General features: G+C 38.7%; 6 protein-coding genes, 1 long non-coding RNA gene and 1 other non-coding gene across 12 annotated transcripts; 3 read left to right on the top strand and 5 right to left on the bottom strand.

Annotated features, from left to right (window-relative positions):
• The first annotated feature begins 18387 nt into the window (after positions 1–18387).
• On the top strand, positions 18388–24451 carry LOC116187967 (CRM-domain containing factor CFM3A, chloroplastic/mitochondrial). 2 transcript variants are annotated; one of them, XM_031517035.1, is made up of 11 exons: positions 18388–18659; positions 18786–19437; positions 19733–19846; positions 19927–20305; positions 20671–20801; positions 20959–21312; positions 21720–21876; positions 21953–22245; positions 23505–23564; positions 23666–23755; positions 23862–24451. In XM_031517035.1, the coding sequence occupies exons 1-11, from the start codon at positions 18592–18594 to the stop codon at positions 24114–24116; spliced, it is 2553 nt and encodes an 850-aa protein (XP_031372895.1). In that variant the 5' UTR covers positions 18388–18591; the 3' UTR covers positions 24117–24451. The 2 variants fall into 2 exon arrangements, with proteins under 2 accessions (XP_031372895.1, XP_031372898.1); XM_031517038.1 differs by having other exon boundaries at positions 18399–18659; positions 18789–19437.
• Positions 24452–25132: 681 nt separating this feature from the next.
• LOC116192740 (transcription factor bHLH92) lies at positions 25133–27499 on the top strand. 2 transcript variants are annotated; one of them, XM_031521373.1, is made up of 4 exons: positions 25133–25527; positions 25607–25633; positions 25742–26041; positions 27291–27499. In XM_031521373.1, exons 1-4 carry the CDS (start codon positions 25177–25179, stop codon positions 27378–27380), a joined length of 768 nt encoding a protein of 255 aa, XP_031377233.1. In that variant the 5' UTR covers positions 25133–25176; the 3' UTR covers positions 27381–27499. The 2 variants fall into 2 exon arrangements, with proteins under 2 accessions (XP_031377233.1, XP_031377234.1); XM_031521374.1 differs by lacking the exon at positions 25607–25633.
• Positions 27500–27563: 64 nt separating this feature from the next.
• Positions 27564–28164, bottom strand: LOC116192743. The gene is made up of 2 exons (XR_004154139.1): positions 27996–28164; positions 27564–27865 (listed from the first exon to the last, which is right to left on the bottom strand). It is a non-coding gene; the product is annotated as an uncharacterized LOC116192743 (long non-coding RNA).
• A 759-nt stretch (positions 28165–28923) lies between these two features.
• On the bottom strand, positions 28924–30780 carry LOC116192741 (40S ribosomal protein S15-4). The gene is made up of 4 exons (XM_031521375.1): positions 30622–30780; positions 30362–30510; positions 29821–29878; positions 28924–29335 (listed from the first exon to the last, which is right to left on the bottom strand). Exons 1-4 carry the CDS (start codon positions 30622–30624, stop codon positions 29087–29089), a joined length of 459 nt encoding a protein of 152 aa, XP_031377235.1. The 5' UTR covers positions 30625–30780; the 3' UTR covers positions 28924–29086.
• LOC116193349 lies at positions 29463–29625 on the bottom strand. Its single transcript, XR_004154261.1, has one exon. It is a non-coding gene; the product is annotated as a small nucleolar RNA snoR143 (small nucleolar RNA).
• A 650-nt stretch (positions 30781–31430) lies between the features above and the next one.
• On the bottom strand, positions 31431–40937 carry LOC116192020. Of its 3 annotated transcripts, none has more exons than XM_031520413.1 (9): positions 40783–40937; positions 40453–40659; positions 40024–40247; positions 39662–39723; positions 33265–33489; positions 32887–33016; positions 32369–32706; positions 32040–32184; positions 31431–31835 (listed from the first exon to the last, which is right to left on the bottom strand). In XM_031520413.1, exons 1-9 carry the CDS (start codon positions 40790–40792, stop codon positions 31584–31586), a joined length of 1593 nt encoding a protein of 530 aa, XP_031376273.1. In that variant the 5' UTR covers positions 40793–40937; the 3' UTR covers positions 31431–31583. The 3 variants fall into 3 exon arrangements, with proteins under 3 accessions (XP_031376273.1, XP_031376274.1, XP_031376272.1); XM_031520414.1 differs by having other exon boundaries at positions 40453–40656; positions 40783–40916; XM_031520412.1 differs by lacking the exon at positions 40783–40937 and having other exon boundaries at positions 40453–40771.
• An 8211-nt stretch (positions 40938–49148) lies between these two features.
• On the top strand, positions 49149–51324 carry LOC116192838. The gene is made up of 2 exons (XM_031521507.1): positions 49149–49970; positions 50101–51324. The coding sequence occupies exons 1-2, from the start codon at positions 49599–49601 to the stop codon at positions 50308–50310; spliced, it is 582 nt and encodes a 193-aa protein (XP_031377367.1). The 5' UTR covers positions 49149–49598; the 3' UTR covers positions 50311–51324.
• Positions 51325–51705: 381 nt separating this feature from the next.
• On the bottom strand, positions 51706–53864 carry LOC116192837 (protein FAR-RED IMPAIRED RESPONSE 1-like). Its single transcript, XM_031521505.1, has 3 exons — positions 53544–53864; positions 52729–53444; positions 51706–52122 (listed from the first exon to the last, which is right to left on the bottom strand). Exons 2-3 carry the CDS (start codon positions 53191–53193, stop codon positions 51931–51933), a joined length of 657 nt encoding a protein of 218 aa, XP_031377365.1. The 5' UTR covers positions 53194–53444; positions 53544–53864; the 3' UTR covers positions 51706–51930.
• Positions 53865–70412: the final 16548 nt, after the last annotated feature.

The raw sequence follows: 70412 nt of genomic DNA on the forward strand, positions 1-70412 counted from the left end.
TGCACATTTCCACAAATGTGAGCACCACACCCGGTATCTAATACCCAAGATGTAGAAGCAGTAGATACATTGATCTCTATAACATGAATACCTGAAGTAGAAGTCTCACTTCCCTTCTTCTTCTTCAACTCCTCCAGGTATACCTTGCAATTCCGCTTCCAATGGCCATTGTTGCCACAGTGGAAGCAGCAATCATCCTTTGCCACTTTGGCCTTGGGCTTCAATGCACCCGAGTCATACTTGGATGCGCCCTTAGCCTTATTGCCTTTCTTCTTGCCTTTGCCCTTTTTCTTGGTCCCTTGGACCATCAGAACAGGTGTCCCTTTACTGATATCCTGCTCAGCTATTCTCAACATGCCAAGCAGTTTAGGCAATGGTTTGTTATAGTCATTCATATTATAGTTCATGACGAACTGACTATAACTGCTGGGCAACGACTGCAGGATTAAATCTGTGGCCAACTCTTGACCTAGAGGAAATCCTAGTCATCCCAGAGTCTCCACGTACCCAATCATATTGAGTACATGAGGACCTACCGGGCTGCCCTCAGTCAACTTTGCCTGAAAAAGTGCCTTCGATACGTTGAACCGCTCATGCTGGGCCTACTCTTGATAGAGCTGCCTGAGATGTACAATCATGTCGTACGACCCCATGTGCTCGTGTTGCTTCTGAAGCTCCGGATCCATGATGGCTAGCATGAGACATCCGACGCTCACGACATCATCTTGATGCTTCCTATAAGCATCTCTCTCAGCTCGGGTGGCATTATCAAGTGATGGCGCAGGAAGAGGTTGCTTCAAGACATATAACTTTTTCTCCTGAGTGAGAACGATTCTCAAGTTACGGTACCAATCCAGGAAATTATTCCCGGATAGTTTTTCCTTATCAAGGATTGATCGCAAACAGAAGGCACTAGATGTGTTTACTGCCATGGAAACTACCACAGAAATACACAGAATAAGTATTATGAAATCACAATATTTAATGAGGACTTTATTAAATATTGCTCCCACTATTTTTATCAAATCAATGACCCTCACCATTGATTCGGAGAATCTCATTCTCATAGCGGTCCAAGATCCATATTTCACCAAGTTCTGAGTCAGCGAGGGCTGAAACTCCCAGAACTTGCTATTTAGGTAGGGAACCCTCTTTCCCAATTGCATCACATGCAACTCTTGGTTAGTTGGGTGAATAACACCTTATTCCAATCTACCTTGTAGATTGACGCCCAACTCCTTGCCTCTGAACTCCTAGTCCTATTAGGCTTGCTCAATTAAGTCCGACCCATCTGTAAACACAACGCCTTACCAGGATAGATGAGGGCATCCTGCGAGGACTAGGTCTACACACTTATCGATCTTGGTCTTGACGAGCGTTACACGATGGAAGGCTATGGACTTAATATTATTGAGAGATTTTAACAATATTTAAATCGATCTCACCATTTACTATTATGTAACCATTACATAATAGTTCCTGTGTATAACAATTATACCACTAACAGTCATGCAAGTACAACCATTATACTAATACAACTATAGCCTAGTCGAGGTCTAATAGTCATGCTAGCACCAAGCACACATGTAACAAGCATAAAATCCTATTTCATGCTTCTATCTATTCAGATTCTAACTAGCTAGGCTCTGATACCAATTGCTAGTTTCACGGGGCCTACGAAAGCGTGAAAGGAATAGAAATTCAAAATTTCCTACCTGTGAAATTAGATCCCAAGACCTTCTAGTAGAATGGGAATAGATAAAGTGTACCTGGAATCTTTTAAACTGTCGATCGAGCGTCCCACGCGTGACGCCTCTATCGGTATCCACACCGACTTCGTCGACGAGTCTTCGAGATCAGCGGTGCTAGCGGCCAATGCTCGAAGGAAACACCGGTGCGACTCCGATCTTTATTACATTAATTGACCTCTTCGAATCGAACAATTCGATTGAACGTTCATACACATATATGCATACACACTTACATAAAGAGACTTACAAATGCATCATATGCATTTCTGACCAAAAACAAATCACGGCCATTCTCCATCATGTATGTATATATATACATGCAATGGAGTTGACCATTTGCATGGTCATGCACCGTGGCCATCAAATGGCCTTCCATGTGGCCATGCATGCATGCCATTATATGGCCGTCCATGCAAAAGCCAAATGGCTTTATTTCGTGCCGCCGTGCGTCTCTATTTCGTGTATAAATCGAGTCCAATTAATATAGTAAATCGGGTCTAGTTAATCGGTAAATTAATCTCATTAAATATCCGATTAATCGATTACACCTTAAATCATCTAATCTCTATTAGACGATTATAGTGTTTCGAAAGTATCTCGTCGATTTGGTCGTAGTGTGTGACCCTGTAGATTCCCAATTACGTTGACAGTAATATCGAAATCTCTATTTCAATATTACAAACAGTGAGCGGCATCTAGCAATGCATCACTGCTACTCAAGTAATCGGAAAGTCAATTTCTCGACGAACCTTGTAACCTATGTTACCGTGCAGTATAATCCCTTTATCCTCTATATCTCTATTGCGCCCAAGGCATGGTCGTTGTCATCCTTGTATGGCTCAATCTCTTTTTCTTGGTTTACCGGGTAAGTCTATCAGAACAAATGAGATCGATATCCCTATATCGACTCATTTGGGTATGCATACACTTATAGACTTTGCCCATCAAGCGGCCGTGAGATATCACTCCCATTACGTAGGAGGGACAAATCCTATCTTGGTCACTCACATTCCTCTCCATGCTCTGTGGTATACCTAATTACTGTCTTTATAACCAGCCTGTTACGGTGGCGTTTGAGAGTATCAAAGTATACGACATTACATGTAGGAAACTATGATGACCTCAAGTCAAAGGATCACTGCACTATAGTCACTATGAGATTTGCTAATGACAGTCACGTAACAACCCATGTAGCAGTCTCATGACGGGTCAGTCCAGTACACATTACTCCTAATGTATACCTGCGGTGTGACTCGATGTCTCTACATCCATGACCTGTGAGACTTGGTCATCAATCTACACCCACACTAGTCTAACTACATTACCGTTGTCCTAATTAACGATAATACTTTGACTAGGGACATTTAGGAATAGAGTTCAGTCATTATAAGATCTCACAATCAAGTCACACTTGATGCCCGTTGAACCTACTATTCCAAGGGCGTTATTGTGTAAAATTAATATTCAGCGCAACCTACACAATAACATAAATGCCTCGTATTATAATGAAATATATGTCATATTACAGAATTGATGACAGATTGCCTCTAGAGCATACACTAATTCCTAACGCCTTCTACGTTCGCTGAAGATTGGATTTCAGAAATCCCCCTCCTTGCTTTTGCCTTCTCTTACTGACGCATGCTCACCCCTGCCAGCATCCATTATCGTCACGCCCCTCCCGAGGTAATCTACACCCCAATACTGTTCTTTTGCCTTTTTCTCCCATTCTCTTTTTCGCATGTGCTCGAAAAACAAAGCAAGAAATGGAACTCTGCTTAGCGGCGTGATCATGTCTTCTGCGAAAAATTCGCGGACTCTATTGAAAAAGCTACTTGACTACAGGGGACACCGAGAGACTACATCATATCGATGAAAAATCCGTATGTATAACGCAACCTTTTCATTTACATCAATCGATCACTTATTGCCCCATCTAATTAAAAGTTACTTATTCCATTATTTGATGGCATTCATATCTGTTGAATAAACCTGTTATTTGATATATAATTGATATGATAGTCGTGTGCATGACCACAGAAAATTAGAAGCTTTTGTCCTACATTTACCTTTCATCTTTGCACTTTTCAATATTGATTGTTTGTCCTATATGCATATTAGAAGGTCCTAGGCAAAGGCCGACCAATTTATGCTCTATTTTGAATGATATGGAGCCCATATATGTTTCAATCTATGTTCTATTTTAAGAGAGGCAAGGCATGGTAATTTTTTTTTTCTATGAATCACTGAAATTGCATATTACATCATGTCTAATTGCTATTCAGCACTAACGGGCAGCATATTAGTATCTCTGCTCCCATTATAAAAACGAGTTGAGAGGATGCATCCTTGGGTTGGGAACTTCGGGAGGAGACTTATTACTTTACTGAAATTCAGGAGAACGTACCAAGCCGGGTTATTTCATATGAAATAAAAATATTGTGTCATCCTAGGATTAATAAGGTGGTGTCATATGTCAAGTCCTTATCTCTTTATCAAATATTTTGCATCCTCGAATATAAGAATCATTGCATGAAATATTTTGCATTCTCGTGATATCTATATATAATGTCTTCTATTATCTGTATATAAGACGGCATATTTCTTTTCCATTTTCAATATGGATCTTCTTCATTGCGTAGCAAAAAGGGCTCCATGCCCTGTATATTAATTCAATGCTTAAAAGAAATTGGCCATATATAATCATCGGGGTCACTGTGTCTCTTTGTAGAATTTCTTCATTTATCAAATTATATTGTGTTATCTTCAAACTAAATGCCTATTGAGGTGTTATTGTTCTCTTTTTTGGGTTGAGCAGATATTTTGAATAACCGTAGAGAGGTTATTTCCATAATTTCAAATAAAATCATCAATACTTGTCGTTTGTAAGTTAATGAGCTTTTAGAGAATGGCCATTATAGCCCTAAAGCGATGTATCTTAAAGGGATTGGGATTAGGGGGTACGTCAAATTAGCTAAGACTGAGAGATGTTTCATAGTGTTAATCCCAATTAAGTCAAGGCACCCTACCAGCTAGCAGCTGGCAAAGATTTTAGGAAAAAGTACAAAAACTCCCTTATGATTTGACCTTGAGACAAATTGGACCATGTGATTTTTTTATGGACAAATAACACAATGTGATTCACTTCGTGAGACATAATAGACCTCACCGTTAATTTTTTCGTCACTTTTGGTCCTCAAACATTTTCGACTTTTTTCAATTTGGTCTTAAATTTTAGGGGGAAAAAAGGGGGAAGGGGCCCAAGCCGTCGGTCGGCGATCTCGACCCTACCACCGAGGTCGCATGCACTCATAGAGGATGTCGATGACCATAGAGGTGGGGTCGGGGCTGCAGATTGGCGGCCCCACCCCTGAATAGATCGGAATCTCGAACTCAAGATCCCAGTCGATTCGAGGGCTAGGGCTACTAATTGGAGACTCCGACCCCACCCTCGAGGTTTCCGGCATCTTCTGTGGGTGTCGGCAACCTTGGTGGTGGGTCGGGGTCGCCAACCGGCGGCCAAAGCCCCTTCTCTTTTTTTTTTTCAAATTTTAGAACTAAATTGCAAAAAAATTGAAAGTTTGAGGGTAATAAGGACAAAAAAGAAAAGTTTGAGGACCAAAAATGATGAAAAAATTAACGATGAGGTTCATTATGTGTGAATCACAGGGTGTTATTTGTCCATAAAAAAATCACTGGGTCCAATTTGTCTCAAGCTCAAACCACATGAGGGGTTTTGTACTTTTCCCAAGATTTTATATAACAGTTGAGGGCTCTAGGAAAATCTACTGGCTATAAATTTTAGAGCATAAATTAATGTTATTGATACAAATTAGTTTCTAATATAAAGACATTAATTTCTCAAGCGGTTTAAAATCGAAAAATTTACTTTAATCCAAAAATTTGTATAAGAGAAACCAAGGGGAGAATTAATGTCGTCGCTTGAATTTCTAAAACCCTCTTCTCACTGTTGCATGGTTTATCATTTGCAAAGAAAATTACACAGTTGGTACAAAAATTTTCGAAAATTTTCACGGGCAGTACAAAAACATTTATTTTGTAAGAATTTTATATAAAATATTTCAAAATATTGCAATCAATTACATTCCGTCATCCAATGACTGACACCGTTACCATTTTCTAACGTGGCATCCGACGTGTAACGTATACTTTTGACATGGCCTAAAAGCAGTACTGAGTGGCGATGTGTGGGAAATAGAATGAAATGTCGGGGTAAAAAAAATTAAAATATAAGTATCATAGAACGCCAAAACTCACTTTTGAAAGAGAGAGAAGTCAAAGTTCTGGTGAGAGAAAATAGAGTGTCGTGTGTTCGTATTCTTCGATCTCTCTTCAGCACTTGGGGATCGATCATTGATTCGTGGGTGTTTAGAAGAAGAGAAGCATCAGTGAAGGACAGTTCTCAGCTACAATGGATGAAGTTCCCGACGATCAAAATCGTTTTCGAGGGGAGTTGGATGGAGTTCTCTTGTATGGTAAGTAATCTCGTACTGGACTCTATAGTTGAAGGTTTTGATTCAAATGTTTGCTGTAGGTCAGGGAGAAACAAAATGCAAAGAGCTTTTTTGTGATTTTGAAACGGAACTCCAAGAAATGAGATATGTAGGAAGTTGTTTTCATGGATAGGGTAGTTGATTGGGATAAAGTTTGGACATTTCTAGGTTTTTTGGGTTTGAAGAATTTGACAGCTAACTGATTTATTTATTTATTTGTTCTTTACAGAACCGGACTCTCAGTATTTTACGATTGAATATCACCATGGAGGTAATATGGAGCGACATGACATTGATACTCTTTATGTGAGGGGCGAGTTGCATTTTGGAAATTTGTATCTACAGAATATGTAAGCCTGGTATAGCTAGATGATGATGTAGAATAGTTTGGAGTGAAAAGATATGCTGATTACTTGTGGATTGTTGATCCAAACAATTTGGGTGTTAATTTGAAGAAGCTTGAGTCTCATAAAGATGTATTAGAGATGAGATTTCAAGCTATAGAAGCAGAGAGACATGTACACATCTATATTGTTACTAAAACAGAAGAAGAAGTAAAGGAGGAGCTAAGGTAGATAGAACTAGCAAATGGGGTACCCTCTTTTATTGCCATTGAGGAGTTAGAAGATGAAAATGATACCATGCCACCATAGAGGCCTAGATCCTGAGAAGAAGAAGCCTTTTTAAACTAGTTGGCAGGATGATGTAAGTGGAGCTGGAAATCTTTATGAGGTTAGGGAAGACAGAGTTCAGGCAGGGGTTGATGAGATTAGGGAAGACATAGTTGAGGCAAGGGCTGATGAGATTAGGGAAGACAGAGTTGAAGAAAGGCTGATCAAATTAGGGAAGACATAATTGAGTCAGGGGCTGATCAGATCATGGAAGACAGAGTTGAGTTAGGGGCTGATTATATAAGGGAAGACAGAGTTGAGGTAGGAGTAAATCAGGCCAGTGAAGGCAGAGTTGAGGCAAGGGTTGATGAGGTAAGGGAAGACAATACTCAGGCAAGAGCTGATGCAGGTAGACACATGAGAAGTCTAAGTGAAGATATGTGGTTTGGATTTGAAGAGAATGATTTCAATGGAGTTGACATTGGCCATATGGATGGAATATAAAGGGAGGAAAACGTTGCTTTTTGCTGTGAATTAGCAACCAACTTCATATGAGGCAAAGGCATATGATGGTATAGAGCATTATCCTTCAGATGAGGTAGAGGCATCTGCATAAGCTCGTATGGAGCAACAACCTTCTGCTGTTTTGGAAGAATCCTGGGTCCTCTGTTTACATTGGTTGTGACAACATGATTTTTTTAGAATATGTTTGTTTGTATTAATGCCTGCAAGAGGGGCTTCCTAACTAGTTGTAGGCCATTGAGGGGCCAAAATTCATGCTTTTTTAAGTCATTAACCCTTTTGAAATCGATGAAAAAATTAGTTAACCAGTCACATCGGTCGAATTTACATTTTCAAAGGTGTTGAGTGTTCCATTTTAAAGAGGAGACGTGTTGTTGTCCAATTCCAAAATTATAGGGGACTTTTATCCTATTAATAAAAGAAAAAACTTCTGAGACTTAAAAGATTACATCCCGTCATGCATTATGCAATAATAGAAGAAGATGATTTGGTGTAATTGATATTACCATGGGTTTGTATATATGGGTTTTTTTACCCGTCCCAAATCCTAATAAGTCGTTAAAGAAATATACCATTTGGAAAGGTATAAGCACTTCGTTCCAACCGGGCTAGGTTTACTATTTGGGAAGCACATTGAATCAGAGTATAGATGAAAGCACCTGGGGATCGCACATCAGAAGACCGATTTTCGAGAATAAACAAATAAGTCATCGAGTGCCAAGTACTTAATTCCTACCTTCCGTGCCTATTTTTAAAATAATACGGGTTAATTGGTAGAATTTTATTCTTCGGAGGAATAGGCGTAAAACGAATTGTGAAACGTGGCGCCCAACCTTCGAGACTTTGTTTTTAAACCCCAATTGCTCATATTTTTTACAAAAGAGGCACATTAATTTTTCTCTGATAAAAACCCTTTGATTCATGTAATTTATTCAATAGGATAAGGGTTCGAGATGGAGAAATCGATATTCTCACATAGCGAAAAATATTCATATTAGGGTGGTTTCCAATTAAAAACGGTTTTCTGGACCTGAGAATATTTTTCGTTAAATTTTCTATGCTCAGATATGCTTTAAAATCCTAAAAATGGTGAAAGTGAAATTTTTTGACAAGTTTGAAGGCGAACATGCTATTATTTCTGACAAAAACAGTTCAATTCTAAATAGTTGAACTGAGTTCCTCAAAAACGAGAATTTTAAGATGGAGGCGGGGACACTATCCGGGCCTTTGTACGGAGGCGCGGGTATTGTCCGTGCCCAAGAGCTTGGACCGCACTAAACTTGTCAGATGGCCGTCCTTTCAATCGTCGTCTAGACCACTAAAATCTTGAAATTATTTTTCATTTTTACTCATATGTTTTGTTATTTGTAAAATGACTCCCAACTCCCGACTCCCCTTTGGCTATAAATAGAGGGTTATGTTTAGAAAATTAGACCTTTTGGCTCATGTGCTGAGACTAGGGCCAAATGAAGAAGCCCAAAATTCAATTAATCTCGCCCTAGTTCACACAAATAGTAGGATTTCTTGAAGAGTTTAGCCCCAGTTCCGATTATTCCAAGCTTGGTGATCCGAAACATGCCCGAACTAAGGTTGGAAAGGCATCCCATGCCTCTAGTCAGACCCGAAATCAAGTTTCCTAGCTTGTATTTTGGTCGACATGCACTTAATCGAAGTGCAAATATGTAGATTAGACTAATAGGTTGCTAATTTGTGTGTATTAGAGCCTAATTAGGATTAATCGGATAGTATCATGCTTAATTATGATCAAACTTAACTAATTAACTTTGATTGTATTCAGGAAAAGACTAATTGCATGTTAATTGGACTTGACTTAGTGTTAATTGAGTCATTTTATGTATAATTATGTGTAATTAGCTTGTGTATGTGCTAATTAGGTTCTAACCAGACTTAATCTTCCTTAATTACTCATGTTAATATTCTGGTCATGTGGCGATTTAGTTCAATTTGAGGTCAATTGGGTCAAATTTGGCCCAAATCGTGTGTAATCGGACTAATTACAAACTTGGCTATGAGTAATTAGGTTTGGATTTGCTTAATTAGGTGAAATTAGCACGAAATTGAACTTTGCAACATTTTGTAATCTTCTGTAAATTGGGCTTAGATGAGTCAATTTGATGATTTGTTGCTTGATTAGGCCTAATTAGGGGTAATTAACCTCCTATGGTTCTGAATTATGCTTAATTGGGTTCAATTGGCCTTAATAAACTTAAAATTAACCTCTTAAGCATGCTGTAAATTTTTTTATGAATTGATTCGAGAGTCAATTGGGTGATTTAGGGGTTAATTAGGCTTGATTATGTGCAAATTGTGTTGATGGATTTCCTGGTGTAATGAGGCTTAATCGTGGCCAATTCCTTTAATTTTTTCTTCAATTAATGAATGAAGCTCTTGATCTTGTGAATGATGATGTGGCCGAGTGGTTTAGTGTTCAATTAGGTCCGATTTCACTTAATTAGAGTCTAATTAGGAGAAATTAGACCAATTTAGGTGAAATTGACTTAATCAGGCATTTAGCCTTAGGAATTGGCGTTTAATGCCTCTAATTGGGTGTCTTTAGGCTTAATTAGTGTGAATAACCATTTGAGTGTATTTGGCTGAATTTTTGTGTGTATAATCGGGTCAAAATCAGTCAAACAATGAAATAATTGTGCCAATTTGCTATAATCATGTGCATTTGGCCTAATTACATGGGGCTTTGGATAATTAGATACCAATTAGCATGTCTAGACTCTTAGGAAGGTCTTCATGACCTTGAGGGCAGGTCATTAGGACTCGCGGTCGCTTAAATCGATTAAAATCAACCACTTGACTTAATTGGATTAATAATTCGATTTTAGTGTGTAAATTGATTAGTAAATGGTTAATCACTTATAATGACATCCGAATCACGGAGATTAAGGGTAGTAAACCCACTAATTGAAACTTAGGATCCAAATCGAGGGTCAAATTGTCCTTGAGAGATTTAGGGCTATTTTCGTAGATTTTTGGAGATTAATTGACTAATTCTTGTAAATATGGCATTGTTAATAAAATCATATAAATTCGAAAAAACCGTGAATAAAACATGTAGATATAGTAAATAAATTAGAGTTTTTCTAGATTAGCAGTCATAGGTCCATTTTTCTCATTTTGGACCCTAGGCATATTTTTAGGCCCATTCGGCCCACCTCATGAATATCGGCATGAGTGTATGGCCTACATGTATGGCCTATTTATTTTTTTGGCCCGAATGTATGGCCTTTTCATCCAGAGTTGGACTGTATAATTGTATATAAGCACGTATATCGTGCAGTCTATAATTTCTTCCTTATTTCCTTGTACATTAGCGAATAAAGACCTCGACCATAGGATTAAACAACTCGACTTTAAAAATAAAAAGTGTTAGAACTATTAGGAGCCTAGGATGGTACCAAAAGGACGAGTTATTGGCCTGTGGGTGACTTAGATGGCTCACCGACCAAACAAAACGGTATAGTGGTGACTTCAATATAATTGGGTCCCAAATCACACGAACTAACTGAATTTCGAGTCATGACGGAGGTCTAAAAATCACACCATACGACATAAGGGACGATATCTCCAGGCATTTATCAGATTCATCAAAGAACCTGCTCAGATGGGGGCCTTCTTACTACCTCTCCTTATCTTCTACATCCTGTCGATTAGATAAATCATGAAACTCGTTTGGAACATATATTTATCCACTTGGTGTTGTTATTCCTGAAACACATATCATGAAATACCGATTCTTTTTGTTTTTGCCTTTTCAATTTTTTTTTTATGGTTAAGAGTCCATTAACGGGTAAAAGACGAGAACCTGGTGGTAATCAGTTAACTTAATAAGAAGGGTTTGCAAATTTCTCTCTCAATTATTAAAGATAATTTGGAGACTTGACATTTGTCAAGAGGTTGGGGTATGGGAAGCACAACTCAACTGTTCCATACTTGTCTCGTGATCATCCCTAATTTGTGCGCTTACATGAAACCCGTTTGTTGCTTAGTGTTGGGTATCCCTCCAATTTGGAGGAAGTTTGGCTCAAATTGTATTGGGCTTTTATCGGGCTTTAATAAGTCCAAGGACCTACTTTTGTTAGGGTTTATTTTTCAGCAAACTAGCTGAGGAAGAGGTGCAGCAGATCTGCAGCAGATCAGCGGCAGAAGCAGCAGCAGAACAGCACAAATAACAGAGAAGAGCAGAGCAGAATTCGGATCAACAGGGGCAGCGCGCAGCTGGAGATCAAACCTCAATCGGGACGTCAAACGAACTCCGATTGGAACGAAATTTCGACAGCTGCTTCACAACACGTGGGGCTAAGTTCTGAACGGTCAGAATTTCTATTCGAGCTCTGTAGGTGCTGTTTCAGCTGAATTTGTGAACCACCCGGTGTGGGTGACGAATTTAATGTTTGGGTGATCCAAGAGTGTTTCTCTTGAGTTTGGTGATTCAAGGGTTTACCCTTGATGAAAGACATTGTATAACCTTCATTCATAGTGGATCGTTGATTCGGAGTTGGTCCCGTGGTTTTTCCCCACATCGGGGTTTTCCACGTAAAATTCTTGGTGTTCTTTTACTTTACTGCTTGTTGGTTGATTTGATTAGTTCCTATCTCAATTACACTAGTAGGGGAGGAAGATTAATCGCTGCATTATTGTTTGGTTGATTACATCCCTTCCCAACAAGTGGTATCAGAGACCAAGGTAACGATCCTAGGGAAGTACACACGCCATGCGTGGAAACCCACACCGCACCAAGGTCCGAGTGCGGAACTCGTGGCTAGTGAAGGGCCTAACAATTGGTATCCGAGTCCGGAAGTGGAAGCCCGGCTCGAAGTCCTCCATATAGTCGAGAAGGAGGGGAATTGTTGGGCCGGTTTCTCTCCTATATGGAGAATGGTGAGTGCGGGTGTTGGAAGTAATCCCACATGGAAAAGTTGAGAGGAAATCCATAGGTTTATAAGAGATAATGGTCTAGCAACCCATTGGCTTAAGTTTTTGGGTTGCGGATGGGCCCGAGTCTGAAGTAAGCCCGTGAATTTTACCTAACAAGAGTCCAATACAATTTGAGCCCAACTTCCTCCAAATTGGAGGGATACCCAACAAACTCCCCCTCCCGACTATTTGGAGGCTTCGAGCATACCGGCTATACTTCGGCAAACATGAAGTTTCTCCGTAGCGAGAGGTTTTGTCATCATATCAGCTCCATTCTCATCAGTGTGCACTTTGTCTAGCTTCACCAACTTGGACTCCAACACATCTCTAATCCAATGAAACTTGATATCGATATGCTTCGACCTCGAATGGGAAATGGGATTCTTGCAAAGATGAATGGCGCTTTGACTATCACAGTGTAGAACATACCTTTCTTGCTTCAAGCTCAACTCCTGCAAAAACTTTTGCAACCACAACATCTCCTTGCAACCTTCGGTCACCGCAATGTATTCGGCTTCCGTTGTAGACAAAGCGATGCACTTTTGAAGCCTTGATTGCCATGAGATAGCTCCCCCTGCAAAAGTCATCAAGTATCCCGAAGTGAATTTCCGGGAATCGATATCTCCTGCCATATCTGCATCTGTGTAGCCCACTAACTCCGGCTTACCAGTGCCAAAGTGTAAACACACCTTGGATGTTCCTCTGAGATACCTCAGGATCCACTTAACCGCATTCCAATGCTCTTTCCCCGGATTGGAGAGAAAACGACTAACCACACCAACAGAATGAGCGATAACTGGCCTTGTACATACCATGGCATACATTAAACTTCCTACAGCTGATGAGTAATGAACTTTCTTCATCTCTTCTTTCTCCTTCTCATTTGTAGGACATTGCTTTGAGCTAAGTTTGAAATGAGAAGCAAGTGGTGATGAAACTGGTTTAGCATTACCCATGTTGAACCGATCCAAAATCTTCTCGATGTACTTCTCTTGAGAAAGACAAATTTTTCCACTTGATCTGTCACGAGAAATATGCATCCCAAGGATCTGCTTTGCCGGTCCCAAATCCTTCATGGCAAAGGACTTGTTGAGCTCCTTCTTCAACTCTGCAATCTTGCTCATATCATGACTGACAAGCAACATATCATCCACATATAACAGTAAAATGATAAAATCACCATCCGAGAATTGTTTCACGAACACACAATGATTTGAAGTTGTCCGTGTGTAGCCATGGCTCAACATGAAAGAGTCAAACTTTTTATACCACTGCCGAGGTGCTTGCTTAAGCCCATACAAGCTCTTCCTCAGCCTACACACCAAATGCTCCTTACCTTTAACTCGGAATCCTTCAGGCTGCTCCATATATATTTCTTCCTCCAAGTCACCATGCAGGAAAGCTGTTTTTACATCGAGCTGCTCGATCTCCAAATTCAGACTAGCTGCCAGTGCAAGAACAACTCGGATCGATGACATCTTGACAACGGGCGAGAAGATCTCCTCGAAGTCAACTCCTTTCTTCTGGTTGAAACATTTCACTACCAGTCGAGCTTTGTATCGAGGTCGCGAGTTCTCTGTCTTCAACCTGTAGACCCATTTGTTCTTCAATGCTCTCTTACCTTGCGGTAGCTTCACTAGGTCATACGTGTGATTTTCAGACAAGGAGTTCATCTCCTCATTCATCGCCTTCAACCAGTGCTCCTTGTGCTCATGTGCCACAGCTTCACCATAGCACTCAGGTTCTCCCCCGTCAGTCAGTAGCACATACTCATGAGGCGGATATTTTGTAGATGGTCGTCTTATTCTATCAGATCGTCTAGGTAGATCTGCAGGCTCTAACTGTAACTGTGAGCCTGTATCATCCGTAGTCACACCATCATCTACTTGAGGAATCTCACCCCTAGTCGTGGTTTCTTCATACTCACCAGGTACCTCTTCCACTGGATGCTCTACATCAACTGGTACAGGAATAGAGATCTCATGAGGATTGCCTATTCTGGCCTTCTCTAACTTTTGCAAATCCTCGATTATCTGGTCCTCAAAGAAGACAACATCCTTGCTCCTGATGATCTTCTTGCTATCAGGGTCCCAAAACCTGTACCCGAAATCTTCATGTGCATAACCCAAGAAGATGCACTGTTTTGCCTTGGCATCAAGTTTTAATCTTTCATCTCGAGGAATGTGAACAGATGCCCTGCACCCGAAGACTCTGAGATGCTTGTATGATACTTTCTTGCCAGTCCATACCTGCTGGGGTACATCTCCATCAAGTGCAACTGACGGTGTAAGATTAATAAGATCAACCGCTGACCTCATTGCCTCGCCCCAGAAAAACTTAGACAGTTTCGCCTGAGAAAGCATACAACGAACTCTCTCAACAATTGTGCGGTTCATCCTCTCTGCAAGCCCGTTCTGCTGTGGTGTCTTCGATACCGTCTTCTCAAGTTTGATACCGTGAGTCCTGCAATAGTTCTCGAAAGGTCCTCTATACTCACCACCATTATCAGCTCTGACACATTTCAGCTTCATGCATGTTTCTCTTTCCACTGCTACATGGAAGTTCTTGAAAATCTCAGTCACCTGATCTTTAGTTCTCATAGGGTAAGCCCAAACCTTCCTGGTGTGATCATCTATAAAGGTCACAAAATAGAGAGCACCACCAAGAGATCTATCCGACATAAAACAAACATCAGTATGCACAAGATCAAGTATATGATCGCATCTAGAGGGACGACTTCTAACAAAAGAAACTCTCCTCTGCTTACCAGCTAAACAGTGATCACAAGTGCTCAAGTGCATACCTTTAACGGGCAAAGACTGCTTTGTAGCAAGAATTTGAATACCTTTCTCACTGATATGCCCAAGTCTCCTATGTCATAGCTCGATAGGATAATCCTCAGCAACATTAACCTGACCGGAATTGTGCTTGGCACGCAGCCTGTAGAGAGTGTCGGTCTTCTGACCCCATGCCACAATCAACGAACCCTTGGAGAGCTTCCATCTCCCATTGCTAAATTCGTTACTGTAGCCTTCATCATCAAGCTGACCCGTCGAGATTAGGTTAAGGCGAATTTCTGGAACATGCCTCACCTTCTTCAGAAGCAACTTGCAGCCAAGCTCAGTCTCTAGACAGACATCACCAGTACCGACAATCTTGCATGACTGTCCATTCCCCATTCTCACATAACCATAGTCCCCGGTAGTGTAAGATGAGAAGAAATCCCGATGAGGAGTGATATGAAACGAGGCACCTGTATCTGCAACCCAGGTAGAGTCCTGACATGTGAAATTCACATAGGCTTCATCACAAATGATGTAGGTCTCTCCATCAGATACCACTGCTGTAGTGCCTTCTTCCTTCTTGCTCTCACCGTTGCCATTCTAATTTTTCTTCAGAGCTCTACACTCCCTTTTGTAATGTCCCTCTTTTCCACAGTGATAGCAAGTGACCACTTTCCTCGTTTTCGATTTTGATCTACCCCTCGATTTGCCACGTGAGTTACTATGCTTGGAAGAGAAATTTCTGCTTTGATTTCTCCCCCGTTGTTCAGTAACCAAAGCTTCAGATTGAATGGAAATCCCCGAGCCTTTCCTTCTAGTCTCCTCATTAAATAAACTGTCTGTCACCGTGGCCAATGATAGCTTCCCGTTTGGCGCAGAATTACTTAATGCAACCACAAGTGTGTCCCAATTATCTGGTAGAATCCCTAAAAGTAGACAAGCCTGCAACTCATCGGGTAATATTATCTCCAAGTTCGTCAACTGGTTAATAATATCCTGGAAATTACTCATGTGCACAGCCATATCACCTCCATCCTGGTAACGAAGATGAACCAGCTTCTTCATGAGGAATGCCTTATTTTGCGGTGTCTTCCTCGCATAGAGATTTGTCAATTTATCCCACAAACCTTTTGCATTTGTCTCCTGAGCAACATGATGATAAATACTATTGTCTATCCACTGCCGAATCAAACCAATAGTCTTCCGATTTGTGCGTTCCCAAGCCTTGTCATCCTTATCTTTGGGTTTCGCGGAATCCCCTTCAATGGGATCGTACAAATCCCTGCAAAATAGAAGATCCTCCATCCGAGACTTCCATATAGAGTAGTTGGTTGCATTCAACTTGAACATAGATCCTGTAGACTCCTCCATCTCGAAAACACCAGAAAAACTCAAACTTCTCTAACCCGAGGCTCTGATACCACTTGTTAGGTAAAATCCACGGGCTTACTTCAGACTCGGGCCCATCCGCAACTCAAAAGCTTAAGCCAATGGGTTGCTAGACTATTATCTCTTATAAACCTATGGATTTCCTCTCAACTTTTCTATGTGGGATTACTTCCAACACCGGCACTCACCATTCTCCATATAGGAGAGAAACCGGCCCAACACTTAGGCCCGGGTAGCTTCACTAAGTGGGGGAGGATGAGGAAGATGAAGAAGAAGAAGCAGAGAAGGATCGTAAAAGTAGAAGTTACATATGGTTATGCAGAGGAGAAGGCAGAAAGATTTTTCCTAAGCAAATCATTTATATATGTAAAACAGATTTTCCTAGATAAAACGCATCTTGTCATATCGCCTCGCCAGCACGAAGCCTAAATTTTTGGCCCGCAATCCGCATTGATTTTTTTTTTCTGGCTGATGTTGTGATTGAGATTAGGGGGCTTAATTTGCTTTTCAAATATACGGCAATAACCATGGTATTGTACGTGATCCACTGGCTAAGATATCGTGAGTAGTCGTATGAGTTTGCTTGGTACCATCTAAAGTAAACAATCATATTGCAGTTAGTGCTAATTAGTTTGTTGCAGTTGCAGATAGTTTTCCTCCTAGGCCTCCAAAACAAGTCCAGGAAAATGTGCTTCACTTGGACAGAGTAGACGAGTTCTTGACTGGGAAGCGTACAGCTTCGAGGACAGGATTATCTGGCACGCTCTTATACTTTGTATGGAAGGCCGGAAATGAGAAACGTGCAAATCGTTAGGAACTCGGCCTCAATACAAAGCACTATGGAGGTTGCTCGAAGTCAGGGTACTCCTAGGTAACATTATCCTTTGTGCACTGTGCTTATTTTTGTTCGTTACAAGGGAAGCTCACGGGCCAAATACGTACGATGTGCTTGTTGTTCGGTGAAATCTCACACTTTTGAGAACGGTTAATTATCTTGGTACCTTTTTTCTTTTCCCTTCTAAGAGGCTGAGAACGATCCTCTACAACCACACAAGTCACAACCACCACGTAGCAAATCGAACCGTTAATCAGACACTAATTTTGAGGCGCAGGCTCATTGACCAAGCTTAGTTCCTATCTCCTTATGCTGCAGATTGGTTGCCTCACATTAGATAAATAAAAAGAAAATTTTGGTCTTTAAGAAATTGGACTCATAATTATTAGCTCTAACTTTTAGATTAGTGATGTCCAGTTGCTATATTTAGTTCTCTCCTTATGTCGGGGATTTGTAAGAGATTAGGGTTTACGTGTCAGTGTTGAGATTGGTTTAGGTTCATGGGTCCCATTGAATGTGCTCTCACCCAAAAACAAAAACAAAAAATTTCTGGATACTCGGATTAAAAAAAAAATAAAAAGGGATAATTGCGCTATATAACCAAACATTTGAATGAATTCTTAGTTCTATTTTAAACTTGATTTTTTACCTGAGATATCCCAATATTGACGTGTTGGTTTCACATTTATCTTGACGCTAACTTTCCGTTCAAAATTGATGGAATTACACACGTGACACGTTAATTTTGTAACGTTATTTACATGTGTTACAAAATTAACGTGGCACGTGTGCAATTCCATCAATTTTGGACAGAAAATTAGTGTCGTAATATATGTGAAACCAACAAGTCAACGTTAGAATATTTCAGGTAAAAAATTAAGTTTATGCTAGAACTAAAAATTTCTTTAAACGTTAGGCTATACGGCACAATTAACTAAAAAAAACAAAAAAAGAAGATAATCCTATTCCGGGCACGAGCACACCTATCCTGGCAAACGATTAGCCTCACCTGTCCCTCCCCGCCCTTTGAGATAATATTTTACTAGAGAGAGAGAGAGAGAGAGAGAGAGAGAGAGAGAGAGAGAGAGAGAGTGAGCTTCCATTTCTTCCATTTCCAAAGGCTAAAAACCTGACAAAAATCTCAGCTCAGGACAACCTTTCATCGCCTTCTTGAATTCTCCAATCCTTTCGATTCCAGGATTTCATGATTTCCCCTTTTGTTGTAACCTAGCTCCCATGGCTCTGGTCCCGAGCCGCCATTTCTGCCCGCCAAAGTTCCATGGCGGCCGCCTCAGTTTCTTCAGGTACACCTCTTCGTTCCCTGGCAACAGTCTCCTTTTCAATGCAAATAAGCTCAATTTCGCCTCCATTTCGTCACCTGAGCCAAACCCACGAGGGAATTTTAAATCGAACCCGAACTTCAATTTCAGTAGCAGCAGCAGTGGCGGAGGCAGTTGGTTGGATAAATGGAATGACAAGAACGGCAGAGTCAGCCCCAAGCCGCCTCGGGTGGCGATGAATTATAGGAGTAGGAATGGGGGGAATGCGTCAAATTCTGGTCTTGGGGAGAGTAGTGGTGGCGGTGGGAGTACTATGCAGAGGATAGTCGAGAAACTGAGGAAATTCGGGTACGTGAGCGATGACAGTGAAGGAAAAGGGTCGGCGGAGAGGGTGATCGAGAAAGGTTCGGTGGAGGACATCTTCTACGTCGAGGAGGGAATGCTGCCTAACACCCGAGGCGGGTTCTCGACGGGAATCAATGGGGGAGATGGAGATAGCGAGGTGAGGTTCCCGTGGGAGGAGAAGCAGAAGAAGGGCGAGGAGGGGGAGGGAGGGGGTCAGTGGTCGGCGAGGAGTAAAAGTAAGACCTCGGTGGCCGAGCTTACGATTCCCGAGTCGGAGTTGCGGAGGCTGAAGATCCTGACTTTCCAGACGAAGCGGAAGATGAGGATTGGTGGGGCTGGGGTTACGCAGGAGGTTGTGGACGAGATTCATGAGCGGTGGAGGACGTCAGAGGTCGTGCGTCTCAAGATCGAGGGTGCACCGGCGCTTAACATGAGGCGGATGCATGAGATTCTCGAGGTTAGCTTCTCTGAGACTTTTGGTTGTTTGTTTACTAGTTTCTCGTGGAAACGAAGATGATATTGAAGTTGGCAGCGTCTGACTTAGAGAAGGGAATCATTTGATGTTCTCTGAGATATACTGAATCTTTCTTATAATGACATCTGAAAAGCAAATGGTATAAATTGATTATTTCTTGTTATATATTAGAGCTTAAGTCTCGTGCTCGTGATTTTAGATGTTTTTGCTCTGCTGAATCTCTGAACATTCGCAGCTATCAATAGCATAACTTTGCTGTCATTGCAAATTTCTGCAGAGAAAGACCGGTGGTTTAGTGATTTGGAGGTCGGGAACTTCTGTTTCGTTATACAGGGGGGTAAGCTATGAGGTTGCTTCGGTTCAACTAAACAAACGCAGATTTGCAAAGGGGGTTTCCACTAGCACTTTGATGATACTTGATCGCTCAGAACTTAGTCCCAGTGAAGAGGTGGTAATGCCAAGTATCTGGGGGTTTCCACTAGTTCCACTTTGACAGTTGCTGATACTAGTGACATAAGAGATCGCTCAGAACTTAGTCCCAGTGAAGAGGTGGTAATGCCACGGGTTAATTCAGTATCTGCCATTGATGATAATAAGGAAGAGGAATCATTGCAAGTAGTCGAGTACGAGGATGAAATGGACAAGTTTTTGGACACCCTTGGCCCGAGATACAAAGATTGGCCAGGATCTGAACCCCTGCCTGTAGATGCAGATATGCTGCCTGGCACAGTTGCAGGTTATCAACCTCCCTTCAGAGTCCTTCCTTATGGGGTTCGTGCAACACTCTCGCAGAAAGAAGCAACGGCTCTGAGAAGGGTTGCCAGATTTCTTCCTCCGCATTTTGCTCTAGGTTTGTGGAAAATGATTTACTTGTTAATCGGAGATATGTGTCTTAGAAAAGTTTAATTTGTGTACTAAGTGTAGAATTGTGTTGAATCATGAGATCTGAAAAATATTCTTAAATAAGCACCAATAAACCAGTAGAGGGGTTACTTGAATGCAGTCCAGTTTTTTCTCTGGCTGATTGAATGAAACTCGGCTTTTATGTGAAACTTTTAGTAGGATATTGATGATTATATTGTTCGCTAGAAAGGCATTTGCTTGAGCAGATATAGTTACGGTATGATATACGTATAAAAAGTTATCAGAAACTATGTACGCTCTGCCCTTCTTTCAATTGACATCGTTAATTTCTCTACATCTTTGCATCTTCAGGAAGATGCAGGCAGCTCCAAGGAGTGGCTGTGGCTATGATTAAGTTATGGGAACGAAGCAAAATTGCAAAAGTGGCGTTAAAACGTGGTGTACAGTTGACCACTAGTGAAAGAATGGCTGAAGATATAAAGGTGAGGGAGGTTCTGTACGACTTATTTACTTGTTCTCTCTTCCCATCATTCATTTACCGATGTTAATCTTTTGCTGGGAGTATTTGCAAAAAGGAGCCTATCATTTTACTGCTTGGTGGAATGTAAATTTCAAAAACCTCTTTTTGTATCAGTACAGAAATTAACAGGAGGAGTGCTGCTCTCAAGAAACAAGGACTTTCTCGTTTTCTACAGAGGGAAGAGTTTCTTGTCCCGAGAAGTCACTGAAGCCCTCTTGGAAAGGGAAAGGCTGGCTCGGTCCCACCAGGACAAAGAGGAGCAGGCCCGCCTCAGGGCTACAGCTTTAGTCATGTCCGATGCTGTCGAGAGCAATGAGATAGTGCCAAGTGCAGGAACACTTGGGGAGACTTTGGATGCGAATGCCAAGTGGGCAAATAAATTGGACGAGCAACAAAAAAAGAAAGTTATGAGGGAGGCTGAAATTGCTAGGCATGCAGAACTCGTCAGGAAGCTCGAGAGGAAGCTTTCACTAGTGAGTCACTTCAAACTTGTCTTCTCATGTTGTCCGTTGTAGATACTTCTTTCCCTTTGTCTTTTCTGCAAGAGTGATTCCTTGTGGGGGTCCAAACAGCTGAGAGATCCATGGATTGAGATGAGTCCTAGTCCCTTTTTAAACTCGTATGGTTGTTATCCTGTGTCTAACAAGGGCATATGGAGAGTCAAACCAAAGACGTGCCTCATGAACATCCATGTGGGACATTTTAATAGAAGTTGTTCCTTTATTTGTAGCATGAATTTTCGGGTTTAGTGCACATGATTTTGTTAATTCGCATCGAGAACAGCAACTATTTGGAAGCTCTTATATTCCAATAGACTGGGTGGCCCCTAGAACTGTCGAAGAGTGCCAGTTTTTGTTAACGAAGATAATCTCTCATATAGGCTGAAAAGAAGCTTGTGAGAGGTGAAAGAGCTTTGTCAAAGGTAGAGGAGTTCTTGAAACCCGCCGAAAGGCAAGCGGACCCAGATAGCATCACTGATGAGGAGAGGTTCATGTTCCGCAAGCTCGGCCTGAGAATGAAAGCATTTTTACTACTTGGTAAATGCAATAGAACTCCTTTACTGTTCATGCTTTTACTTCATGAAGCTTAACGTTTATGGATTTCTTGTTGCAGGAAGGCGTGGAGTTTTTGATGGTACTGTGGAAAACATGCACTTGCATTGGAAGTACCGAGAACTGGTTAAGATAATCGTGAAGGCTAAGACCTTCGACAATGTGAGGAAGATAGCTTTGGCGCTTGAAGCCGAAAGTGGTGGGGTCTTAGTCTCGGTGGACAAAGTCTCCAAGGGTTACGCTATAATTGTGTTTCGTGGGAAGGATTATCAGCGACCTTCCACACTGAGGCCGAAGAATCTTTTGACCAAAAGGAAGGCTCTGGCTCGTTCAATCGAGCTTCAAAGGCGTGAGGTAATATTGCACATTTGTATAAATTTATTGAATGGCTTCTTACAATTTTCAATCCACATGATGTTTATGTTATCCTATCTTAAATTTTTTGATTGTGAGGTTGAAATGGTACTTGCAAATTTGCTTATGTTTTGTCCAATCAGCTTAATTTGAATAATGTTATAAGAATAGATAGCATAAGTCAGCAAGTCGCTTTTTAAGTCTACCGATTAGTTCTTAAAATCATCGGATCACAAATTATGGACAAAAAATATTCAGGAACTTCCTATTCGGTTTTAGAAAAATAATGGTATGTTTGGTTTTGGAAGTTAAGTAGAGTTGAGTTTTGATTTTAATTGAGTTGTAATAATTGTGTTGTTGAATTATGAGAAAAAGTGTGAAAATGCGTGAAAGAGTAATGAATAGTTGAGATAAAGTAATAATTGTGTTGTTAAATTTTGAAAAATGTAATGAATAGTTGAGAGAAAGTAATGATTGCGTTGTTGAATTGTGAAAAAAGTAATGATTGTGTTGTGGAAGAATTGAGAAAAGGTAGGTTAAAACTAAAGTTCAATGGTTTTCAAAGCGTGAGTCATATCACATTGAAATATGAATGGCTTCTTACAATTTTTCCACATGTTGTTTATGTATCTTCTTAAATTTTTTATGTAGTGAAATGTATTAAATTTGCTGTTTTGTCAACAGCTTAATTTGAAGCAAGGTTATAAGAATAGAAGCATCAGTCATTCAAGTCGCTTTTTAAGTATCGATTAGTTCTTCATGGTACAAAATGGACAAAAAATATTAGGAACTCGATTCAGCTTAGAATAAGGACAGTGGTTTGATAAATTGATTTGTTTTAATTGTTGTATCATTGTGTTGTTGATTTGGGTGTGAAAATACTGAAAGAGAAGAATATTCCAGATAAAGAAGCAACGGTGTGTGAGGTGAATGTAATGAATCTTCAGAGAAAATGACGTTTACAATGAAAAAAAAGTGTGGTGGAATGAAGAAATCAGAGATAGTAGTGAGCACAAAACTAATTCAAATTGACTGCGATTCAAACAGGCCACTTTTCGGTCGCATTACCGAGGAACAAAAAATTAAGAAATATAAAAGGGAGGGACTTTTCGTGCGGTCCATTACAGTAAATTTTTTTTTTCCCGGTGTACATATGTTGTTTATTTTAGCAGTCTTTTCCTCATATATATATTTTTCCTATGTAGTGGAAAATGAAAATAAAATTACTAATCATATGCCTGACCTCTTCCTGTCAACAGGCACTCCTTAATCATGTTTCGGCGCTGGAGAGCAAGGTGGTGAAACTGAGATCTGAAATTGTAAGAAGCCGAAATTTTCATGCTTTCATATTCGGTATAGCTCGAAACCTTATAACTCTCAAGTATCTGATCTGATGCCTTTCTTCATTTTTGGTACGTAGGAGCAAATGGACAGAGTCAAAGAGAAGGGTGATGAAGCACTGTACGAGAAGCTCGATTCAGCTTACCTGACTGATGAGGAGGACAGTGAGGTTTGATAAATTGCCAATTTGGTCATTTAACAACCTCTGTCTGTTATCATAATGTAAGGTCACTTGGTCTGATGTTTCGGGTTCTGTGTTTTCTCATGGAAACTAGGAGGAAGGAGAAGAGGCATATATCCAGATGTACAAGAGCGAGAGCAACGGTGAAGGTGAGAGGCGTGATTCAATTGACCATCTCCTGGAGGAAACTGACGTTCCATACAATGAAGAGGAAAAAGTGTCGGATGAAGAATCTGAAGGAGAATCAGAAGATAGTTCAGTTTTGCACGCACATGCAGCACCAGCTAATTACCGAGACATTGACTGCGATTCAGAAGCAGGCCATGACGATTTTCGGTCGCAAAATTAAGAAACCACCGAAAGGAAAGGCAGGACAAATAGTTATAATGGATGTTGCTTCCATACGGTTCTGTACAGAACTCTCCTGACATGGCTTGGTCGATGGTCGAGTAGTTGAAACCCGTTATAATTCGACTGCCGATGATCCAGAACGGTCACTGAACTCAGATTTCCTGATTACTTGTTTGTATCTTCAAGTTGACTAGTTCATATTTTTGTCAGCGATTTGGTTGGAGGCGGCGTTGACAGTTGTTTGGACCCATGAAGTCAAACCTCACCTTGTAGCAATACTGATTATTTAGTTAACCATTACGCAATTTAAATATTATAGAGTATTTATATTAATGATGTTTTAGCAAATCTTAATAAAAAATTGATAATTTGATGCTTTTTAATTTATCCTCCATGTTGGACTTTTCCATGTCGTAACGGTCAACCTTAGCTTAATCTTAACCTATTTCTCTTTTGACATGTTGGATAGTCATCACGAGCTGACTCACTCGAACACGAAGTATGGCATTCTACTGAGTCCGTTTTAAGAAGCCCACAAGCAAAACTGCCAAAAATGTTTTGTTGAATCGAGAATATTTTTATCGGTCGTAATTTAGATAATATAAATCGGCGATGAGCTGCAGTAAAATGTTTAAAAGAAAAAAAATTTTGCAAGATTTCGCAGTCAAATTCTGTCATGAATCCTAAGTCGGGCCCTTAGTCTAGGCTCGATCATTGGACACATCGGTCCTGCCACGACCCTCAATCTCGACTAAGCCCTTTTGTAGACGGGGATAAAGAATCTGCAGAAGCGAATCGAGCGATTGACTTCGAAACGACTCCCTTAATTAAAATTTTCATCTTACTTTTCCAATTTGACATTTAATATTTAAGCCACACGAACTCTTTGACCGCAGAGAGAAAATTCTCCGAAGACGACAAAGTTGACCACGTGCTTAAATTTTTATCCCTCCCAGCAAGGAAGAAGACAGTTTTATATAAATAACCGCTGAAACCGAAATTTCGAATACTTCCAGGCGAAAAGAGCTTCTCGTAAAGGAAACAAAGTCAGCGCAGCTATGGATGTCTTCTTTCAAGAGGATCACGAACTGTTTGTCAGCAGCAGCAGCAACAGCAGCCTCTTCTGGTCCGATGATATCCCGCCGGCTCATTTCCCGAGCTGGAGCTCTTTCATGCCGTACCGTGCTGTAGGTACCAGCAGTAATCAATCGCGGGCCAGCCTGGGGCTGTCGGCGAATATGAACAAGAGGGTCCTGGAGTTCGTAAGGAGAAGCTGGCCAGAGTGTTCAAGAAACCGAGAGCTCGACAGAGGGAAAGGGTACCAGCACATGATGAGCGAGAGGATGCGGAGGGAGAAGCAGAAGCAGAGCTTCTCGGCCTTGCATTCCCTTTTGCCTCGGGGCACCAAGGTGATTTGAGTTTTCTTACTTGGTCGAACTTTCCGTTAAACTAACAAACATATTTACCACATGCTTTCGGAATGGACAGAGGCCGATGGCTCGGAAATTTCAAATGGTATTGGAGCTAGTTTCAACTCTCCACAGCTTCATTCAACACAATCTGAAACTGTGTTGTAAAGGGGGAGATATGCACGAGACTGATCGATAACTCATCAATGTGCAGAATGACAAGAAATCGATCGTTCAAGCGGCTTTGACAAAAATCCAGGACCTGCAGGGGTACAAGGAAGAGCTGCAAAAGAGAAACGATGATCTCAAGGCCAGTCTAGGGGTAATGGCAGTGAAGGAGAATGACGCGCCCCGAGGAACCAAAATTAAGGTTAGAATTGGGAATCCTGTGTCAGGGATGGATTCGATGCTGGAAGTTCTCAGGTGCCTGGATGACTTGGGGCTCGAGACGACTTCCGCTCGGTCAAAGTTTTCCGCGCAGGAGTTCTCTGCTGTTCTAGAGACACGAGAAAAGGTACTCAACTCAAATCGGTTTGTTTTACCACATTATATAATGGGCAATTGTTTTTGCAAATTGCTTTTCATCACAGCAGAACCTCTCGTCCTCATTACTGAAATTCAACGTGAAATACTGCATATTTCCGATGATCAGAATAATATAATTTCAGTTCCCAGTTTTTATGTGCAAAGAAGCTTTTTTTTTTTTTTATCTCGTTTTCTTAATTATTCGGGTTTCTCACAATGTGGGAACGACTTTTCGCACTTTTGATGGCTTGACATTCCGTGAAGTCTCAACCCGTAGAAAATATTTTCCTTATGTTTCCAAGGGAAGGAAGAGAAAATAGAAAAACCAGAAAACTTTTCTTAGTCAACAACTGAAGTTGGAAAAATCGGGTGGTCGAAAAAACGTAGGGAAATTCAGCATGGCTTGTATCTCAAGTAATTCAGTATTTGTTCCGCTTAAATAAGATATCAAATTTCAGTCTTTAAAAATGCAAAAAATTCACGTCGGGAGAGTTTTACCCTTTAGTGGGCCGATCCGGTTTGACTGAATTAGTCGGGGTTCAATTGAACTTCCAGATATCAAGGTTCACAACAAAAAAGATTAGGAAAATCAGAACCATAGATATACTTGCATTGTGTCAAAAGTACAAAATCTCACAAAAAAAACTAAGAAGAATCTAATGGAGTTTATAAGAGATTGGGTACCACAATCTATCAATTCGAACTGTTTGGTTGAAAATTGACCCAATCGCTTGTAGGTCCAGTGGGTATTTTACATGGTATAAGAGTGGGTAATGCTCACACACTCATATATGCGGGTTCAGATCACGCTATTTGAAATGTCTCTTTGTTGATAGGCAATTGAAGTGCGCTCATGTAGTTAGTTCTTGAGGGTGGGTTGTTCTAGTATAAGTGTAAGTGAATTTCAAAGTCGCACGTTGCCACGTAAGGGCATCTTAGTCCGACCTAAGCGTGTGAAGAGAGAAACTCGTCTCATCTTAGGCCCCAAGTATGACATCATTGTCAATTATCGTCCCCCCTATCGGCTCGATTTTTTGTATTGAAAATGGACCAAATCTCTTATAGGCAGAGTGAATATTTTACGCTTTGTTTGCTTATTATTTTTTGGTTTTGCTATAAATTAACAGACAACCGCACGTGGGGAAGTCACATCAAGTGCTTTGTGTTCTTTGCCTATTTAATTTAGTCAAAATTTATTATGTAATTAATTAACTTATTTTGATAATTGTAATGAGCAGGTCGAAGCAGCAGAAGTTGAAAATGTCATACAGAGCAAACTCTATGAAGCTGAGAGGAAACTTCTGCACAAGTTGCATGGAATATTATGAGTAGAGTAGCCCAAAGTTTTTCACTTTGATAAAATTGCATCTTGTAAATTATATTATTATGCATATGATATATTTATAAATAGGTTAAATTCAGTTTGTCCCCATACTGTGGGGGTGAATTTGGGTTTGTCCCATCACTTTCAAATTTTAGCATAGTACTCCCCATCTAACATGAGCTGAAAATAAATAAGGTGTACCCTAGTCCAAATTCCAGACAGATTTCCGGTCAAAGAGGGCATCTGCCACTCACCTGACATTTTGAAAAGAGTAAAATGTCACTCAATCAATTGATACATGCAAGAAGGGAAAAATTGAGCAAAAAGTTGAATTTGGGAAAATTAGGGCACATATTAGTGCTTCTCCCTGACCGGACATTTCACGGACAGGGCAGACCCGATCCCCACTCTACAAACTCCGATTGGCCAATGCAAGAACTCGGTCTCCATGCCAGCTACCATTTGCGAATCAATGAGCAAAATCAACACCTGCCCACCAAGCAGAACGACTGTACCCTCAATTCGACACTGAATCACGTAAAGATTGCATCGAATTGCGATCAAAGAGGGCAAAGGGGACAAATTCATCGAAGAAATAGGGCAATTAAGTGGCACCCACCTAAATTCCATCCGAAGGCTGCAGCCGTAGGATTGACTAGTCGCCGACAAGAAGACTGCAACGGTGGGGTCGTTGGTGAGGAGTGGGAGGGATTTGTTTGGTTAGGGAGAAGGCTATGGTGGGTGACTTGATCGATGCCCTAATTTTCCCAAATTCAATTTTTGATCAGTTTTTCCCTTTTGCAGGTATATCAATTGATTGAGTGACATTTTATCTCTACCCTCTGAAAAATGACATGTAAGTGGCATATATTCTATTTTGGCGGAAAATCTGGTTGGCATTTGGTGGATGGATGACTTTATTTTTCTATTAGGTCGGAGAAAGCCTGCAAAATTTTGAAGGTCAAAGAGCAAATCCAAAATTATCTCATAATTAGAGGGGCAAACCATTTAACTCTTTTACAGATATAATGTGAATTTATGTGGAACTCCAAACGATCGTGTTTGATTGAGGCCCCCTTTGTTTTCTGATCCCGGATTTATCAGAATCCACACCGTAGAAAAAGAAGTCTCGCCTCAATCTTACTTGAGATCTAATCAACTAACCGGGAAGCCTCCATCTTACACCAGATGGAACTAATCCTCGTGTTCCATCTCGAGTACAGATTTAAGAGAGGATGTAAGCCCATAGTCGAACTGAGCTCCACGTTATAACCCTCGTTCATCACTGTACCCCAATCAATGCTTACATTTGAGAACGTTCAATCACAATACATTGGTGATGGTGATTTGGCAATTCTATCCCAATGACTTTCACATTCCTCTCTCCAGCATCACATTTGTGACTCTTGGTTCAAATTGATCGAGAATGTAGAGGGTAAATTTGAGATTCTGGATTACTATTTGCACCGAGAACGAACCTTGAAATTCATAGTGTTAGATGCCAGTATCCTAACCATAATTAAATCATTGAGAAAAGGAAACGAAAGTAGAGAAATATCGAACCCATTAATAACCAATGAGAACATAAAACTCTATCCTCTCATACTACTAAAAACCATTCTGAACATTGTAACACGGGTTGCCAACACAAATGTCCTGTAAATATAAAAGGAAAACAAAAGATGGGCTTGTGCATCGGAAACAGGGCTTTCACTTCAGAGGGATGAACCTAGAAGAATGGGTGGCACCAATACCAGGCCTACCGTGCTTGACGGGCTTGTATGAGATAGAGAACTCAGCAAGGTAGTGTCCAATCATTTCGGGCTTGATTTCAACTTGGTTGAAGGTCTTCCCATTGTAGACACCAATGATGCTGCCAATCATCTCAGGCACGATGATCATGTTGCGCAGGTGAGTCCGGACTGGTTCTGGCTTCTCACCGGGTGGGGCCTCCCTTTTCTGATCCATATAAGAAAAGAAGCTTGAGCATGAGATAAACTCTTATGAAGCAAGGCACCGCACTATTCCTCTGGCTAATGAGCAATGTCCAACATAAATAAGAGAATAAAATCAAATTTTCAGTTAAGAATGTAAGATGGAATCAGTAGGCAAGCAGCATCAAATGCCATTCACCTGTGGATCCATCTCTACGGTTGTCTGGCCGCTGCTGACTTAACAGCTATTAGTTTGTGCACCCATGTTCGAGGCCACACTATCATAGATAAGAGTAGCCAACAATACGAGTGCAGTCTTTTTCATCCCGCAATAGCATATACCTTCCTCTTATTCTTAAGTAAACAGAATTCGCACTATTTGCTCAATTTCACCATATTTAGAACCTAGCATTCGCGCTTTGCTTTTGTCTCCATGTAAAATTCACGAATCCCAGCATGGTTATCACTTATCACTTGGCTTATATAGTGAATGCAAGAAAGAGCACATACCGCCTTGCGCAGCTTCTTGATAAGAGCCATGGGCTTCCTCTTCAGACCTCTTTGGAACCTATTCCACACCACAATCACCATTACTAAACTCAAAATCCATTCCACAGTGCTTAACAAACAAGCAAACACAAAGTTATGTTTAACAGCCTCACAATATCTTGAAATTGGAAGAACTGACGATAACGTATCTAACTCGAACAACATAACTATCAATCATGAATCCGCCGCATTTCTATCAATTTGTTTCAGCAAATGAGATCATATATCTGTTACAAATAACCGGAAAGAGTCTAACATCCAGGAATTGGCCCAAACAGTCATTGAATGAAATGTCTATAAGTCCAAATAGCTATACAGTTAATTATGTGAAAACTCGAGCAATGCTACGCCAATCCATTACGCTTTAACAGATCCATAGTTGAAGGTACAGTCAATTGAATGCACTCATAGCTCAAATCCATCACTTAGCATTTGACATACAGCTCCGGAGCTCCGACGATATTCCGTAAAAGCATCATGAAACAGAGATTTGAGATTTCACCTTCTGCGAGCTCGGGCAGTGAAGAGCTTGACGAGCTCATCGGTGGACATGTCGAGGAGAGCGTCCAAGTCGACGCCTCTGAAGGAGAACTTCTTGAATGTTCTCTTCTTCGGCTGCCCAGCAACCGCCACCTCCGGCTCCACATCCGCCTGCCGCATAGCATCTTAAGCGTCAAGCCAAGCATTCACAGGCAGAGCGAGAGGAGAGAAAGAGAGAGAGAGAGAGAGAGAGAGAGAGAGAGAGAGAGAGAGAGGACTCACCATGACTTCGAGATCGGCTTCAGAAACCCTAAGCTGAGGAAGGAAGGAAGGCCGGAAGAGGGGGAGATGCAGACGGTGGCCGCTAGGGTTTTATGTGTGCTTCCTCTTATATGTCGGATCAGTCTTGTGGGTAAATTTGTGAATATTGCAGATGTGGACCTCAATATCTCATATTTCGTTAAGGGTCCCCATTCCACCTCCTGCGGGCCAAGCCAGGCCCATTTAGTATGGGCCGCCCGAGCCCGCGTCACCTCCTCTTTTCTGCTGGGATCTTTCTATGCGAGTTCTTTAATTTCTATATATATATATATATATATATATATATATATATATTTTTTTTCAGAGGAATATTTTTAGAAGATAAAAGGTATTGATGGGAATTGGTAAATTTGTCGTGTTTGACGACTATATTCTTTTTTCTTTAATTTTCTATATATATTTTTCAGAGGACTTTTTTTAAAAAGATAAACGGTCATACAAATTGTTGTGTTTGGTATGTAGAATGACCAGAAAGTAGTACGATTTTACTGTAATACCCTTCTCACTAGTAAGTATCGAACCATAGATCTATTGATTTCGAATCGAATAAAAGTATAACCACTCTGAACTCCTTTTCCTTATAACTAAGCTTTTTCTCGGTGAAATTACGGAGATCCTTTGCTTATAGGCTAAGAGTGAGATCGATCTTATTCGGGTGTCGTTTGGTTCTGATTGCGAGGTACTTTCAATGAATTTCATATCCCGTGTATTTTGCTGTTGAACTACGTTCACGTGTTTATGACTAAGCTTTTCTTAATTGACCCCAAATGAGCAAACTTAATGATGGGGAATTTGGTGCGCATATACCAAAATATACAGAAACGTCTGTTCTGAAAAATCAATTCATTGGCAACAACTTGAGCTTCAGCAAACCGAGGAAACAAACCGCAATGATCATTAACAGTTGTTCACAATGGTGGCCTTTATTTATCATTGGTTTTGTTATGCTCTTCAATTTTCTTGATGGTGGACTTGAGTTCGACTTGGCGTGCGGGCCTCGTAGGGGCGAGGTGGATATCTTTCCAGATGGAACCAGGCTCGAAGATTGGGCTTGGATCCTGGTAGAGCTCGTAGATAGACTCTGCAGCCGGGTTCAGGCAGCCCACCGTGTTCAAACACTTGATCTCTTCTGGATCCACCAGCAGCTTGTTCTCACCCTCTTTCCATGCTATTAACTGCTCAATAAAAGAACAGGGCGATGGGAATCGGAACATTAATGGTTCGTCACTAGGCCAGCAGAGATCGGAGTCTTAAGCAAAGTTAATGTTGTTTGTCGACAACATCCGATAAGGCCCTTATTGTTATTATATGGAAAATTATGTTTATGATAATAATTATACGTGACAGGGTGTTGAAACGGATACAGCAATTGGACATACCGTAGGCGGGCCACCGACTGCATTGGTGCAATATAGCCGGGCATTGTCCACAAGATGGCAGTATTTCCGGAAAGCATTCGCAAATCTTTTGTGGGACGTCAGCTGCGAGTTCACTCTCACTGCCCTCCCTACTATAACTGCTCTCCTGTAGAGATACACACGCTTCTAGTAAGCACAAAACTCGCAGATCGGAACTCAGGACTATAAGGGTACGAGCAGACTCTCTTGTCATCCAAACTAATTTTAAGTGCTCGTATGGAGACGAGGATGGATCACGACACATGGAACATACGGTAAATTAATCAAGGCCAGCATTTATGTGTTCCTACCTGATGCCCCGGACGACAGCTAAGTAAGCATCGCAAACCACACCAACCATTTCAATCCTGTATGGCTTTCTGTCGGCCCTAGTGCCATTTTCTTGATTGCCTTCGCCTTCCTCTTCGGATAAGAACTGCTCCCAGTAATTCTCAGTCACGGTGCCGTCCTCGGCCACCTTGTAGCCTACACCCATTCTGTACCGGCACCGGTGAACATCACGGGCCATCGCGATTGTCTGCTCCACGTATGGCTCCCATGACAGAGTACCGTCCAGTATCACGTCCCGCCCCTCATTCAGCGCTGTCACCAATAGGGAAGATGCCGCAGACGTAGAATTTTGGTGCACCTATGAATAATATGTGCAGTCTAAGAATTCAAAACACTCCGCGTTGTATATGACATCAGACTTGCAACATAAAAGGGTGTTTGATTCTGACAACTACATATGATCAGACAAATAATATATAAAATTTACAAGTGTATATCGTTAGAGATTTGAATGGCATCATATAGAGGAAAATATTACCAATTCGGCGGTCGAGAGCATGTCATCATGGCGGCCTCTGGAATTGAGGGCTTTGTATATGACATCGGTCTCTTTGAAAGCATCGGCCTCCACAACCACCGCATTTGCAGCTGCTTCTGCCCAGAATGGCCTGCAAAATTAACTTTTCTTAGTTAAGTTATTCAGATATGTTTTGGTTACGATATATTTAGACTCGTTCGATAGAATCAAACTGAACCGTTCCACCATAAAAACAAACATCTGACCAGAAGTTGAACAAAAAACTGGATTCTTTTAGCTTTGGTATTCAAATGTAATTTGGTTCTGTTCTCACGTGACTCAGGAAAATAATCACACTGCCCCTGTATAAGTTAATGAAAAGGTTTATAGGTAGTTAACTGTTTGAGGATGTCCTTAAGGACAGTGCTCTTGCCAGCACCCATGCCGCCGCCCATCAGTAGGAGCACGGGACTCCGCTTGTTATGGGCCACCGGTGCCATCACTTCTGTACACTCTGAGCCCTCTAGCTTGTTGAACGAACCGATCGCCTTCATCTCCTCCACCAATGTTGAGAACACCCTAGTCACCTTCAGGTTCTTTGTCACCCGTTCGAACCTCTGCTTCCTGCAGATACAGGTAATTTAACCCAATAATCACAATGTTGCATCAATAACTAATCGTGCTGAACGAATTAATCTAACAAGTGAAGTGATCATGACGAAATCACATCAATTTAAGTTTCATAATGGGGATGATGAAGCAGTTTAGCTCACTTGTCACTCCAGTCAGTTTACATATCTAAAAACTGTGCATCAATTTTTTAATGTAGAATTTTAGAAAAAGTATAGATTGAGGAAATTTGATTGTAATTATTATGTTGTTAAATTATGGGAAAAAGTATGAAAAAGTAATGAATAGTTGAGAGAATTTAATATTAAAAATTGAATTGAATGGTTAAAAAATTGAAAAAATAAGAAAAAGTTATAATTGTGTTGCTGATTTTTATTGTGTAATGAGTAGAGTTAAAATTAGAATTAAAAAAAAATTCCCCACCTAAGGACATCGAAGCCCAAAAGAAATTCAAAATCGTTACTCTCCTTGAAAGCTAAGGGCCTGTCTGGTTTCAAGATGCAATTTTAGAATCACAATTCTAACTTAATTCTACCAACTACCAAACAAAATAACTCATACAAAGTCAAAGAGTGGGCCCCATTTATACCACTTTTTTCCACAACAAAACAACATAACTCATACAAAGTCAAAGGATGAGCCCCATTTATACCACTCAAAATCAAAATCAAAATCAAATTTTAAAATTCTACTATGAAACCAAACACAACCTAAGTAACCCTTTGAATAACCAAATGTCATTTTAAATATATTGCAAAAGAATCAATTCGAGTGAGTTCAATTGTTATGGACGCTTATTCCCCTCTAAACAGATCCTAAGTTCAAGTCTTATGAATGGAAAAAAATCCATAATTTGGAGTGTTACTCCTTAGTGGTTGGGCCGATTCGAATATGGATTAATTGACGCCCATAGGGCTTCCAACTAACGGGTGATGTGTACCGCAAAAATATATTGCAAAAGATAGGAAAAGGCAAAAAAAAAATCATAAAGCAAGTTTTTGGATTCGAATATTATGAATAGATGGAATCCATGATTTGAAGAGTTTTATTCCATAGTAAGTTAGCCGAATCGGAGTTGGATTAGTCATGGTCCATTGGGCTTATAGATAATTGTATATATATATTATATATATATATATATATATGAAAAAATATATTGAAAAAGAAAAAGAGAAAAGGGGCAGCATTCGCCCTCTCCTTTTGAGGGACAAGTTTTTAGTTGTCAAACTAATATAATATAATAAAATACTCGTTGAATATTTACTCACCAGAAGCATTGTTATCAGAATCGGACCGGACCAACTGGTTCCACCAGGCGGACCGGAAACTTGCACCATGTTAGGTCTGACCTGCTTAAAAACCCCAGCGGCAGAGTTCAGCCGTTAGACCCATTGAACCGACCGATTTTGGAGCAAAATTTCATTGAACCAGTCGATTTTATGGGTTTTATGGGTTTCCTATTTAGTTCTTCTAGTGTAAAAATTGTTAGGTTGTAAAAGATTTAAAACCATGACATCTTGCTTCTGATACTAGCATACTACTCAAGCACAATGCATACATACTCTTCTTTCTTTTTTCTTTTAACTCTACTTTTAAGTACTTATTAAAATCAATATTTATTTTTCAGTAAGAATATTAAATATAGGCATTTTCTTATATTATCATTATATTTCTTTGAAATCATCATACTTCTATCTTAATTATCATAATTTTTTTAAATAATATGAATATTTATTTATTTTTTTATTAAACGTGTAGTCCGGCCCATCGAACCCAGTAAATCAAATCTATAAACCCGAACCCATACCCCTTCTAGTTCACCATCCAGTCTTGTTCTGATAACACTGACCAAAAGTAACTCATTCCATTGACTTGTGGACCTTGTTGGCCAATTTATTCATGATCGAGAAAATTACAAAAATAGTTCTATAAGTTTGTCCTTTGTTGACAACGAGTCCCATAAGTAGTATTTTGGCTTTTGCAATCCTAAACGTTTGCTACATTATGATCCAAGTCATGACTAATCATTAACCGGTGCCATCATGGACATAAAATTTTTAACCCTTTGAATAACCAAATGTCATTTTAAATATATTGCAAAAGAATCAATTCGAGTAAGTTCAATTGTTATGGACGCTTGTTCCCCTCAAAGAAGGTCCTAGGTTCGAGTCTTATGAATAGAGAAAATTCATAATTTGGAGAGTGTTACTCCTTAGTGGTTGAGCCAATTCGAATATGGTTTAATTGATGTCCATTGGGCTTCCAAATATCGGATGATGTATACCACAAAAATATATTGCAAAAGATAGGAAAAGGGGAAAAAATCCTAAAGCAAGTTTTTGGATTCAAATATTGTGAATAGAGGGAATTCACGATTTGAAGAGTTTTATTTCTTAGTGAGTCAGCCGAATCGGGATTGGATTAGTTAGGGTCCATTGGGCTTATAGGTAATTGTATATATAGACAGGAAAAAATTATATTGGAAAAAGAAAAATAAAGGGGCAGCACTCGCCCTCTCCTTTCGAGGGACCACTTTTTTATTGTCAGAATAATATAATATAATAAAATACTCGTTGAATATCACCAAAAGCATTGTTATCAGAACCGAGCGGACTAGGAACTAGCACCATGTCCAATCTGATTTACCTAAAAACCCAAGTGGCAGAGTTCAGCCATTAGACCCATTAAATCGATCGATTTTGGAGCAAAATTTCATTGAACCGACTGATTCTAAGGGTTTTATGGGTTTCCTATTTAATTCTTCTAGTGTAAAAATTGTTAGGTTGTGTAAAAGATTTGAAACCATGACTTCTTGTTTCTGATACTAACATGCTACAAACCAAGCCACTACTACTTTTAAGTACTTATTAAAATCTAATATTTATTTTGGAGTAAGAATATTAGATATAGACATTTTCTTATACTATCATTATATTTCTTTGAAATAATTATACTTCTATCTTAATTATAATAATTTTTTAATAATATGAATATTTATTTTATTTTTATTAAACGTGCAGTCCGACTCATCGAACCTAGTAATTCGAACTCATAAACCATACCCCTTCTAGTTCACTATCCAGTCCTGTTCTGATAACACTGACCAAACGTGACTCATTCCATTAACTTGTGGACCTTGTTAGCCAATTTATTCACGATTGGAAAAATTAGAAAATAGTTCTCTAAGTTTGTCCTTTGTTGACATCGAGTCCCATAAGTTTTATTTTGTTCTTTTCCAGTCCTAAACGATTGTTGCATTATGGTTAAATTGTGACTAGTCGTTATCCGGTGCCGACGTGGACATAAACGACGTTAAATCTTTTCCACTCGTCTATTAAATACCTACGTGAAAATTTAAAAAATAACAACAATGGTCCTAAAAGTTTTTATATTTTGAACTTCAGTCCTATTAGTTTATTTTTGGAAAAAAAACTGTTCTAAATCGTTTCAAAAAGTAACGGTTTTGGTCTATTCTGTACCGACTATTAACGAATGAAGATGTGGATTTAATGCCGTGATTTTTTTTAAATTATTATTTATTTGATTTTTTATTTTAAGAAATTAAATTTAATTTTTTTTTAAAATATAAAATATAATTTTTTAAAAAAATTATAAAGATATATAAAAAAAGCTACATTAAATCCCAAAATATTAAAATTAAAAATACATTTACAAAATATTATAAATTTACAAAATAAATTTGGACCATAAGCATCTAACGAAGCAAACATATAGGACTGGAAAAAATGAAACTTATAGGACTCGATGTCAAAAAAGTTAATTTATAGGATCATTTCCATAATTCTCCATTCATGGTTGGACTTGTTTTTTTCTTAAACAGTATACTTATAAATATTTATAAATATATTGTGAGATTTTAAAATGATGTCATACAATAATTTAATTTTAAAGTTAATCTTATTAGATACAATGTGTTAAGCTAGTTGTTACTCAATATATATAGATATGGATATTCGAAATTTTTGTGAGAGAAAGAAATTGAAATAAAATTATTTATAGCAATTATATATAAGTATATTTTTTGTTTAATTTTTCGGTGGTTGAGTTGATTGACCCGTAACCTGGTGAGGAGTCCGGTTCAATATCCAAATAATTTGGGTAAAGAATAGTGGGAGTAAATCGGGCTTCTTCTTTTATAATGGCAAGATGAAGGGAAAAAAAACGGTTATATATAGATAGATGATAGATTAAAATTATCTTTTTTATTTGACAAAAGAGAAGACTCTCAAAGTCAATCATATAGAGTTTTTACTATGGCACAATTAATAATCTTAAAAATTTATTCCTTTTTTATTTTTTATTTTCTTTTATGTTCATAGTTTTTTCGGTGAATATTTTATGTTCATAGTTTAATCATATTATGGACAAATATAATAATACATTATTGAGAGGCTGATAAATAAATAAACAAATAAATAATTCCCGGTAGGTAGTTTAGGACCACCTTCAGGAATTATAAAAAATTCATCTTAATTATTTAATTTTAGATTGCGATTAGCAAAGGTATGTACTTCTAATATTAGGCTCAATCATTTTCCATTTTAATTATTGAGTTGATATATCTTCTAGTAAAAGTTATTCCTAGCTTTGGGGCCGAGGAAAGTTAACTAATCATAGAATTTAATAAATTATTATTTTCTCCCCATATTGCCGGCCATCCCTTTGCATTCACTAAGAGGCACTTGTGGTGAGGAATTAATATATTAGATATTATGACTTGGCAATCGGATTCAGATGATAAGATATTGTAGATAATTGATTAATTAATTAGTGCAGTAGCCCACCCGCGGATCATCATGTCGTGCAAAAACCATAACACAATAATTTGCAAAACATCATGCTTGAAATAGAATATTAAGTTAAAATGACTAGTGGACATGGACCTTAGTTTTAATTTTTTTTTCACCTATGCTTGACGTGTTCATATTATAGTGGAATTGTATATTCTTTCTACCGTATGAGAACACCGAGCAAGTTATCTATTTAAAAACCTAAGATTGGTAGAAAGCAACAGCATACGCGGCAGAGTCGACACAATTCAACCGTTCGGTTTGGTTTATGAATGAAACCAATAGCGAACCTAGAAGGACTTTGGGTTGAACCTGTGCGCGAATATTGAACCTAGCTAGAATATAGTTTAGCTCATGCACGACCCTTAGACAACCTCCTATTAAACAACCATATTTTCATGGTTGACTTAATTACTTTTTCAATAAAATGATGTATAACTAGTGTTTTACCCATACATTGTATGGAATCTTAACATAAATTGTTTTTTACGACAGAGAATTAGTATATCAACATATTTAAAACTAATCTTGTATTGGACTTATAGCCCTCTCTTATAACAAAAAACTAGTCTTTTTTACCCACTCATTGCCGGGCCTAGTGAGGGAAAAAATGGTAGAAAAAAGAGATGGGATAAAAATGAAAAAAAAAAAATTGATTTGAGATTCGTGTATATATTTTAATGCAGGATTTTGAAGGCATGTTTTATCATGAGCTGGGGATTTATGAAAAAATGCCTAAATGGAAGGATCTAGTGGGATTAGCTTGAATTACATTATATATAGATATGATTAATATAGATAGAAAAAAATATAACAAAATTCTATATTCTAACACATAAATAATAGTGCTTATCAACATGATTCATTACAAACATTATGAATTGTGAGCGAGAGTTAAAAAAAAGAGAAAATCATGTGCTTATCACTTATGAAAATGCGAATAACATATATAATGAGACATAATAATCATGTAGTGTATATATTCGATATATTGGAAGGGTGGTAGATATCGTATAAGGATTAGGGTGTCAAAAAAACTATATTGAAATTGAAAAATGATGCGTAAGATGAATTTAAGGTTAGCAATGAAGCTCCCACATCGCTGCTCAATTTTTTAAATTAAATAAGAGAGTGCATAGTAATTATATATTTCGTACGAATAAAAGTACAAAATAATAATTATAAATATAGGATGATATATGTGGATGAAGAAAAGAACAAATGAGATGTAAATTTTAAGGAAGAAAGAGGAGAGAGATGATGAGAGATGGATATTTAAGATTTTTATTTTAAGAAGAAGAAGAAGAGAGAGAGAGAGAGAGAGATGAGAGATGAGAGATGAGAAAGGGGCATGCCTTGTCGCGGCCAAGACAAAGCTCTTGAGCTTTGTTTTTTGCTCCGATTCCGTAGATAGTACCTAATTATCAACCAAACCACAGAAATACAGACATAATTAAATAACAAAATTATGAGAAATTATGTATATGCGAGCGCGCGCGCGCACATATATATATATATACATATATTGCAAATAGCTACTTATTATATTTCAGAATTTACATATGTATGATGAGTTAATATATCTTCACGTGTTCTTTGCTAGACATTGACTTTCGGGTGGATGCATAAACTTCGAAAGTTTCATTCATGTTGACCACAGGACAGGTTAATAGGCTACTTTGATTAAGCACGATCTGAACTCTGAACCGATCCGTACCTGGTTGATCATCTCGGAGGCCTGGTTCCAGTGAAAGGCGAAGTAGCCGAGGATGTAGCTCTCGAATTCGTCGAGGAGCTTAACATACAGCGTCTCGGCGTCAGGCTCGTTCGCAAAGTACTCGTAGATGCTGTCCTCGCACCCTTTGGTCCGCTTCAAGTAATCCATGGCCAACTTGCACAGCTGCGGGCACTCGCTTTCATCTTCAAACCCCAGCTGCCGTGCTGCGCGCATAATTTAAATGCAGCAACATGAATACCATACGACGAACATATATGTAATCCTGGATCTACAGCTTTGACGATCTTCTGCTTTTCATTGACGCTCGAATTATTTTTACACGGGGCAGAGAGAAGGGCCATTCCGATTGAGCTTCGATCAGGATAAAATATAAACACATGTTAATGCACCTTCGGCTAGAGATTTTACCGACATAGTGGGAGAAGCTTTCGATTCTTCCGAGATGGCCCGACTCGGTCCTGTCTAGATGAGGAATCACATTGGGGTTCCTTGGTGGTGACAACACCTTCGGCTTGGACTTCCGCCGCTGGCGATAGTTACGGGCAGCGGCTGCAGCCACGAACCCCATGAAGGAGGCGGCGAAGATGTGGGCCAGCACGTTTCTTCCATGGCCTTCTATGGGGAGACAGAAGAGGTTGAGATCAATGTCTGGAACTCTGAGAGAGGAAGAAGAAACCCAAAGGGACAAAAACATCAAGAAACAAAGAGAGAGAGATGGTTGAATTGAAGAAGACTCACGAGACTCCATCTTTGGCTTTGGCTTGGGGAGATGGGAGGATTAGTTGATCGTCAGAGGTGGATGGGACTTTGAGATTGCCCATTGAACGGAGCACTAAAGGTATAATAAGTGCACATGCCCTCCCCCATCAATTATTAAAAAAGAACAAATAAAATACCAAAAATGAATTCTTCTTTATCCACGTTCAAAATGCCTTTATTTTTTAATAGGTCAATTCTACTCATGAACTAAACAGGTAAAGGTATAATAAGCGCACATGCCCTCCCCCATCAATTATTAAAAAAGAACAAATAAAATACCAAAAATGAATTCTTCTTGATCCACGTTCAGAATACCTTTATTTTTTAATGGGTCAATTCTACTCATGAACTAAATGGGTACCATTGTTTTGAGTAATGAATTACTAACTATCGTTGTATTCTTATAAGGTTTAACTTTTGAAATCAAATAGTTATTATGGTCATCCCCAAAATTATATATAGTATCAGACCGCAGGTTCGAGCGCACGCATTTATTCTTATTTATTAATTTCATAGTACGACTCTTCAAAACTAAGTGTCGACGCATTTGGTTTCGAAATAGAGTATAACTCTACTTCACTCCATCAAATGGAGACAAAATAATTGAAAAACATTATTATTAAAAAATTAATTGTAATAATGATTAGAAAAAAATATATGGGAGAATATATTATAAAATTTAAAAAATAAAAAAGTAATTAATATTTGAGAGAATTCGAAATGTGAGGGAATTTATTATTAAATTAAAAAAAAGATAAAAAATAATAACGATTGTCAAATTGAGGGGGAAAAATAAAATAAAACTGAGTGCAGTAAAATTATTGTTGTAAAAACAAACGATGACCTTTGGTTTTAGAGCAGAATTGAAATTTTACTCTGTTTCATGGAGGTCCGGACAAAATAGCTATACTCCCCCACTTAAAAAAGCTGCCTCCTGCCCTGCAAGTGTAATTGTAGTAGAGAAATGGGATGACAAAGCTGCCTCCCGGACAAAATAGCTACAGTCCCACGTTGAAAAAGCTGCTTCCTGCACCCCTACAGTTGTAGCAGGGAGTTATGACTGGTTGGATTTCAAAATATAATTTAATTTTATTCATAATAAAACAAAATAATTTATATAAAGTCAAAGGATGGATATTATATATATCACTCTTTTTTATAACAAAACAAAATAACTCATACAAAGTCAAATGGTGAGCTCCATTTATATCACTCTTTTTCAAAATCAAAATCTGATTTTAGAATCATATTTTGAAACCAAATGCAGAATAAAATTCTAAGATATCTTTAAAGTTTTTGTCTAAATTCTAATTACAAATTGTTTTATGTAGAGAATTTAATATTTTAAAAATAATTTAAAACTATCGGAATATGAAACAATTTTAATTAGTACATGCATGTCATAGAATATATTTATTGTATATTTGGTATATTTTTTATTATGTATCACGATTATATGAAGATTATACATTTTAATTATGATAATCTTGTACATTGTTATTAGAGGTGATCGGTTCCGAGTGCCCTGTATTTTTCACGATACCCGGACCCTACCCTGTAAGAGATAGGTTTCAAGATTTTGGAACCGGACCCTACCCTGTTGAATCTTGGAACCGAAACCTACTCGGAACCTGTATTATACCACAGGTTCCGAGTACCATGTTGGAACACATAATTTTTTTTCTCTGGCTAAATAAAATCGAAAATGTCACATACATAATCAGTAATCACGCCAAATAGAATATCAATAAAGATTTAAATCAATCCACAACAACAAAAATTATGTCTCACCAATCCATCAACAAAATTAAACATCCATAATACGATCCAACACAACAAAGTATCTCTGTTTTGATTCATTAAAAGAGACAGTAACTTTACTCTTTCCTTTTTTTTTAATAAATAACCGGTTCCGGATACCCTGTAGGCAGGAACTGGAACCAGAATCGATTTTCACCGATTCCTAATTTTAATACCCGAAACCTACTCTATTTTCAATACGAGTTACCCGGACCCTACCTTAACGAGTAGGTTCCGACCGATTCTGAGTATACCCGGTACCCGCGCACACCCCTAATTATTATAACTCTTTTTAAGGGAAAGAATTTTAACTTCGGAGCATCTCTCCTAGATTTACTATAATCATACTTTCTATCAACTGGTTTGCAATTGTCAATATATATTCCTATAAATCCAGAAAAAAGAAATATATATTCTCGTAATTCTTTTTATTTTACTTAAAGACATTCTGACTATCTAGTTTCCTATATTTTTAATTTAACAAAGCTCTAATAAACTTTCAAAATGTATTTTGTAGTTTCATCCATAAACCTTATTTATTTTAAGATATGTTTAAAGCAAATTTATAAATAATTCATTCATGATAATAACTAAATTAGGCTTTTTGTAAATGGATTTAAAAGAAATGAATCAATATGTTATAGGGACTAGAAAGATAATAAAGCAACTTGCATAAATCTATTTTGGAAAATAGTTTTTGAGGAAGTCTATTATGTGAATTATTTTAAAATCAAAGACCGAAATCTATTTAGAGAAGTGAAATCTTTTGGTGTAGAAAGAAATGCAGGCCGAATTTTGTAACATACAACTACTTAATCAACGGATTTTCCAAGGGTCAGTTAGTTAAGCAATGAATCTCTGGAGGAGTAGTCTCTGTTCCTCAAACTGTTCGGGGAAATGGTGAGGGAAGGGTGAGCAAGGACGTCAGCTGCTTACAATTCTATGTGGTGGGCAATGTCGTAATTGCTCGTGAGTCTATTTGCTCCCAGTGTGATATTCTACGAGTGGTTTATGGTCGATGACGTGGCACTTACTCATTGGTCCATGCGTGATGGCTAATATGTAACACTATTGAAAGTTTGCGGGATGATAAAAAAATAAAAAATGGAAGTACTTTAAAAAAGGTATGTAAAATAGACGATCCATATTTAATGAGAGGGATTTTAGTGCTCATATTGGTTTTGTGCGATATGAAAAAAAATCATATTTATGCACCTTAGAATTTGGGATATAATATAAGAGGTCAGATATAGATATTTAAAAAGCATTTAGAAAATGGGGAAAGAACAATTAGTACTATTTAAAATTTGTAGAGTTGTATATACTCGAGAGAGGGAAAAAATAAAAAGAAAATGAAGAAAAATTGTGCATTAAAAAAGAAACGAAGAAACTTACAAAAGCGACGCATATATGCATTTATATATATTTATATACGTTATATTGTCGAAAAAGTAATCTCCCTTTGATTTGTACATAAAGTGTGGCCTTGACGAGATTGATCGAGCTTCTATAATACAGATATTCGATGAAAAATTCCTAATAATACTTTGCAGAGTGGGAAAGTATATATTTTATTCTCCACGGACTAGCAAAATTCCCAACTTGTCTTGACGCACCTCCTTAGCATCTCTCCCATGGCCTTATCAAGTATAAAATAATTTATTTCAGTTATATTATTATTGTAATAAATTTGGATATTGCATCAGTATTCCACGGTTCTAATTCTGTTGGAATACCTTGCAACATTGCAATATATCCTCGATATATCAAACCCCGGGACGTGGGACCGCTTGTGATTTACGAGGAATCGCATCCTCTCACCGATCAAGCAAGAGGGATATGCTGTGCTTCTTATTTGTTTGTGTTAAACTTCGGGAGGAAGGAATAAAACTGATTGAATCTATTAAGAACCAAATCTCAGCTATTGACATAGCTGGAGATATCATATTCTCGTTTCAGACCATTGTATCAAAATTTTTTCCAATTGTTAACCCGTCACGCGCTTCGTGCATGTGCGATTGCTTTCGGGCCTGAGAGCAAACTCGATAACTTAAAATATTACAGTCTTGCATTTTGTAATTCAATAGCAACATCTACATGGATGAAAAGACATAAATAAAGTGTTGGACAGCACCGCGTCTTGCAAGATGCCTGTTTTAGTGCAAGATGCGGTACTACCTAACACTTTAACTAGGCATTTTCATCCAACTAGATGTTACTATTGAATTACAAAACACAAGACTGTAATATCTTAGATTGTTAATCCCAATATCGAGTTTGTTCCGAGGCCCGAAAGTAATCGCGCACTTGCAAAGCGCGTGCATGAGGGCTAATATATAATAATCAACTCATGGCTCTCATGCCTAGGAGCAAACTCGATTAGATTAACAGCCTCAGTATTTCAATGTTTCCTTTCATAATTCAAAAGCTAGATCATTTGCTCGAAATGGCCAAATAAATTGATAGGAAACACTGCGACGTGCAACATGCCTAATAATTTTCTTAGACATGATTTTGTGGAATTTTCTTGATTTACGGGGTTTTACTATTTTATTTATTGTGCAATAAGATTGATCTTAGGAAATTCTAAAAGCAGCTCCAATATTGACAATTATTTTATATAATAGTATTAGATTCTTGATTGCAAACCCTCGGTAATGGAGTATTGAAAGTCGATACTCGCTAAATGAATGCAGTTGAGCGAGAGGTCGTGTATATTTGCTACACGAATACGATCAACTTAATGGTTCAAGAGCAATATCATGAATGATCACAAAGTTTATAATCCTAATGGTATGAAACCTTCATGTTTTTCTTATCTCGAATACATGTTTTACTGTTACCTTTCCAATAGAATGCATAGACCGAAATCCCATCAGGGTGGAATCCACCTCATATCCCATGTAAAAAACAATAGTATCGATCATCGTTTACACAGTATTCAATATATACATACATAAGGGAGCTAATATAAATAAATAACCCGGAATTTGCTGAAATAAAAGTAGCAATAAATGGAAGTGCATAGACATATACTCCAACGTTTAAGAGGGCTCTTTCTCGAATCTTCATACTCAAGCCTGTAATTGTAGCCAATGGAGGAACATGCTCTTAATGTGAAGATCTTTCTAATGACATTTCATGCTTCCATTAGGACGAACCGCGCATAGAACAACCGAATTTAGTTATTGCCTACGTATCCGGTATCCATGCAAATACTCTGCGAGTAATTGTCATACTTCTTCTGTATGTCCCTTTTCAATGATGTCAAAGATTATGTAGTGCGCGGTGCAAGGAAAATCTTTAGTAAGAAAAACTCCGAGTCAGTCCACAATTATAGAAACGTCCATGAGGCTGATATGTCCACAATTACAGAAACGTCCATGAGGTTGATAAATCAGTCCACAATTACAGAAACGTCCATGAGGCAGATATGTCCACAATTACAGAAACGTCCATGAGGCTGATAAATCAGTCCACAATTACAGAAACGTCCATGAGGCTGATATGAAGCTCACCACAATTACAGAAACGTCCACAATTACAGAAACGTCCATGAGGCTGATAAATCAGTCCACAATTACAGAAATGTCCATGAGGCTGATATGGAGCTCACCACAATTACAGAAACGTCCATGAGGCTGATATGGATCTCACCTTGATGAAGAAGATAACAATAAATCAGTCCACAATTACAGAAACGTCCATGAGGCTGATATGGAGCTCACCTTGATGATGAAGCAGATCGAAGACTCCCTACAAGCCTCTGAGGCCACTCGGCACTCCCATTTATTGGTCCACAATTACAGAAACGTCCATGAGGCTGATATGGAGCTCACCTTGATGACGAAGCAGATCGAAGACTCCCTACAAGCCTCTGAGGCCACTCGGCACTCCCATTTATTGGATTGGATTGCAAAGGATAAAGTGTTCCTCCCGATTCTTGAAATAAGACTCTCGGGGCAGATGAAGTAGCATTGAAATTGTAAAGATTTCAACTTCCATTGATAATTTACTTATACCATGAAGAAATATCTAAAATATGCTTACTGTTCTGTGCATGGTTTTAAGTTTCATATATTATAATTGGGGGATAGTTTATTCTGACACTATAGCTTGTCATTGATGACTGCCAAGGAAATTAAGTTATGCAGTTTTCATGCAAAATATGTAGAAGAGCTTTACCAAAACAATTGACTTCATGATTAATCAATAACATAATTATATGACCTCAAGAGAATTCGATCAAGAGAATCCTCCAATTCTAGGGACGACAGAGGAAGAGGCTGAGAGATATCTGCTTTGAACATATCCTAAAATTACACGAAATTGTGCTCAAATAGAAACAAGAATCACTCAAAATAGCCCACTGACAACCCTAAAGTGTCAAGTTTAGTGGTTAGCATATATGTACACTTTATGAGTATTTCACGAGGTCGTAGGTTCGAATTCTCCTTGCACGCATAGCCCTAGGCGAAGCTTGCGGAAAGAATAAACTCCACATTACAAAAAAAGAAAAGAAAGAACAAAAAAAACCGCTGACCTTGAATTGCTGCAGCAATCTGCACTTTCCCGTGGAAAAATGCCTTATGCTACGGCAAACCTCTACTAAATTTTCATGTTTCCGCCGATGTTCATCCTCGGTTTCATGTCTTCAGGTCCTCCAAAGTTATAAGACACTCCTCAACAATATATGTGTGTATATATATATATATATTTCGGTGAGTACACCTCAACTACATTTATATATATACTAGGGTTTAACCTCTTTGCTAACCTAATGTAGTTTTTGCTCCCTCATAAAGGTAATGCATTCAATAAAAAGCTACTGAAGGAGAGAGTAGAATCGGGCCAAAATGACATCTCAATCTCTCGCCATATGAGACGTGAAGGGAGATGTGAGATCTTAATTGGCCCAATATGATTACAAAAGCTTGGCCCCATAGCGATATTGTAAGCTAAAAATTTGTCTCTCAGGATATAGTCTATCTTCCAAAAATAAAAAGAAGAGATAAAGCTGTGCTTCAGGCTTTAGTCTTATAAATACTAGAGGACGATTCACGCGTACCGCGCGTAAAATTTAAGAATAGATTCATATTGATAGGTGAGAGATTATTAAAATAGAGTTAAAAATAAATTAAAGAAACAAGGAAGTGGCGCCATAGGGTAACTGGAGTTTTCTTTTGTTTTTTTTTTCTTTTTTTTTGGCGTGCAGGTAGTTTCTAAGGGAAATTATAGGAGTGTTTTCAGGGGGATTTAGAGGTGGAGAAGTGAGAAAAATTAACTGGTGAAATTTGCCCTTAATTCTAATTTTCTTATTGGTTAGCGTAATTTTTTTTTGTGATGATAAAATTAAAAACCGAAAGTAAGACTAAAACTCTCACTTTTGACTTTATATAATACTGTAGATATAGATTATATATATATAGATAGATAAGCCTATATATATTCACTTTATTATTTCCGTAAGCATATTCACTTTATTATTACTTTTTCAGTTACATAGGGACACTTTATTATTACTTTAGTTATTGAAACTCGGTTATAATTTTGGTATTTACTTATTTAGTATTTTTTCTGATAATATATTATTTTTGATATTATTTGAGAGGGATGATACTTTTCTTCTTTTTGTTTTCTTCATTTATTACAGAATTTTTATAGACATGTAAAATTATTGTAAAATAATAGCATCTGATCATTGCCTTAGCGTTGCAATTCTAGAGAAAATATTTTACCTTTAAATATCAGATATGAATTCCATATTAAAATGGACTTTGAAAAGGAATGAAAAGTGAAGATGTGAAGCAAAATATAATTTGCAGAATGTATATAGATTCAATCTTAATTAAATAATTACAAAAACAATCATCTCTCTCTAATGAGTGAATTTCCTATTACTACATATGTCTGTCTTTCCCCACTACATGTAGAGCATTTACCCTTTAAAAAAAAAACCCCCCATTATACTATATTTATCTGGATCTTGCATGCTTGCTCTGATTTCTTCTCTATTTTTCCTTCTTTTTTTTTGTTCTTTGAATTAATAATAGATTTCTACTAAAAAATATCAATAATGATCTAATAGATGAATAATCTAGAGTTTTATGTCAAGAACCGAGAAAACTTAGACATGTGAACTGTGAAGGGGTACACTTTCATAATGAAAATGAAAAGTTATGAATTCTATATAACATAATATATGAATCTATTATGTATTCCAAGAATATTTATAATAGTGCTGTAATTTTTTTTGGTTGAAATAGTGCTGTAATTAGATTACTGATATGTGCAAAGCACATGGTTATCTTACTTATTTTTCGATTACATAGGAAGATTGGACAAATATAATGAAATAGTAAATCCTAATAGTTAATAAAAAGGGCACGAATAATCCTACTAAATATCGAACATAAAATCTCTATGTTAGCAGGTGAGAGCATGCAACGTTTTTCTTACTATTTATATCTAAAGAAAAAAATACTGCAGGAAACGGGGTTAAACTGAGACAACTTGGAAAGTTGGAGGCGCAAAATCTAAAGTACACCAAATTTTGGGCAGAAAATTAAAGCAACTTAACTAGAATTTGTTAAAAGTTCCCGGCAAAGTGATAAGCTCTCTCTTCTTTTTCCTCTGCATAACTTACACTTCCATGAGTAAGTTAAAACTCTGAAAGGCCCCTCGGATTCATCCTCGTCATCCTCCTCCTCGGACTCTCCCAGTTCGTAAAGCTACCCGGGTCTAGCGACGGAGAGCTTTCTTTTTAAGTGCGCAGATTCATCTCCCATCTTCTGCTATTGTTTTATGCATGATGGGATGAGATTTTAAGTACTCCACAGTTCTTTATATTCATGAAATTTGCTCTGACTGCTTGCTTGATAATGGCGATTACATTCTTCGCGCAAGAAGCAGGGGCTTCCTACGTTCTCTAGGTAAGAAGGAGTGGTGCAATCAAGAAATCCTCCGAAAGACCTCTGCGTTTGGCTTCTTCAATCATGGCAAAAGCTGCGAAGCGAGAGTCGAGAAATCCTACCTTTTTTCGATGGATGTGTGGACCGAGACTCTTCTCAGAATCCCCACCGAGTATCTCATTAAACTCAAAGTGCAGATGCTGGAATGCGCTGATCAAAAGTCAATCTTTTGTCGAGTCCCATCTCCACCATTGGACATCCCGGCCCATCTCTGGGTTACTCGCTGCCACGGAATATTGGTATGATTTCTTTAAGAATGAGATCTTCTACTTTTCCTTCGATCTCAACCGTGAGGGAGGGATGGCCAAGGGCCTAAATCTTAAAATACAAGACTTCGCTAGTCTCCAAGGGTGTGTGCAGCCAAAGGAAGTGCAGCTTCTCGCCTCTGGCGATGGGGTAATTCTTATTTGCTATGAGTAAATAACTCACCGTCAGCTGCTCATCTGCTGTACCGTACTTTAATGGATGAATATTAATGATTATTCCGGCCTTTGGCATGTCTCAAAACGCTGCGAATGGGCCGTAGTTCGTGGTCCTTCGGTTGGACAGTACGAGGTTTTTGGGATTGAAAAGTTTGCTACTACTTTGCATCGGAGTTGCTACATCTTCGATCTGCGCAGAGGCAGTGAAGGGCAGTCGCTGGGGCATAGCTGGATGCGCCTGTGTCTCTGACGTGGTGGATCGATGGGAGCCCCAATACCAAAGAGGAAGTGTACTGGCTTGCAGTCTCTCATAACCTGGGCCTTAATCATCACAAACAAAATGTATTGTCGACAGATATATCGGAGGAGGGATTTCGTACTTCGGCTTCTTTCAAGATGCATAGTTGGGCCCAGGGACATTACTTTGCATCGGAAGGTAGATTCGACTACATCCACTAGCAGTTTGCGCCGCTGGAATTTGAACTCGTTGCGATAGGGAGTGCTAAGATGACTCTGAGTTCCTGCAGTGTCATATACGTTTTCGATAGGATGTCCAATAAGCGGGTGAGAATTGAGTTTGATCTCAAGGACTCACTCCGTTTGGTTTCGCAATCGGATTTTAAGATTTTAACTCTAACTTTAACTTTACTCACTATACAATAAAAATTAACTTTTCAAAATAAAAAATGTGGATACCATACATAAATCCACACATAACTCCATTATACTCAATTCAATTTTTAATACTAAATTCTTTCAATTATTTATTACTTTTTCACATTTTTTCTCATAATTCAACAAAACAATCATTACAACCCAATTAAAATCAAAGTCCAACTCTAAAACCAAACACAGTGTGTTGTGTGTTTGGTTTTAAAGTTGAGTAAAGTTGAGTTTTGATTGCTTTGTCCTTACCGAGTTAAAACGTAAACTTCGATTCGCCTTATCTTGCTTTCTTCTTAATTTACGTTTCTGATGATATATATATGATTTAGTCAGAAAGATTTTGCAGCACACGATCATACTTTGAGAATCTTATATTATCATGTACATGCCTGGTCGAGAGTCGGCTTCCAGATTGTAAGTTGCTCTGCTATTTCCAGAATACTCTCCGATTCCCTGTACGACTAATCCCACACTTTGATAATTCGACTAAGTGTGACTCTCGAAGTTTCCTTTATAAACTTGCAGATAAACTCCGAGATTCGGTCCTGTTTCACAAGTGTCTTTGATTAATTCATCATCGATTCAATCCTCACATCAATCGCTCAGTAATTTCCTTCTAACCTACAGGAGTTCTGTAGTCGATGTGGATCCGCTGTATTTGTATCCACAGAGACTCATACCTCATGTTGATACCCTAGTATCATAGGATATTTTCATTGGATTTTCTCCGTTATCTCATTCGTGTTCAGAAACATATACATAAACCACATTTTGTGGTACCAACGTGAATACAGCACATACATTTCCAACATCTATGGAATTTAAATGCACATGGCGTAATATAGTATAGAGACCCCGGATTGCTTTCCGACCGATATTATATAGTTGCTCCCTCCATGGTTTCAGTTGCTCTCCGACCAGTATAAGTTGCCCTGCCTGAGGTAGGACAGAGCTTCCTTTGTTTATTTTCAGACCATTCTCATGGATATTTGCTCTTCCTAGTGAACCTATATAAGATCTCGAGACTGCCTGATGACAGAAACTGAAGCACTAAGAAACATGTGATTGCTGTTAACATAAATCATCTCGACAATCAGCTTGTTAGTCATGGAAGTCTCACTCTGTCATTAGTCCCTCTTTTTCCACAAGGTTATCATTGGTCATCAAACCGAACCAGATAGAAACGAATTGATGTTCCCAGTAGAGGATTGGTGATGTCACAGAACAAGTACAGTTCCGATTACATGGACATCAGGTAGGGCGACTAACTAGAATGTAGTTCTGTTCGATTCAATCTCTCTCAAAGTCCATACAACGTCATCTATGTTTCTCAACAGGTGGCCAGAGTGTTCTTCCATGTCCCGCAAGATCGTATGGAGCTGCTCCAAGTATGCAGAAGATCGCTTCCTCTCCCTCTGTAACTCAGCAGTGAGTTCCTGAATCTTGACGTCCTTCTCGTCCTGGAATATTTTTACATTCCAAACCATGAGTTGAGAAAGTATCTGTAAGTCTGAATGTATGTCGAGCCTTTCAAGAAAATAAAGCTCGGAATCATTCAAAATAAAATTTGGAATGTATGTTAACCCTAAAACCCTATAGATGAAGTTCAGAATGATTCAAATATTACTAATTTGACGTACCAAACTACCCATATCAATGGTAGAAATTCTACCGGAATATTAAGTTCGTCAACACCCGTTCCATAAGCCATAGAATCTAATACTTTTGTTAAATTGCATCAGGAAGAAACAAAGACCAACGGGCTACTGTTCTTTTACTACTCCATCAAACCACTCAGCCCTCTCATCGAAGATGTTCATTAAGCCTCATCCGAGATCTGACACCTCTAACTTCTAAGCCAACAGCCAGTGTTCTATAGTTGATTCTAACATGAGCATTGAAAGACTGACTATACATATAAGTAATCGCAGATTAACATATAAACACAGATAGCATGGATTAATCAAGCTAGCAGTCGATCGACTTTCCCATTGTTGTGCTCCCATACCTAAATGATACTAATCTAATCTTCTTTCCGATTCCGAAGCACGCAAGCTGGCACTTACAGGTGTCTGCGAAGGAAGTACGTTCGGACTATATGCCGGAGCGACCACCAATGGATGGTTATGCTCCTTTACAAACTCTGTGACGACCCACTTCCCGCTCTTCTCCTTCTCCAACTCCACCACAATTGATGCCTTGCCTCCTGCTCTCGTGATCACCCTGGGCTTCCCGTTCTTGACCGTCCCCTTCTGCCTCGACCTCTGAATTCCTTTTCTATCGCAGACGAGCATGCGCCACACGACCTCCCCCTCATGCGTCGACCGACGGAACTCATCCAATCTCATCACAAAACCAACTCTTGTGGCGTACACACCGTAGAAGGCCTGAGCAGCCTCCTCCGATTCGAACTCCATCCCCACGAAAGGTTCCAAACAGGGACCGGATTCAATCACCGGCCCTTCTTCTCTTCCACTCGAACTCTCCACTAGGTTCCCATCCTCACTCACATGAGTTTGCTCCCCGTCCATCGCGAACGAGAACTCAAGGCACTGCTACTGAAGCGCAGAAATGGAACGACATCGTGATCGAATCAAAACTATTCGCTAAATAAATTCTACACACCCTAAGCATTCAGACAACAATTCAGGAACAAAGCTGTCGCCTTTCATGAAAATTCTTCAATAATTGATGGAGCCCACCACCCAGTCTTCGTCACCATTCCAATGACTCCGTTTCCGAACCGCAAATCGAACCAATTTCAGAAAGCTCACAGTTCAGGCTGATTTACAGAAGAATGAGAGAGATGAAGTGAAGAAAGCAATGGCAGTACGTTAAGATGGAGAAGGCGGAAAGCGATTTGGGAGACGGACGGACTTACTCGACGGGGAGAAAGAGGATCCGATCTTTGCAGCAACCGAAGATGAGATGGCGCCGGAGGTGAAGAACGTCTGGGGAAGACGATGGAAGTCGTGAGTTGGTTGGCACTCTCCTCGGGGCACAATTGGCCCCGCCCTGACGAGACAACTAGGCTGGTTGGGAGTAGGACCAATAGCTCGGCTCGGGTTGCGCCTGGTTCAGTACGGTTGGACATAAGGTCACACATGACACAACCATGAGATTTGATTCGGGGAATCGAGCCGAGCGCTTCCCGACTATTATACTTGGAGAAAGTTCAATCGAATATCACCCTTAAAGTTCATGGGCATTCGACCGTGTGATGGACCGATGATATAGCACTTGAGAAAACTAATTTTTTTCGATGGACGAGAAAACTAGATTTTAGATATAGTACTTTATTTGGTTTTATAATTTATTTTTAACTCTATTCTACTTAATTCAATTTATATTCAATTTAACAACACAATTAATATTTTTTCTTTTTTAAAATATTTTTAACAATTCAATTCAATTTTTAATATTAAATCGGTCGTCTATAGAGGCAAGGTGGTATCCCAAATAAATAGAAAAGGTCCACTGCCTTGAGAGAATTAGAGGATATGCTTTATTGCGAGGATAATCGGGTACAACTAAGCAATAGCCAAACGAATTAAGGCAAAAGCCCACCGCCTTAAAGAGTAGGGACCCATTATCTCAAAGTAAAGAATAATCATAAATAACCTCAAGGGGTTTGGCCTAGTGGTTAATGGGCATCCAATTTGCTCCGAGACCCGGGTTCAAATTCCCTTGGGGCCACCGGAGCGCCTTTGGCGTGATTACCCGCTCCGTGCGTCGCCGGGGGTTCACGGAGCCCCGGGGATTAGTCGGGCGAAGCCTGGATACCCCGGGTCAGCAAAAAAAAAAAGAATAATCATAAATGAATAAATAGGTTCCTCTCCATCATGAGAACAATGTGACACTTCATTCTCAGTCAACACAGAAATTTCGATATTACAATGAGGCTCATAAAAAGGTGATGGCACAATCAAAAGGATCGGAAGATTCTTCTCCAAGCCCAAACACCAATATCCTCGAGCCTAATCAAGTCTAGTCCTATGTTACCTTCCCAAACAGAAATCAGGGGATCTGGATAGTCAAACTAATTAGGATTAGATGTACTAGGGATTAGGAGGCATCATTAAGATGATAAATGACACTTTTTTCATTCTCCCATACATTCATACCCCTAGTTAGCCCCTAAATCTCAGATTGAAGATTCATTCTTTCAAAACCCCGGACTAGGGAATCATCCCCACAATGGGGCAAATTGCGGTCGCACGAAACATCGAGGATATAAAAAATGCACAAAGAGCATAGTATCCAAAAAGAAAAATAGAGAGATAAGAGAGGTGCTACAAATCAAAGCGCAATAAATGAAAGGGGACTCAATAGAAAGCATCCCAAACGACGAAGAGCAAGTATAAATGAGAAGTCATGAATAAACATGTGACTGAAGCAAGTTATAAGCAAAAGTGCAAGCTCATAACAAAGATGAGAGCTCCAAGCAAAATCCTCGAGAAATGGATGAATCCAAGAAGGCTGCATGAAGATGGTCACCGGTGTTATTCCCCATATAAATATTGATTTGAGCCGATAAAACCAATGCCTCTTCTTTACCCATGATCTACCCTATGCAACAACCCGATGAAAGCCCATTCAAATTTTTGACGTCTTCTAGGATTTCTGGGGCAATTGATCAAAGAATTCTATTGGTAAGAGTTTAGGTGGGAATTTCAAGTCACTTAAGACGATGCACGGGTAAATCAATAGGCCTAACATCAGCAAAACGGTCCCCTTTCCTCTAACCTTTCTCTCCTGATATGAGATCACGATGTCAGAGAGATGTCGCCCCCCCCCCCCCCCCCCCCCCCCCCCCCCCCCCCCCCACCCACTATTGCTGATCATGCATTGCCGAGAATAGAATGTGTCGTAACCAGCAGCAACATTAGAAGATCCTTCAAACAGCTCTTATGGAGATTGTAGAGCCTTTTGAAAGATTGATATATATATGTGCACCAAACGATCATAATTTTCATATAACCAGTGGTAATCGGAGATATCTTTTAAGTATAGTTGCTTTGCTATATCTTGTGAAAGATTTATTAGTTATATGCAAATACGTCGTTAAAAGAAGAATAAAAGAATATTTATGTACGATGAGCCCCTCATATTCGACTCTTGACATTCTATATGAGCCAACTCCTAATTAAAACCCAAAGTTCCATTTGCTTCCCTCTCTTTTTTTCTTTTTTTCTCGGTAGGATCACGGATGTAAACTGTCAATTGATTATTCAGTCACATTCTCGTCATTTTAGCTTCATTCTTTTAAGAAGGTGAAAAATTTCTAACTAGTGCCATTAAGCTCATTCCTTTTTTCGAATGAGGTACGCCTTTCTTTTTCTACTTTTTGAAAAAAAGAATTTCCGGATGAGTGAAGTCACGAAAAGTAGTGCTGAAGCTCCAAAGATATAAAGAGCTTTGATCTTGGGAGCCCATAAATACAAATTCTGCGAGAAGGAAGAAACGATAATATACATACATATATATATATATATATATATACATACCAAAATGTCTTTATTGAGGTGAGGGGATGCTTTCTGTCATGTTCATACTCATGTTATCTCATCCCTTCCCTTTGACTCCTATAGTATCAGGACTCAACCACTATAAAAATCATACATGCATTCACTACAAGAAAAATGGCCTTATTTGACGCATTAACTTACTATCTTTATATACTATTAGGAATTATAATTCCACATGAAAAAATAAAAAAATAATCATAAATTTATATGAAATTTGAGTGTTAACACTTATCAGCTTGAAGGCTTGCAGCGCGACAACCGGCCTTTTCTATTGGGTGGGGCAGGTGGAAATCCTATGCTAGACCAGAATCCCATACTGGACAAGACCCAATGGTGCCAAAATCATGTCCCATCACTTTAATGGAACGTGATTATTGAATTTCATTTGAGCTTATACCGGTTCAAGTATATTTTCACTTAAAAACTCAAGTTGATAAGTATTAATACACAAACTTCATATAAATTCATAGTTATTCTTTTTATTTTTTCGCGTGAAATTATAATTTCCAATATGTACTTTTGCGTCGGCAAGGACCCTATACACCAGGCGTCGTAATAGACGCCGACATCGTTCCATGGTCAACGATGCACTAAGACGGTACGCGGCCAAGTCGAGAGAATCCCGATGCACATGGAAAATGGTTTTTCTTGTCTTTCCTCCCAATGATAAAGAACGCATTTGAATTAAAAGTCTTTGGAATCAGTTATGGAGCATGTCTATAATGCATGAATGTCAATCGAAAGTTACATAAAGATGGTTAAGGAAATTAAATGATTAAAACGAGGGCAATGACTTTGGGTTCTTAATTGATAATTATTATATATTAATGTTTCTTGCTTGGATTTAATTCGATTATTTTAATATTATGATTTTGACAATATGTCTGTGATTCTAAATTCTATACACGTCAATGGTCATGTCAGTAACATGAAGTGTAAGCCAATGAGATGACCCGTGATAACGAAAATGCACTACTTTTCAACCAAGAAAAAGTGCAGATGGGCCAAGACAAAATTAAGCTTTTTCAATTCCCCCTCTCCCGCCCACCCACCCCTCCCAACGAATCTGCGCTGGAATTTATGTATATGGATCACGCCAATCATGCGGCCGACGGTAGGCATATACACGCACAAACCTTCCGTCGATCAGTAATTACCTACTCTATATATAATCTGATTGATTTCCCACCAGATTATCAGATCCCACGTTGGACGGAGATAAAAGGCAAGACCAATTTAAGAAAATAGAAGTTACCACATTCTCTTAAGAGATGTCTTTTTTTTTTTTATAAAATGTAAGCGAGTCTGATTTCAAGCGAATAACACTTTCCAAAAATTTCTATACCAAAATCCGTAGTATCTTGATTTATTAGTTTCAGTTTCTCTTCTAAGTCCATTGCCTTGACGGTGATCAAGATCGGTTCATTTTTAAGCAAAAGTCCGGATCTGGGTTACTGATAATCTTGTCTTGCTCTAGAGATAAACTTGTACCATTGTATGTGATCTTACTTTTCGAATTTCACCAATGTTAGGAACATCATAATCCGAGTGAAGCAAAATGCTAAGTGTATGCATATAAAAGATGAAAAGTGTCTGGGAAGCAGCACATTATCGAATGAAGAAGATGCCCGTGCGGGTAATCCGTATTAATGCATGGAAAGGTTTGATACACCTTGAGATTTGAATGTCCGTCCCACAAAGGTTTTGGAAAAGTGAGAAGAATTGGGCTGACAGTTCATAACGGATTCGATGACAATTTTGGTTTGGAATCAATGATGTAATATTCCAAATTTGCCTTCATTTAGTTTTAGACCCATGAAGGATATTTAAACAAAATTGTTGAAAAGTAATTATTGATTAAAAAAAAGCGGTTTAGAAAATACTTATTTAAATTTATTAATTGAATATAAATCTGGATGGTCTATCGATATCTGAGCTCCAAGTACAAGTAGAAGGCACTTTCACTATCACTCATCAATATGCAGAGAATTAAGTTAGCACCCATCAAATTTCAAAAAAACTAAAAATGCGAAACCGTTTCATGAATAGTACTAGTGATTCTGGTTTGAAAAATCATGTAAGATGAATCCTCTCGTCGCACTCGCAAATGCACTATTAATTAATTGTTATTAGTCCTTTCATATATCGTAGAGATCAATCAAATCCTCTAGGAAAGAACAAATAAAGTGAAAGTGTTCCTTCTGGTCTGCATAATATTCCTTGTAACTCTCCGCAAGCAAAGCCAATTTTGCCCTAAAATTCAACCCCAAAAAGCCGAAATTAAACGCACTTTGTTATTATGGATTCTTTCTTTTTCTCCACTCACGTTTTCACACTTCTCTTCCTCCAACTTATTCAACGAGTTTGGTGACGACAGGAATAGTAAGGTCGGGATTTCTTTGTTATATGCACAAAAGGCACCAAATTCCAATAAATAGAAAAAAAAATATACATATATATATAAATTTATATGTACACCAACAGATGGTTCAAAATTTCAAGAAGACTGTTAATCAGTGTTTGCTTTTACTTCAAATGATTCAAAATTTTGATGGGAAAACAGCTAATAATAGATCTATCATATATGTCTGACTTTTGCAATGTACTTTCCTATTTATATTTTCTCTTTTCCTCGTTTCTGTTCGAACATGTATAGCTCTATATTAGGGAACAATTCTTCCCTAATATTCTAAAGCAAGGCACAAGAACGACTATGTATCGAATCGAAATCATGTGGAACATACACATATGCACTCGGTTTTAATGTTATTATAATCAGCTAACTAAACTGAGTTCTTTACTCAACCAATCTGCAGAGCATATAAATAACCATTTTGGTGAGGCTGATCTGAGAATGGCGATAACGATAATCAATCCACGAAATGAATCGGACCCAATGTAAACTGCGAAAAAACGAGGAAAAAACATCATGCCTAAGAATACGTGCATACCTTTTGAGTCGGCTGATATGAGTATGAGATAGACTGTGAATGGAGGTTCTATGCCTCTGGACAGGTCTGGTGGAGAATAACCATTTTGTACTGTTCTACATAGTTCGAGTTGGGGGGAATGAAGCCTGGTCCGAAATCGTTCATCAAGAACAATCGGGTCGGATGTCCACCCAATGAGACGACGTGAACGGTCTCGAACCAGACAGCATTCCCCGCAACTGGAGAGAGAGAGAGAGAGAGAGAGAGAGAGAGAGAGAGAGAGAGAGGAGATTGTGAAGAAGGCCATGCAATGGTTGTCATGGGCCCTTATATACGTGAGGATGTGGAGAAAATAATGCAAACATACTTCTTTATTGTGGGTCACAAAATTTCGAAGTCTTACTTTTCTTCACTAATTGCTCCCCACCTTTCGCGTTAGCTTGTTAGTTACACTGTTGATCCATCTGATTGGAAGTACAAAAACGATTGGATTAGGCCTACTTACGGTTTTGGCTCTTCATATTAAAGCGAGATGTGGCCCAAATTCCTCAAATTAATCTATTGTGATATTCATTTGATGAGTATTGGTACGAGCAAGGTTCAAAACTCTTATGAATTTTTATAGCGGTGCACTGTATGCGCTGTTCGACTTGAAGACTACCATTTCTTGTCACCTAAGTTGTGTGCCTGTATTTGGAAACAAGATGCGAATCTTTCCGTGTTGTCAAGTGGGAGTGTGCCGCTTGATATTAGAAGCTATGAACAACCGTAATTCGCATATGATTTTCTTAATTATAGAGAGACGAAATATTGAGACAAAAGAAACAAGGATTTAGCCAGCTGATAAAATAGTAGGGTGGCACGATATCTGCACGCACCTAGCTAGTTATCTGACCTCTAGACAAGCCCACAAATCAGATTGTGTTATATGTGAGGGGTGTAATGATGACTGAAAATGGCACATAGTCATGTAGTGGAGATTGACACTATTCAATTGTGCATCATTAGTACTTGAGGTTCATATCATTTCTATAGAAGGCAAAGATTGGTCGCAATGTTAGGGTCAAAGCAAAGAGCCCCTTTTAGCATATTCAATAAAAGCCTACACACTATAGTGAAACTGAAAGCTCCTCCTCACCTGCCCCGAATAACCCAATTCTTCCATAAACCTAATCTCAAGATCTTTCATACATCAAATTGAAGGACACTTGGCACGCAATAGCTATGCAAAATCGATATGACGTACAATGAATTATCATGTCAGATCACATCCTCACCAATATATACAGAAAAATATAAATCAAAAGTTTTGTATCATATACATAATTATGATAACTGACGTGTTACACACTGACAGTTCTATCTCATCGCTTCTTCACCAGTATCGGAAGTCATGTTTCATGGATATTCTGATTATAGTTACCTTAGGAACTATCATGACATTAGGGCACTAAAAATATAAAGATATCATCACATTGTCATCTAATCGCTCAAAGCACATAAAGACGACATCATGGAATTAGGCACTATCTCCCATTTACGTGTCAAGTGTTCAAGAACCAAATGCTGTGTAACAAAGGTAGAGGAGGAAGTAAAATTTAAATTATTCTCATCCCAACAACCATATTAACATTATAATCACCCCGAAACCATATATTGGAAAATTACTTTATAATAAATATTTTTTTTCCTTATCAAGATGGGTAAACAATTCAGTATTTTTTCCCCTTAAATGAGATCTCGGGTTCGAATCTTGTGAATAGAGAAAATTCATGCATGCGGGATAGCTTTTCCCCCTTCGTGGGCTGATTCGGCTCGAATTTGATTAGTCGGAACCTAATGAATTTCTAAATACCAGTCGAAAAAAAATATTGTAATCTTATATTGAAAAGAAAAAGGACATAAGCATTTTTTTGGGTTATAAGGGAAGCTAGCCATGAGTTTGGCAAAATAGAAATTTGAATAACAAATAAAGGAACACGGTAGTCTTATCGAGTATCAAACTTGAAATCACTAGATTGTCAGGCGAGAACGTGTGTCATTACATTACATTCTATCTGATAAATAAATATCTCCTTTAGTGTCGATATACTTTTGGAACCGAAATCTTCGAGTTTGGTAAGCATAACTCTCTAAAACCTTGGATGTTTAGCTATAAATAAAAATGGGATCGGTCACTGCCACTGGTCAAACAGTAGAAGGTCCAGTTCATAGGTACTGGTCAAACAGTGGAATGTCCGGTCTCTCATTGTCTCATTATTGATCTCAGGGGTCACATAGATTGAAATTATTGAATTGAGAGTTGACTTTAATGGGATGATGAGAAGTTAGCGTTATTTATTTAAAACGGATCAAATCGAACCAATCTTTATAATGTATTTGGTTTTAGAGTTGAGTTGAGTTGAGTTTTGATTTTAAATGGTTTGTAATGATTGTAATATTGAATTATGAGAAAAGGTATGAAAAAGTAATGAATAGTTAAAAAAAAGTAATAATTGTATTGTTGAATTGTGAAAAAAATAATGAATAGTTGAGAGAATTTATTATTAAAAATTAAATTAAATGGTTAAAAAAATTAAATAAAAATAAAAATAAAAATAATTGTGTTGTTGATTTTTATTGTGCAGTGAGTAAAGTTAAAGTTAAAGTTAAAATTTTAAAATCAGATTGCGAAATCAAACGAGTTTATTTGTGTATGAGAATCTAAAATCAAACATTTTCTCGAAATACGAAAGCTCCTCCAAGTAAAGAAAATCTAAAGCCATAGTCCTTTTTGACTAAGCAATGTTTGCTTGCACAAATTGTGCACTTCGAAGCTCATCCTTTTATTTTTTTTCCCCCCCTCTTTTTCAGTGGCTAATAGGAAGACTTCTTGCAAGAAGTGCTTTACGCTAAATTGGCATCTTTCTAATTTTTAGTTTTTTTTTTCTTTTCATCTTTTGCTTTAATTAATGACTTTTTCATGATGATTTTTACCCTAAATATATAAAGCAAGATATATTATCTTAAGATATGGTAATAAACATTCGAAAAATATTGCCCTCCTCTAAATTTCTTTTTTGCCCAAAGTAGTTCTTGGGCCCTCCCAATTAATTATGACCAATTCAGTTCAATGAAAACCTAATTAATGCACAAGTGGAACTATATATGATACCATGTTGCGTACATATGGGAGAGTTATCGGTTCTCTTAAAGGATTATTATAAAAGGACTTTTAATTAAACATAGTACAAGTAAATTAGAGTAAATTGTCAAAAAAAGTAATTTCTGAATATTCTTAATTTTATCACATCTTAGAAGTGGCTCACAAAATATAAGTTTCATCGTGATTTCTTAACGGTCGTTATATTTGCTGGTTATTGTAAAAAGGACCTAAGAACTTTTTTTTTCCCAGATCAGCCCATTTTCTTTCTCTTTGCTCTCTCTCTCTCTTCACTCTGGTTCGCATTCCCGTAGCCTAGAGACCTCAATGGCCTTGTCTAGCAATCTATTGGTGTTTTGACTCATCTCCCACACATCTCTCGTTCATCTTAGTCACCTATCTCTTTGTCGTCGAAACCTCTCTATCCTTCTCGCAATCCCAAGTCCTTGAGGCCTTGTCCAATTATTTGCTGGTGTCCAACTCATCTCCCCTATCGCTCTCACACTGCCTCTTTGAAAATAGCGGATGGTCAAGTCGCGTGGCTGATGGAGAAGAAGGTAAAGCTTCGGACCGGGGCAGCCCTTGAGCAACGCTACTAAAGCCCCTTGCTTTAGGCTCCACAATTTGTTAGGCCCCATAATTAGTTGCCCTTGAATTAACTATATGTCACCATATCATAATGATAATTAATACAATTTTATATCATTATGTAATAAGTTAAGGCCTCAAATATAAATTTTTCTTAGTTAATCATTAAAATCTCATTCTTCCCCATTTTATCAATTACTCACGTATATCTCGCTTACTCGCCCACAATCTCTATTTTTTTTCTATAAACAACCCTAATTTAATTCTCACCGTTCCCACAATCCGAGTTCTTATTTTCCTGTTTGCCTACCATCATATTTATTACAGAATATATCTATATTACCAAGATTAGCGGGATATTTGTATCATGTATTTATTACTAGCCTTATTAGTTATTCATACATTAGGCAATAGATATTAGATTTCCTCTTTTACTTTGTACACCGGCAGTATATGTACATGATCTGAATAATGAAAGATTTGAGCTTTTGAGCTTCCAATTCCACCAATTAACATGGTATCAGAGCAGTGTGGGGCTGGTTTCGGATTATACCTTGCATAAAGCCGTTGTTGTTATCTGAGTGTTGGCAGGAATGGAGAGGAATGAAGAATCGTCAAAAAATGGCAGCATTGTGGCTGTCGGGGTTGATCACTCATCTGTTTACACAGTCAACCCGTCAGATTATACCGGGGTAATTTTAATCAACTGCAAGTTAAATGGCTCGAATTACCTGACATGGTCGAGAGCCATGAAAACGGCCTTGATCGCCAAGAACAAGGTTGGCATGGTGGATGGGTCAGTGCAAAAACCACCAGAAGGCGACCCTAATCGTGCACGATGGGACATGTGCAATGCGCTGGTGATATCGTGGATTTTCAACACACTGGATCCTGAACTTCAATCCAGTGTGGCCTGTGCTACGGTAGCACGAGACTTGTGGGAAGATTTGCGGGAAAGATACTCGCAAGGAAATGACACAAGAGTTTATCAGTTAAAGGCTGAAATATGGAGTTTGAAACAGGAAGGGATGTCAGTTTCGAGATATTATTCTCGGCTGAAAACCCTTTGGGACGAGCTGGAAAATTACCTGGAGACACCGATGTGTTCGTGCTCGGCGTTCAGGGTGTACACGGCACAGAAGGAACGGGAGAAGACCCATCAATTTTTGATGGGTCTAGGCTCGGAATTCAGCACGGTGAGGTCGAATGTCCTTAGCCATGAGCCTGCCCACTCCCTCAATAAGGTGCTAGCGATGATCCTGCATGAAGAAAGGCAAAATTTGGTGGCCTTATCGCACGAAAACACCGCACCGGATGGAGTGGCATTTCTGGGCAGAATAGGAGAAAAGAAATTGGAGATGTAGGGAGGCAGCAATTCGACTTACGGAGGACAGGGAGGAGGCAGAGGAGCAACGACCACGGCCAAGACTTGCTACCATTGCAGTCGTCCGGGCCATATCAAGAGCGCTTGTTGGTTGCTGCATGGCTATCCGACGAACTGGGAACCGAAGGGAGCGGCAGGAGGAGGAAAATTAGGGTTTTCGACTCAAGGGAGGAAGACAGGAGGAGCGGAAGGAGGAATGGGCGGGCAGCAGCGTGGGGCCGGTCTGGGCCCGAATCAGTCCGTTGGGCTGTAGGCCCATCAGGGGCAGAAACGCGGAGCAGGTCTGGGCCCAAATCAGCTCTCTGGACTGCAGGCCCATCAGGCTCAATTAGGGCATTCATACCTGGGCCCGAATCAATTCGCTGGGCTGTCGGCCCACCAGTCTCAAATTGGTCAGCCCAGCAGCAGCGGTTTGAACAAGCTTTCTCGTCTTTCAGATTCGGCCTTCCAGAAATTACTTGATTTTCTCGGGCCTGATGATGATAATGTGCAACCTAATACTGGTAAAAATTTTATTCCAGTGAATTTTGGGCATGATTGGATAATTGATAGTGGAGCCTCTAGACATATGACAGGATGTGCAGATTTATTTGTTGAATCGCGAATACTCACCAAGAGACCAAAGATCCATATACCGAATGGAGGAATTTCTGATGCTTCCAGGATTGGTCGCATACATATAGGCCCTCTCGTCCTCTCGAACGTTCTATTGGTTCCAGAATTCAATTGCAATCTTATTTCTGCATCTCAACTGTCTAGAGATTTGGATTGTTGTGTAATATTTTACACCGATTATTGTCTTATACAGGACCGTATCATGAGGAGGACGATTGGAGTGGGTGAGCTTCAAGGGGGTGTGTATTATCTTCGGCGTGTCGGCATCAGGGAGCAGGCTAATCGGGTCATCAGTGATGAGACGGGTGATTTGTGGCACATGCGACTTGGACATCCATCACGACGAATCAAACTTACTGGTATCAATTTAGAATCAACTGCAGCTATAAATAAGGAGTGTGATATTTGTCTTCGAGCAAAGCAGACTCGGTCAAGTTTTGACTTAAGCTTGAATAAAGCTGTATTTCCATTTCAATTAATTCATTGTGATTTGTGGGGACCATATAAGGTGGCATCTATCTCTGGGGCTCGTTATTTTTTGACAATTGTGGATGATTACAGTCGTGCAATTTGGTTGTATTTATTGCGGGAAAAATCGGAGACACAACGTCATCTAATTAATTTCTGCAAATTGGTGAAGAATCAGTTTGATCGCACTGTGAAAATAGTGCGAAGTGACAATGGGAAGGAGTTTATTTCGCGGGATTTGCAGAATTATTTTTCCATCAAAGGTATCATTCATCAAACATCCTGCACAGACACGCCTCAACAAAATGGACATGTCGAGCGAAAGCATAGGCACATATTAAATGTTGCGCGTTCACTACTTTTCCAAGCAGGACTACCGACCGAATTCTGGGGAGAATGTGTCACCACGGCGGCGCATCTGATTAATGTGACTCCCACATCACTTTTGGAAGGTAAGAGCCCATATGAAGTTCTGCTTGGAAGGCCACCGAATTTTTCTAACTTGAGGATATTTGGATGCTTGTGCTATGCTCACGACAAGCCGAGAGACAAGGATAAGTTCAAACCTCGCTCTCGTCGTTGCATGTTTGTCGATTATCCGTACGGCAAGAAGGGTTGGAGAGTTTATGACTTAGAGAGGAACGAGATATTTGTAACTCGAGATGTTCGATTTTGCGAGAGGGAGTTTCCTTTTTTGCAGATGGCTGATGCGGGCAAGGAAGATACGGGTCGGATTAATTTCTTTATTGACGCTGAGAAAGATGTTCATCAGATAAGGAGTTAGGGGGAGTCGAGATTTAGGGTTTCAGCTGAAAGAGAAGGAGAAAATGGGCTTACGAACCCTTTAGGCCCAATTAGTAATGAGAAGGCAGAAAGTGATGAATTGGAACATGTCATTCTTGCAGATGGGATGAACGATGCATCATCGACAGAGGAAGTGGAGGTAGCGGAACCAACGTTGCGACGTTCTGATAGGGTTAGGTCTGTACCCAAGTATCTGAAAGATTTTGAAGTCCATACTGCCTTACACACCCCCCTCCCCAGCTCATCTACTTCATCGAAATCCTCAGGTATGGTTCATTCTATTCAGCAATATTTATCTTATTCTAGTGCATCTAATCGATATCTGGCATATGTGAGTGCTTTGGACTCGGAGGTAGAACCTACGTCTTATCAGGATGCAGCGGCTAATCCTCGATGGAGACAGGCTATGGCAGAAGAAATCGAAGCACTAGAGTCCAATGGGACATGGACCGTCGAGGATTTACCTCCAGGGAAGCGACCAATTGCCTGTAAATGGGTGTACAAGATTAAACGTCGAGCCGATGGGAGTATAGAGAGATACAAGGCACGACTTGTTGCAAAAGGATTCACTCAAGTTGAAGGAGTGGATTTCAATGAGACTTTCGCACCTGTGGCAAAGTTGGTCACCGTCAGATATCTATTAGCTGTGGCAGTGGCAAAGGGATGGGAGATACATCAGATGGATGTCAACAATGCATTTTTGCATGGAGATCTTGACGAAGAAGTTTATATGCGATTGCCACCTGGATATTCTTCTCGAGGGCAGGGAATAGTTTGTCGACTCCGGAAATCACTATATGGGTTGAAGCAGGCTTTGCGCAACTGGTACGCTAAACTTGCAGAGTCTATGCTGCATTATGGATTTCGGCAATCTGGAGCAGATCATTCGCTCTTCGTATTTAATCGTGGTGATATTTTTCTTGCGGCCTTGGTATATGTCGATGACATTCTTGTAGTGGGCAATAATCATGAGCAGTGCACATGCTTCAAGCGGTACCTTGATAAGTGTTTTCGCATCAAGGATCTAGGACCAGTACGATATTTTCTTGGAATTGAAGTAAGCAGGATGGAATCTGGTCTTTTTCTCAATCAAAGGAAGTATGTGCTCGACATACTCACGGAGTGCAGGATGCTTGGCGCACGACCATCCTCTTTTCCAATGGAGCAACATCATCAGCTTTCATCAGACTCAGGGGCTCCTATCAGTAATCCTAGCCAGTATAGACGACTAGTTGGTCGTCTGATTTATCTAACGATTACGCGACCGGAACTTAGCTATCCCGTGCATATATTGTCTCAGTTTATGCAGGAGCCACGTCAGGAACACTGGGATGCCGCGATGCGGGAACTTCGGTATTTAAAACAGTCTCCAGGACAGGGAATTTTTCTACGGCCAAGGTCATTGGAACTTGAAGTCTATTGCGATTCGGATTGGGCTAGCTGTCCTATGACGCGTCGCTCGACCACGGGATATTTTGTTACATTAGGAGGGTGTCCCATCTCCTGGAAGACAAAGAAGCAATCTACGGTGTCTCGCTCTTCAGCTGAAGCGGAATATCGAGCCATGGCAGGAGCAGTCAGTGAAGTCCTATGGCTCCGAAGTTTGCTTCGTTCCCTTGGGACAGATTATGGTGAACCTACCCGGTTGTTCTGTGATAATCAAGCTGCTCTACATATTGCAGCTAACCCGGTGTTTCATGAGCGGACGAAACATATAGAGATAGATTGCCACTTTGTTCGTGAACACATTCGTTCTCGTGTGATTAAGACTTCACATGTTCAGACAAGGCTGCAACTTGCAGATATCTTTACGAAGGCTTTAGGGCGAGATCGATTTCGCTTTCTCTTGGACAAGTTGGGCATTCATGATCCTCATACTCCAACTTGAGGGGGAGTATTACAGAATATATCTATATTACCAAGATTAGCGGGATATTTGTATCATGTATTTATTACTAGCCTTATTAGTTATTCATACATTAGGCAATAGATATTATATTTCCTCTTTTACTTTGTACACCGGCAGTATATGTACATGATCTGAATAATGAAAGATTTGAGCTTTTGAGCTTCCAATTCCACCAATTAACAATATTTACTTCTTATTCCCTCCGTAACGACTAATTTTATTCTCATAGCAAGTGACACTCTTTAATTCTCATTTTATCCATAAAGTTCAACTTCTTTTTCCTCTAGAAAATAAGAATCTTTTAATATTTTAACTCTTATAATTTTTTTGATTGTTATAAGTATAAAGAAAGCAATCCATTTTTTATTTACAAGTATTGGAGCAATAAAATTACCTTTGAAGCATTCACATAAAAGTGAACTCTTCTGCAATTAAGTGTATCAACTTTCGTACTCATATTGTGTTATTCATTTCTTGTATTATCTTAAGATATATTTCTTTGGGTGATTTTGTTTTTTTGCGGTGGTTCTTTGGGTGATTTTATTTACAGCATCTAACTTATACATATTATGTTCTATTTTTCATAAGAATTTTAATATTGAGAAATTTTAATAAGTAATTTCGCATCTCTAAAAGGTAAAACAAAAAAAAATCAATTAAAAAGAGGTTAATATTTTTTAAACCAATTAAAAATCTAATGTTGAAGTTTCGCTTTAGGCCTCCAACTCTCTTGGGCCGCCCCTGTTTTGGATTTGCTCCAGCAGAAAGGTTCGGGGATGGTTCGAAATGATCAGAAAAGAAGTATCCAGACTGCTAGAGAGCGCTTTCTTGCCCTCAAAGCAAACAAATAAAGCTACACATCACACTTTCATTTTGAAACCATGAAAACAAGACCATGGCACAACCACTGACTTTCTAAACTCACTGATCGGACGTGAACAACGAACTGATCTTCCATGAGACTGCGTCCAAACAAGCTTTGTGGGGTTATCGTGCTGGGGCATCCACGAAACACACTATCGAGAAGCCTCCCCAATATCCTTTTATCATGTAATTTCCAAGGAGACTGTGAAAGAAGAGGAAGAGACAAAGAGAGAGACCGGGGGGCGGTGGGAAAGGAATGCAATTTTTGGTTAATATCCTTCCATAGCAAATTTCTAATATGTTGCTTCAGACAGTTATCTTTACCTTAGGCAGATTACAGTAATCTGTTCAGTCGTATGAGCATAAGAGCAAAAGGAAGGGATACAAATCACAACTGACTGCATAGCTATTTGCCAACATGAGCAAAAGCAATTGATACGAGATAGAAGGGGAGTGGAGTAAAGATGGCTGGAGAGAATGTTGATGCAGCAGCTTCGGATGATGGAGGAGTGACAAATGGGGAGGAAGTTGATCAATCGGAGAAGAGGTCGGATTTTGAAATTGGAGATGAGAAAAGTCGATAATGGGAGGGGCAAATTGGGAACGATCAGAAACTTTTGTGGGTGGAGAAGAAGAAATTTTGGGTGAATTTTGAGAAAACTACCCGTCCATTTAGGAAAGTGAATCCCTCGACCTGTGGGACAAAAATTTTAACCCAAGGACCCGTAAACCCACTTTACTAGGAACTAGCTTTTTTTTATGTCTGTGCGATGCACGAATTATTGGTTAAAATGGTTATTTTTATATTGATTTTTAAAAATTATGACATTACCATTGAAATTTTCATTAAGTTATATGTGTTATTATTAAATTGAAACTATTCAGATATTAGTGTATACGAGAACAAATTAAGGATACTTAAAAATGAATTATAATATCAAATACGGATTTAAAAAATAGTATTACATAGAAAACATATTACATTTTCCTAAATACCAAATTCTAAAAAAGTGTATTAAGTGACTTCCTACATTTTGAAAAAAAATAAAATAGAAGAAGAAGTGCAAGTCATCTCTATCTTCATAAATATTTCTTGTAAATTTTCATTTTTAATAATTTTGAAATATATTTATCTTTTACTATTTCAAAAGTGTTTAATAATTAAACATATTCATTGCATATTAATATACTTTTCTTTTAGTTACTAACTATGTCTAAAAGTTATTTTTTATAGATATGTTATTTTAAGAAATTGTATTTCTTTTAGTTACTAATTATGTCTAAAATATGTTATTTTCAGAAATTATATTTTAAAAGATTGAGATTACATTTTTTAAAAATCTAGAATGGACTTGTATAATAAAATCATTAAGTATTTAATGATTTGTATGCATTTACTAATTTAATCTTTATTATATGTACATTTAATAATTTATAATTATTTATTTAGACATTTACCTTTATGATCTTATATTATACATAAAATTTCTTTTCTAACCTATTTATTATGAGAATATA

This window comes from Punica granatum, chromosome 1, assembly GCF_007655135.1.
Source record: "Punica granatum isolate Tunisia-2019 chromosome 1, ASM765513v2, whole genome shotgun sequence".
NCBI classification, from domain to species: domain Eukaryota; kingdom Viridiplantae; phylum Streptophyta; class Magnoliopsida; order Myrtales; family Lythraceae; genus Punica; species Punica granatum.

What these genes read in the sequence shown, in the direction of transcription:
- LOC116187967 (XM_031517035.1), top strand. Translation starts at nt 18,592, where the DNA reads ATGGCTCTGGTCCCGAGCCGCCATTTCTGCCCGCCAAAGTTCCATGGC. An exon ending in TCGAGCTTCAAAGGCGTGAG is followed by an intron (nt 22,246 to 23,504) that starts GTAATATTGCAC and finishes TCCTGTCAACAG; the next exon opens with GCACTCCTTAATCATGTTTC. An exon ending in CTGATGAGGAGGACAGTGAG is followed by an intron (nt 23,756 to 23,861) that starts GTTTGATAAATT and finishes CATGGAAACTAG; the next exon opens with GAGGAAGGAGAAGAGGCATA.
- LOC116192740 (XM_031521373.1), top strand. Translation starts at nt 25,177, where the DNA reads ATGGATGTCTTCTTTCAAGAGGATCACGAACTGTTTGTCAGCAGCAGC. An exon ending in TGGCTCGGAAATTTCAAATG is followed by an intron (nt 25,634 to 25,741) that starts GTATTGGAGCTA and finishes ATCAATGTGCAG; the next exon opens with AATGACAAGAAATCGATCGT. An exon ending in TTCTAGAGACACGAGAAAAG is followed by an intron (nt 26,042 to 27,290) that starts GTACTCAACTCA and finishes TGTAATGAGCAG; the next exon opens with GTCGAAGCAGCAGAAGTTGA.
- LOC116192741 (XM_031521375.1), bottom strand. An exon ending in ACTGCCCGAGCTCGCAGAAG is followed by an intron (nt 29,879 to 30,361) that starts GTGAAATCTCAA and finishes GGTGTGGAATAG; the next exon opens with GTTCCAAAGAGGTCTGAAGA. An exon ending in TCAAGAAGCTGCGCAAGGCG is followed by an intron (nt 29,336 to 29,820) that starts GTATGTGCTCTT and finishes TATATGGATCAG; the next exon opens with AAAAGGGAGGCCCCACCCGG.
- LOC116192020 (XM_031520412.1), bottom strand. Translation starts at nt 40,738, where the DNA reads ATGTTTTTGTCCCTTTGGGTTTCTTCTTCCTCTCTCAGAGTTCCAGAC. An exon ending in CCTCCGAGATGATCAACCAG is followed by an intron (nt 39,724 to 40,023) that starts GTACGGATCGGT and finishes GTTGATAATTAG; the next exon opens with GTACTATCTACGGAATCGGA. An exon ending in TGCTCTCGACCGCCGAATTG is followed by an intron (nt 32,707 to 32,886) that starts GTAATATTTTCC and finishes TATTATTCATAG; the next exon opens with GTGCACCAAAATTCTACGTC.
- LOC116192838 (XM_031521507.1), top strand. Translation starts at nt 49,599, where the DNA reads ATGGCAAAAGCTGCGAAGCGAGAGTCGAGAAATCCTACCTTTTTTCGA. An exon ending in TTCTCGCCTCTGGCGATGGG is followed by an intron (nt 49,971 to 50,100) that starts GTAATTCTTATT and finishes AATGGGCCGTAG; the next exon opens with TTCGTGGTCCTTCGGTTGGA.
- LOC116192837 (XM_031521505.1), bottom strand. Translation starts at nt 53,193, where the DNA reads ATGGACGGGGAGCAAACTCATGTGAGTGAGGATGGGAACCTAGTGGAG. An exon ending in TACTTCCTTCGCAGACACCT is followed by an intron (nt 52,123 to 52,728) that starts GTAAGTGCCAGC and finishes AAAATATTCCAG; the next exon opens with GACGAGAAGGACGTCAAGAT.